General features: G+C 45.0%; 3 protein-coding genes across 4 annotated transcripts; 2 read left to right on the forward strand and 1 right to left on the reverse strand.

Moving 5' to 3' along the window:
• Positions 1-202: 202 nt before the first annotated feature.
• On the forward strand, positions 203-3,384 carry LOC119441691 (uncharacterized). The gene is made up of 5 exons (XM_037706289.2): positions 203-274; positions 1,151-1,217; positions 1,307-1,319; positions 1,429-1,454; positions 3,103-3,384. The coding sequence occupies exons 2-5, from the start codon at positions 1,166-1,168 to the stop codon at positions 3,327-3,329; spliced, it is 318 nt and encodes a 105-aa protein (XP_037562217.1). The 5' UTR covers positions 203-274; positions 1,151-1,165; the 3' UTR covers positions 3,330-3,384.
• A 3,326-nt stretch (positions 3,385-6,710) lies between these two features.
• LOC119441692 (uncharacterized) lies at positions 6,711-19,092 on the forward strand. 2 transcript variants are annotated; one of them, XM_037706290.2, is made up of 5 exons: positions 6,711-6,824; positions 16,537-16,605; positions 16,695-16,707; positions 16,839-16,864; positions 18,657-19,092. In XM_037706290.2, the coding sequence occupies exons 2-5, from the start codon at positions 16,554-16,556 to the stop codon at positions 18,881-18,883; spliced, it is 318 nt and encodes a 105-aa protein (XP_037562218.1). In that variant the 5' UTR covers positions 6,711-6,824; positions 16,537-16,553; the 3' UTR covers positions 18,884-19,092. The 2 variants fall into 2 exon arrangements, with proteins under 2 accessions (XP_037562218.1, XP_049519061.1); XM_049663104.1 differs by lacking the exon at positions 6,711-6,824 and adding an exon at positions 13,875-13,893.
• A 44,709-nt stretch (positions 19,093-63,801) lies between these two features.
• LOC119441075 (uncharacterized) lies at positions 63,802-68,679 on the reverse strand. Its single transcript, XM_049663105.1, has 4 exons — positions 68,638-68,679; positions 67,836-67,908; positions 65,922-65,962; positions 63,802-64,573 (listed from the first exon to the last, which is right to left on the reverse strand). The coding sequence occupies exons 2-4, from the start codon at positions 67,895-67,897 to the stop codon at positions 64,299-64,301; spliced, it is 378 nt and encodes a 125-aa protein (XP_049519062.1). The 5' UTR covers positions 67,898-67,908; positions 68,638-68,679; the 3' UTR covers positions 63,802-64,298.
• Positions 68,680-72,089: the final 3,410 nt, after the last annotated feature.

A 72,089-nucleotide genomic window follows, 5' to 3' on the forward strand; every position in this document is an offset into this window, starting at 1 on the left:
ATAAAAAATGACGTAGCAAGGATGTCTTACTCAACACCTGCGCACAGCTTCAAGGGAAAATCTTCATGGAGATAAGACAGCCATCAGCTGTTTCACTTGCTCCTACGAAATAATATCAGGGCAGTGAAGCCTACTTCCTGTGTCATGGGTGTGTGGCATGACACAAAGAGAGGTGACACGAATGGAAGATAAGCTGACATATATATAAAGTATAGCTGAAGCGAACTTTGTCACAAGTTCTGGTATAGCCGTAAGTGGTTCTGCATCGACAAAGGTAATGTTTCCTCTCATGTGGCCAATACTAACCCCGGCTGCTATGACATCAGTGGTGCTTTAAGAAGCTTTAATTTTTATAGCGTCCAAAGCCTATTTCAATAATTAAGTCGAGGTTTAATGCAGTCTGCCGAAACAGTTGGCGTTTAGATGAAGCCGTGCAAAATAAGAGGGATGAGCACAATCAAGGAGACAAATTAATGTCGGGAAGGTTAAGGAGAGTGTGTAATGGCGTCACTTCGTGTTTTTCTGTGGCACCATTTCTAAAATGAAGTTTACGAAGTGCTACATGGAGATATATTGTAGGGTCTTACAGGCTTTTTCAAAGTAAAGGCTCACTGTGTATTTATTTCATGGAAGACATTGTGACATAACAGCTATACGGATAACTTTTTGTAAATTAACACTCATCATTCAGTCTGCATGGTTGCCCATGACATCTTCTTTGCATTTTCAGCAAAGGCCTATGAGAAAAATGGTAAGGGTAACATTAACTGTAACAATTCGCGTGATGTTGAATCAGCTTAAGGTTGGCAGTGCGAAGAGCCAATTGGATGAAAAGAACTTGTTGAAGGTCACCTAACCAAAGTACACTGAAAACAATGAATAGGAATCAACGGTGGAATTCAAAGTGAAGAAAATACTGGGCGGACCAATTATTGCACCTGGAGTTATTGCACCTGTGATGCACATCTTCGATGCTATTTATCTTTTTTCTAGCGTTACCGTATTCATTGGGCAGTGAATGAAATACTTATTCCATTTACCTTAAAGAAACAATATTTACGCAAAACGTCGACCGAAACAAATTTTGCTTAGAAATTCGGTGATTTGTCACCATGGAATTATCAGACGTTATTATTATTTTTTTTCACAGTAACAAGAAACCAGAATGAAGTTAGCAGTTACCTTTCTAGTGGTGATTCTCGCAGTGACAGGTACATGTAAGTAAATGTTCCTGTATTTCTTCAATTTTTTGTTAGCAAGGTGTACTGGATTTCGCTAACATATTTAAATGTTGTCTGCCTTTCAGGTGGAAGCCCCGAGTGAGTAGAGACAACGTTAACGTTTATTATTGAACTCATTTATTTATTGCTACACTTTTGCGTATTGAATGACGAACTTCTGCAAATCTTGATTATTTTGGCGATTCAGGTACCAAAGAGATGAAGTGGACGAGGGTAAGCAAAATAAATATAACTTTGATTTCAAACGGTTACAATGTATGAAATAACTGGGCTTTGCTAAGATTTTCTGCAAAACGCCAACAAACCTTTTATTCCGAATTTAGTGGTTTCATTGTAACCTATGGCCAGCATGAATACAGCCTTCATATTCGCTAAGCAATATGTTACTCAATAATGAAACCGCAAAGCGAAAGTATGCATCTCTAAAATGTGTGCTCTATGTTCGCTATTAATAGGCTCCATTTAGTTTGCGAATAAGCAAGGTTTACGTAGGATTTTGCTGCGTCTCCCATACACAAATCTCTGAATGAGTGGTTGCGGTGAATATCAGCACAATGTAGTGTCGTAATTTTTGAGCACGAATTCATAGGGAAACACAGCAAGGCAATGTTAGTACGTCTTATGCACTCATAGAAAAAGTGCTACTAGCTCCGACCATGTTTGAACAGTATGATAGGGCTATCTGATGTTCTACTCTACCGCAGTATTACTACACGAAAGTATTAGTAAAAAGGTAGCAACGAGGTAGTAACGAGTCAAGATCGGATGTTTATTAGCGAATGATTCCTTCTTACCTAATACTCGAAAAAAATTAGACTTAGTAAGTGCTTATTTCAAAAGTGGTAAGACGTGGCAGGTGGTGACGTGATGAAGTTGAACTTAAAATAATATGATTTTCGGTGTCTTACTGCAAATACCATGATATGATTATGAGAACGCAAGACGTAGTAGCGGACTCCGAAATAATTCGGTCCACTTGGGGTTCCTCAACAGGCACCTTAATCAAGTCTAAAAGCGTTTTTGCATCTCACCCGAACTGAAATTAGGTCGGCGCAGCAAGGATTGAGCCCTCCACCTCAAGCTCAGCACCACAAATGCATAGACAATGGGTGGCTTACGTTATGTATTTTATTGACGGTGTTGACCTTTTGATGAACGGTGATTTCATTCATTAAGCTGAATTAGCAGGTTGTGTGACTTCGTTGTGAAATAAGTAAAAACTGTAGAATGCACATGTTTATGTTAATTACTTTGTATATTGCATAAATGCATAGGTGCTCACCCGTAAAACATGTGCGTCCACATAATGTTACCCTGAAAGTTGTGTCGCGTGGAATGGCGGTTCCTGTATTGTCCGATACTGTGTTGTCCTTCGTGGTTTGTTTGTTTGTGTTCGAAGCAGTCATATGGTGCATAATGTTTCAAGCAAGCATGTCCGTGTCTTTACTTGAAAGTGTTAAAATCATGACAAATACACGTAGCACTACAGCCGCTTTCGTTTATGTTCAGTCTTGGTGGTAAATGATACTTCGTCCACTGTTACTAAATTCGGTTACAAAGACCTTAGTAAGATTGGCGACATGCAGTTACTAGTTTCTGAATAGTAATTGACGCGACTATTTTCTAGGAAGGTGGAACGCAGCGATAAGAAAATTACTTTTATATTTGTGGCGAAATATACAACTTCATGCACCACTACGAAAATTCTTAACAAGTACCATATTCTTGGTTGTAATTACTGTGGAGCACATTTCTCGAAGTTCAAGATCTGTATACCTACTGCTGATGCAAAACTCGTGTTATGTGTGCCAGCCTTCCAAGGCCATACCTGATATCTCATACCTCATAACCTATTTCACAGATGACGCAACGACACCATACTGGAAGAAGCCTGTCGGCTGGATTTTAGAGCAGTTGGGAAAGTGGCTCCAACGGTCAGCCGAGGCCTCGCCGGCTTTATATTCTGCAGAAGACGCGGCCGATTTCCCTGAAGACGCCACGATTGAGCACATCAGAAGGGTTGCACAGCTTCTCAACAAGGTTGCGGATGCGGTAGAAAAGGGAGAGAAGGTCTACCTCTTCGACTAGGTGCCATGTTGCACTCTGTCGTTCAAGAGAGAAAATAAATGAATGATCCGCTTTATTTTTACAGCGAAGCTGTTAAGGGCTCAGTCTCCGATGGTCGTGTCTGCGTGTAGGAAAAAATCACCGCATATCCACGGGGTGAATGATGATGAGTGGGCGCAGCTCCGGAGAGAATGATCGGTAAACCGTGAATCTTCCGTGTAATTCGCCCAGTCTCGCCGCACTAAATCGAACGATTGACTTCCACCAATGACACGCGCCATATGTGACGTCATTCCTATTTTATAACTGCGGCCTTCATTATAATTGCACCATCTCCCGCTTAAGGGGACGCTAGCACAAACGCGTTAGAAACGTGCAGTACTCTCTATACTCGCGGACAACTTTCTGTGGCAATGAAGGGAAAGCTACGGGCGCGTGGTTGCTGCACATGTGTTACCGCGCGGAGTAGTCCGGCAGCGTTTGACAGTGCTCTTGGGTGCTCGGAACAAACGCTGAATCGACGCAGCTCTCACGTGCGACTGTTTCGCGTTTGCCCAGACGCGGAAGGGAAAAGCTGCAAAATATGTAAACTTTTTCGCTCAGTGGTGTGTTATGTCTTATTTAACTGCTGCTAAAGCTGTTTATGCTTTCTCTTGCCCAGCCTAAACCAACGTGGATTAAAACGCGGGACTCTTTTCAGAAGCGCTCTCGCTTGTGCGCGCTTTGCCTAGGTAGCTTTCCCTTCATTGCCACAGAAAGTTGTCCGCGAGTATAGTAAGGGGGAGAGGCCACAGCGTCTTACGCAGCCGTTCACACATGCCGGAACATGCACCGCGTTTGCCGACGCCATCACATGACTGCTGAGAGAGTATAACCCCCGTATTCATAAACGCTCCTCGACTTCACTTGCCACCACCTTCAACGCGTTTCGAACGCGCTGCCCAAGGCGGTGGCAAGTCAAGTTCAAGTCGAGGAGCGTTTATGAATACGGGGGTAAGGCGGAGAGGCCACAGCGTCTTACACCAGCTTCTTACACGGGCCGTAACGCGCTAGCACAAACGCGTTAGAAACGCGCAGTCTTTCGTTAATGTTGGGTATTTATTGTCATCGTGGTGCGTGTGTCCACGTGCGCTTCGAGGCGTAGTGGTTAGCGCCGCGCGTTCGGAAGCGAGGGGTCTCTGGTTCGATTCCGCGCTACGGACACAACTTTCGGAATTTTTTTTTTCATAAAAGTAGACGAGGCTACCTACTACGACGACGACGACGACTACTACTACATACTACAGAGGAGGGACAGACCCACACCCTAAGGAGCTTCGCCCCTAAAACTCTCATTGGTCGTATGCTGTATGTGCGAGTGAAAGCGCGCGAGGGACACGCGCTTTCACGGGGAGCGAACGCACGACGGAGAACAAACGAGACCTTCTTCCGTCGCGCGAATGGCCGTGGGGGACAGGAGGGAAGGAGGGGAGGCGCCGTTTAGCTGCGGCACCAAAAGCGAATCTTGCGACCGGGCGCAAGGGGAATTAGCGACTCAATCACCCATGCGAATAGAGGAATGCGGGAAAGCAGCGCGGGAGTGAGGAAGTGCGGCTTTCGCTTGCTGCTGCTGGCGCGCTTGCTCACGCCAGCGTTTTGAGAGCTGTTGTGTACGGTCATCGAGTGAGATCTATTCATGTTTGCGTGTGCACGCCGACACAATTCTTGTTAATTCAGTTAGTACGCGAATGTGTCCAAGTTTATACAGCCGATAAAACTACTAGCCTTACTCCGTACAGCTCGCTACTTATTAGCTATCGCAATTGATGCTTCGCCTTTGGGGCGAAACTGCGTCTTTTTTGTTTCGCACTTTTAATATTTCAGTCTGAGAAGATTTAACATAATAGGCATGCACTGCCGGTGTTTTGTTTCAGGACATTTATTTATGGACTGTCATTCTCAAAACTCTGAGGAGGTGTATAAACTTGGACATGTAGCAGCACCAGCAACGCGCAGAACTGTTCTCGACTGCGGCGGCGCATTGCCTGCGTTCGCACCGAACGCGTGCGGCGTTGGTGACGTGTTTATGAAGAACGTGACAACCTTTGTCGCACACCCTATGGCGGTGTGCCGTAGCGAGCATAAAACCATGGTCTCTGTGGTCACTAAATAAATGAAAACCGCCGGATCATATAAATTTCTCATTTTTTTAAAAATTCAAATAACCAATTACGCCATCACATCTTAATAGACATAGTTGGAAATACATAATTCCCACCATAGTACAGCTTCATTGGTCTTCCATCTCCCCCTCAGTGGAAGTGCTGACACTTTATTTTTATTTCTTTTACTGATAACACTATCTCACCGATTAAATAGAGGTAATTGAAGCCAGTGCGAACAGCTAAGAAATGCATGAGTGCTGCTAAATATTCTTGCGGACCGCTTTTTGCAATAAACGCATCTTAACGAAAATGCACAATGGGCTGTTTAGGAGACTCAGTCGGAGGGTAAGGTGATTTTTCCAGTGACAGAATTATGGTCATCGGTAGGTCCCAGCCGCCGTAGTACCTACAACAGCATTTCAAAGGATACCAAAGTTAGACGTTAGACGTAATACCTAAGTCAGACGACGCACATTCGACCCCGATTGGGCTCGATTGCGATTGAAAGTGCGTGTATGACACCGGTATGACACATGCTAAGAGCAATGGTAGAACATGAAATGTCGCTGTAGTTTTGATAAGAGAACTTTTCTGTGTCTCCCGCTGACGAAGACAAGGACTCTTGTTGGATCGTTTCTTTCCGTGACATTCTTTCTTCGACCACGGCTTATCACTTCCAGCCTTCCTATTCAAGTGAACCTCTCCGTTTCGCCACGTACTTCACGTTTTCCTTAAGAGCCTCCGAGATGTTAGGCCTTCCACTTTTGTTCATGTAATCGTATTCACGAATAATATAATGTGTACATTTGATCTTTGCACAAAATCACCATGTGCAGTGATAGCATTCACGTCTGATATCACTATTGCATGCGAAGTAAACATTACACTCCAGGGGCCTTGCTTATCTGTAGGTATGTAATTCATGTCTCAAGGGTAGATATATTTCATTGTCAATTTTCATAATGTGGTATCACTAGAATATAGCGTCAGCAAAGTGCTGCTCTGATATTTCCATTTCACAAGGTTGTCGTTAAATCGGTGTTTGGAATGTGCTTCAGGGGCGAAGGGCGTTATTTGGTGACGTACGAACTGCTGATTATAACAAATTGGTGAGTAAGCGCGTGCTAGAGAATGGCACACGTTGCTGATTAGCAATGCATGTTCTAACATCAATGCATTGTTTTACGTAATACATTATTTAAGAAGATAAGATAGCCGTCGGAAAGATATCAGGAATTTGCATGTGCTGCACTCTTGAGTCCGTGATGGCGGCGGTGGCATTTGTTTCCATGTGCTTATATAAGCAACGATAACTGACTCTTAGGCTAGCAAGGGTACCTTTACAGACCGGACCGATTCCCCAGATTCAGAGGTAAAGTAATTTTTTTTGCTGCCAAGCTATAAAAACTGATCATCTAAAAAATTGGGCTATCTTGCTTTTGAAGTAAAACACTCCGTCCGATCAGTATATCGTCTTCATATTGTCGTCGTTATGCCATCGTAGTCGTTCCATCATTGGCATTTTGTCGCCATCATTCCTTCATCGTCGCGCGTGGGATGCGCATCATCGAGCGCCACAAGTCCCATGTTTTTTTTTTCAATATCGACTGGACTGCGCGATTACCTTCCAATTCAATGCAAACGCTGTTTTCTATCCGCAAGCTCGTCTTCCTATCCTTCTTCCTGTTTACTTTTTATCCCCGCGCCCTTTCTCCCCAAATGTAGGATCCGAAACCAGCTGAAACGTGCTTACGCTCCCTGCGTGTTTTAAATGCGAAGCATTTCTCGGCGAGCATTTGCCACATTGGGAGTATCTATCTATCTAGCTGCTTACGGTCTTGGTGCTTTCCTGCTTGTTTTGTTACCTTGGTATCAACCAAAATTAGTATGTTATGACAATAGTGTATGGTGGACCTAAATGATAGATCATGACCTGAATATCATCACATTTGTGTCATGTATGTCATGAAACAGTCGCCTACGTCTTGGTACTCTCATTGTCGTTTCGTTAACTTGGTAAGTCCGAAAATTGTCATACAAGAGTGTATGACGAACATGAATGATAGGTCATGACATGAATATCACGACATGTGTTTCATGTAGGTCATGGAACAGCCGCCGACGTCTTGGTGCTCTCATAGTCATTTCGTTCACTTGGTAGCTACAATAATGACAGGTCATAACATGAATGTCATTACATGCCTGTCATGTAGGTCATGAAAGAGCCACCTACATCTTGGTGCTCTCATGGTCGTTTTGTTAACTTGGTAGGCTCCCCGCACACTGCTTCGCATAACATCGATCCCAACAGGGCCTGTGATCTGCCGGCATTTTTTTATGTCTGTCTATTTCAGGTGTAACGGGAGGCAATCACACAGACAGCGCAAGAGTTTTTTACATAGGTACATTACGGTGACGCTATGGCGTTACAGTAGCTGATGCACAACATGTGGAACTAGATGCTTCACCTCTTTCCTCTTTCGCCAGTTCTGGCGTCAGTACCTCGTCAAGTATAAGCATAGAGGGAGGAATATCATATAAAGTAGACGTAGAGACGAAAATCATTAAGAATAGCCAAAAAGTAAGCGTTAACCAGAACGATAGTCACAATATTAGCGTTAACCACGAGGCTAATAGATTGTTTAGCATGGTGAATTGCGCAGTATAAAAACATGTTCAGTGTCACTTCTTCATACTTCACAATTGGTGTTGTTCAGCCCAACTCTAACACGTTTAGCGGAATCTCTATTTGGAAGCTCAATTACCACTTTCTTTACGGAGAATGTAGGCCCATTATACGTCAAGCGTAGCGTTTCGCATTTCTCATAACTTGCAATTCTACCTGCACCGAGAGGCCAACATTGTGTTAGTATTGAAAGTGTGACGGAAGTTATGGAGCAGGCTTCGCGTTGACCGACTCCTACAATGTGTGAAAACTGCATTTTTTCACTTCTGCTATATCTCTACGTTTCCAGCCGCAGTGTGGCTGAGCTATTATATATGTAAGATGCCGGGTTCGGTCTTACAGAGCGGTGCCCGCATTTCACGGGGGGTGCCATGCAAAGACGCTCGTAAAGCGTGCTTTATGTAGGCGTTCAACTAGTGCAGGTGGTAAAACTTAAACCACATCTGTCTTACGGCGTCCTTGATATTTACCATACTCTACAACTCAACTCATGTTCTCCTCACATATTAAAAATGATTGTAATTATTCGAGGATTTCTGAATGGATGCCGCCATCACCATGTGTCTGGATGCCGCCATCACCATGATGTCGTTATTTTGAGATCGCACGTGCGGACCGCGCTTCGGAGTGAATGTGCCATAGTCACTGAGAGCAGATTGCAATTCTGTCTGCGAGCCTTGCCTTGCTTGTTCTCACTACAAGAAGCCAGAGGAGTTGAGTGTACATTCATAGAATCAAAGGCATGATTAAGCAATGAGTTTGTCGAGTTTAAGAGGCAACGCTTCTATTGATAATGAACTTCATGTAAACGCGGCAATCCTTCAGTAATATGTAACCTTTTCGAGTTGTCGACGTGACAAATAAGCTGATCATGCTGCAGCGTTTGCTGGAAAATGTACAAATATAAAAGAAAAGCATATACACCCTATGAGGTGTTCTTGACCCCAAATAGTAGCCGTCGCCTTTTTCGGTCTCTTTGGTTTCCTTGATGATATACCTCTGGCACTTGCAGAATGGTTGCTTGTACTAGTTGGTGAGGCATCTTCGAGGTTGTTGCGCGCAACGGTAAGCACAGAGACAAAAAAGGGGTCACAGTCACGTCCATGTCCCTTGTTTTGCCACTGTTGTTACCGTTGCGCTGTACACCCTTGAAGGTACAGGCAGGTCACGAACGGCATGCGCATTATCAGTGACGCAGCAGCCTTGGAAGGAAAGTAGCCAGCCTACTGTTTTCTATAAAGCAAACGAAAGCACAATAGATTACGGTTATTCTTTCCGCACAAAATACTCCTAAAGGGAGGTAAGCCTTTTTTTACAGTGTAGGCCGCTACATAATGTGAAAAAAAAAACTAATGATGTGTTTACTCTGAGAGAAAAAAGGGCACATGAATAGGAGCAAGGCAGATACATCGGATTCAGTGATATGCCTCTGGCATGGTGCTGGCGTGCCATTGTGAACAAGGGCTTATGGGGGGTGACAAAAACCAAGTATTAACAAGAATGCGGGTGGTATGGTGTAGCTGGTAATGAGAGTGGCATAGGCTACCGCATTTGTGTAGAGATTACTTGCACGCGGCCCGTCGTGTCCACAACACATTGTACATGGAATATGAATTCTCACAGTACATTAAAACAATTGTGTTAAACAATTGAATTTAAATTTGAATATCGCGCAAGGTACCCGAGGGTTGGAGAAAGTGTATATAAAAATGCTCATTGGAAGAAAAAGCACTCCAGAAAATTAGCCAAATAATTCAATCTTTTTTCTTTCAATATGTTCATAAATGTACTTCATCCCATTACCAATACGCTATAAATTATAGAAAAATTATGTCAATTAAAATGAATACTGGTAAGTTGAAATCTACAGCTGAAGCAAATAAAATGCAGCACGTCTTCGTGTTGTACGACATCCACTTATCTATGAGTCGTGTTAAATTAAATAAATAAAAAAAACACTGTAGAATCCGTTTACTTCTAAGGCAATAACAAAACTCTGCACAAAGAGCTATTTACATGCATTGCAGAGTATTTGGAGAAAGCTGTACAGGAATTTTCAAGTTCTGCACAGCGACAAGAACGCAGATATAGGAATTGGCTACTTGCCCAACTTATCATGGTCACGCTGTCACGGTTTCTAAAATGCGAATAAATATACTTTTCGGGAGGCAATGTGGCCAACCGAAGACCGGAACACGCGTTTAAAACAAATACATTGCGTGTAACGATACTTCGCTAATGTGAAATATTAGGAGACGCGATTTTTTCTGTTATGTGACAATAAAACAAAAAAGTCGCTAAACTACAAAGCAAAATGTGTGTACGGGCTAGTTAGTACTAAGTAAAACTTGCATGTTTAGCGCAGAACAGGACCAGTGACAAAATTCAAAATGATTTTGCGTTGCGCCATCTGTACTCGTCTCCGCTAAAATATTAGGATTAAGTGTAGATTATAAACTAATAATAATAACAGGAATAGGAGGGTAATTCTATTACTATTTTTTATTGAGGGATGCGCATTATCTAAAACGTTAGCAATCAGACAACAGGAGATGTACTGTTAGGCCGAACAACACAGGAACTTACTCTGTTAGTCGAATAAAATTTTAAAAAATTCGGCTAACAGTTGTAACAGGTCCTGCGCACCGTTTTTTCATTGAGAAAAAGTTATTTAATTTTATTTAATTTTATTACCTTAAAGGCACCAGTGAATGGGTATCACATCTTGTCCGCTGTATAATATTACGTGGTCTAATATGCGCAGCACCAAATTTATGTCTTAGCTTTTTTTTCCCCTCCTACTGAATTCTTTTGAGTGGGTTATGCATGACACCTTGCATCATCAAGAACATTTTCTTTGAAAGCGAAGCTTTAAATGTCTAGGCGAAATCGCATATAGCTAGATGAAATCGCCTGTATACAGGAACCTCGGACGCTACAGGACGCTCGAGTCAGCATTAACTGGAGCGTCGTCGTCTTCTACCGCAGCTGGCTCGTTGGCTCGTTGGCTCGTGCCACTGCTCCCGCGTTCGTGGTCGTCGTCTGCTTCGACAGCTGGCTGCGTTGCAGCTAGTGATTCCAGCGTAGAATTTCACTTCTGTTCTGTCGTCGTAATGGGGAGGCCTCGTATGAGCTATTGCTTGAGGGGGTATGAGACATTCATTGTCTTACGTAACGGACAGACTTAATTTTCAAACAATTTAATTTCAAAGAATAGCAAGCGGCAATGGCGGGCGAATTCTGCTAGCCATGCGGCCGACCAAACTCGAGAATTCGAACGCAAGCGACAACGGCGGACTGCGGGCATACCGCCAGTGACGTAGTTTTCTTCGTCGCAGCCGAACGTGTCTGTAACCTCATAATTGAGAAATACTTTAATGAACTCACGCGATTAACGCAGTGATAAACAGCGGGGCCGCACATTTCAGCTTCGCTGGTTAAACATCTTCACGGAGTGGAAGGACAGACGAATTTTTCCCTTCGAGCTCAGAATCATGCATGCCTGTTTCACTACCCCGTTGAGCTTGAAGCGGCTATGTAGCAGTATACCAGCTTTTTTTCTGGCACACTAGTGTCACAAAACTGCGGCTTGCAAGAGTAATCAACGCAGTGTTTCGGTGAACACAGTCGAACGCCTCAACAATAAAATGACCTGTATAGCGAAGGAATAATTGCGTCGTGGCCGAATTCCTACCTTTCACACGTCTGGTAAACGCTTCTATATCGAAGACCAGTACAACGGACTTCATTTAAAACGATGAAATTTATGTGTCCCTGGCGCCTGCACTGTTGCTTTGCAACGCTACTTGGACGCTACTTGGAAGTGTCCCCACAGTAGTGCGGCCTGCGTTAGCACTGCCGGGAGCGCCAGCGACACACCTGACGAGACTATCGATGTCAGCGAGTGTTACGTGCTGCTGCACTGCTCGAGGAATCCCTCAACTCGTATGCTGCTTCTTGTAATACAGTCTCGGGTGCGCCGGCTGAACAGTACGTCGCAGTTCATGAGAACGCGATGATGTAATTTTTTGCTGATGACCGTCGACGTCTTGGAAGACACCTCGGACGGAAAGTGCGCGAATGTCAACGAAGGCAACAGTGATGAAACGCCTGCAAACGAACCAGGAATTCTAAGGGCAATAGTTAGGAGAGTGGCTTTCGAGGATCTGCTAAGGAGCATACATGCAACGCCGTTTTAACACAGCTATTGAATGTAGGCTCCCTAGGATCTGCAGCTTTACCTTCTGTCGATTCCACGTTTGGCCGTGGCGCGGCCCTTGAATTTCCGTGAAATAAGGCCAGCGGCAGTCGCATTTTCCATGAGTCGAAGTGTGTACAAGGAAAACAACCTATTTTACAACATTTCGCTTTGAATTCATGTTAAATAACGGTTTGATCTTGTTGAACGCGCTTAGCGTGCATTATTGTAGGTGTACCTTGCGGTTATTGTGGGTGCGATCTCTACAGCGAAGTCACCTGTATAACAAAATATTTAGGAAATCGCAAGCACTTCGTTATTAAGGCGTTCAAGATTAAGCAGTGTCTAATTACGAACAGCTTACTTTGCATAAATAATTGAATTGACTGGAATTCAAGTATGAGAAATATTTCGCGAAACCGGAAAGATATGTGCACTAGGACTTGGCTAGAGTCTATTTTTTGTCCCCTTCTGTCCGGTCTAAAGTTTCACTAAACATTTACATCAAACTTGAGTCTATATATTGCGTCCGTTTTCTTTTGATTCATAGGATGTCTTTCATTTTCATTGTTCCAAGTTGTTATTAGCAAACCTGCGTGCGTCTGAGAACAAAGCTTTCCCTCAATGTCTACCTTTCGCCGCGTAGACCACCATAGAATCACTGTCCTTTAGTTGTAGGTGCACTTCAGCAACCAGTTTACGAATGGAATATATTGATAATTGATGCGGAGTAATCGTGAAGTTAAATTGTAAAAATTCTCAGCAAATCGTATCACTTAGTAGCTCTAACCTTTTTACTCCCCACCAAGTCTCGGGTGTTTTGAGCACGCGACTTTGATTTCCCGTACGTTTTTTGTGAAATTACAAAATGGAAACATGCATAGGCTTTATCCATGTGGCCAATCATTCGCCTCTGATCACAATGAATGCACGCTGCTGTTCCGGTACTTGTATATCACACAACGCGTTGATTATGCAGTTATTCAAGAACGCTCTGTGAGCTCGCATCCGCACGTTCGAACTATTGTTCCTAAATAGCATTTCGGTAATCACAGTGCTTTTGCAAGCACTTATTTGGCAGGGTATTCGACTTGTTATTACCAGAGGTAAAACAAATATCGCACGTTTTAGATTACAATGTTTAACATAATATACGGACCTTACGAATAGAAAACTGTGCGAGACAGTAGCGCTTTTGGCGCTTAGAATGCGTAATCTAGAAAAGATAATAATTGTCCGAATTGTGTGTATCGTCAACAGCAAGTGACTTCGGTAGATAGGAAGAAACGCTGACGTCGCAGGTGTGCTCCTCAGAACACGTGCATGAAGTTTGAAGATAATTATTTTTCAAGCAGATAAGGGAGCAATCAGCTCTTTGCCTTTCTCCAATAGAATCATATCAGTGAAATGAAACCTGCTGCGGAGGTCGTGGGTATGAGCAGATGACATGAGCTGCGGTAACATGAAATGGGTGTAGGCAACATATATAAGACGTCTGTCGCTCACTTTGACACAGGGTCCATATAGATGCGGATAAGTGAATCTTCATCGCCATAGGTAATACTTCTTCTAATTTATTCAGTACTCACGTCATCATTTCACGTCACGTCATCAATCATTTATCTGTCAACTTTCGCGGTGCTTTAAGTAAGTCATAAGGTTCTAACCAGTTCCTGCACTTGCATTAGTTTGGCAGTGGAGGTTTGACTAAGCCTACCAAAATAAAGAAACGACAAAACTTGAATGTGTCAACTTCGCGAGACCAGATAGAATTCGCTGAACTGTCAAACCCGATCAATAAGAAGAAAGTAAGAGATATTCCAAATTATAAAGTAGAAAAAATTGAGGAAGTAGTAAAATATGGACTCAGCATAAGACCAGTGAGAAGAAAACTTAGCATAGGACTAGGCAAGATGTACGCTCTGAAAGATAAGCAGGCTAATATAATCAGCAATTTCGATGAAATATTAAGAGCAGCTGAACAATTCTACAGTGGCCTGTACAACCCCAGAGCAGCCAAGCTACTTTCATTCGAAGTAGCGGTTAACAGGATACAGAGACTCCTTCTATAACTAGCGATGAAGTTAGAAGGGCCTTGCCAGATGGAGGAGATATCGTGCTTGAAAAGCTTGTGGCTCTATCGTGCCTCTAGAGCATGCCTCACGACTTGCAGTCTACCAGATAGCTGGAATAATGCCAACATTATACTGATCCATGAGAAGGGAGATGTTAAAGAATTGAAGAATTATAGACCCATTAGCTTGCTTTCAGTATTGAACAAAATATTCACCGAGATAATTTCCAATAGAATCAGGGCAACACTTGACTTCAGCCAACCAAGAGAACAGGCTGGCTTCAGGAAGGGATATTCTACGATGGATAACATTCATATCATCAATCAGGTAATCGAGATATTTCCGGAGTACAATCAACCTCTCTAATGGCTTTTATAGATTATGAAAAAAACATTTGATTCAGTAGAGATACCAGCAGTCATATAGGCATTGCGTAACCAAGGAGAACAGGAGGCATACGTGAATATCTTGGCAAATATCTGCAAGTATTCCACAGCTATCTTGGTTCTCCACAAGGAAAGTAGAAAGTTACCTATCAAGAAAGGGGTCAGGCAAGGAGACACAATCTCTCCAATGCTATTCACTGCATGCTTAGAAGAAGTATTCAAGCTCTTAGACTGGGAAGGCTTAGGAGTAAGGATCAACGGCGAATATCTCAGCACCCTCCGGTTTGCAGATCACATTGCCCTATTCAGCAACAATGGATACGAGTTACATCAAATGATTGAGGACCTTAATCGAGAAAGTGTAAGAATGGGTTTGAAGATGAATATGCAGAAGACAAAGGTGATGTTCAATAGCCTGGCAAGGGAACAAGAATTCAGGATCGCCAGTCAGCCTCTAGAGTCTGTAAAGGAGTACGTTTATCCAGGTTAATTGCTCACAGAAGATCCTGATCATGAAAAGGAAATTTACAGAAGAATAAAATTGGGTTGGAGTGCATACGTCAGGCATTGCCAAATCCTGACTGGGAGCTTACCACTGTCGTTGAAAAGAAAAGTGTACAATCATTGCATTCTACCGGTGCTAGCATATGGGGGAAAAGCTTGGAGGTTAACAAAGAAGCTCGAGAACAAGTAAAGGACCACACAAAGAGCGATGGACCGAAAAACGTTAAACCTAACGTTAAGAGACAGGACTAGAGCGGTGTGGATCAGAGAAGAAATGAGGATAGGCGATATTCTAGTTACATTAATCGGAAATAGTGGAGCTGGACAGGCCATGTAATGCGTATGATGGATAACCAGTGGACCATTAGGGTTACTGAATGGATACCAAGAGAAGCGAAGCGCAGTAGAGGACGCCAGAAAACTAGGTGGATTGATGAAGTTAAGAAATTCGCAGGCGCAAGTTGGAATAGGCTAGCGCAAGACAGGCGTTATTGGAGATCGCAGGTAGAGGCCTTAGCCCTGAAGTGGATTTAAATATAGGCTTATGATGAACCAAAAGAGCTGGCATTTTCCCAAAGACTGACACGGTCACGGGTATGAGCGCAAGCTTGGAGCACAATCAATAGTCTTAAGGCTCTGAAGTTATACAACTTGGGGACACATCGTAGTAGGTTCTAATTGCTTTTTTGTAAAGTGAATTGTTATCGCCCGTTTTATATTCAGGGAACGTTTTGTCACATAAGCACTATCTGGATCAAGTTAAAGTAACATAAAATGTTGATTGTAAGGATAGCCCACGTATCTTGGTTGCACTTACCCCCCCCCCTTCCCCCTTCAGGAGCCTATTTGTAGAAACTAAATTTTCAAGAATTACCTCCTGAAAATGCATCACTTTGAGTCAGGTGAAAGTTGGAATTTTGAAGTATGTATTCGACCTAAAAGTTAAAAAGGCGTACTTAACCAAGGTAACCCCTAATCACTGACTTACTAACGATTGAAAAATTGTGAATCGAGTGATAACCTGGCGGTCAAGCTATTTTACCTGAAGTTCACGAAGATGAGGCACTTGTTCAATTGAATTTGTCTATTATGAAGCGCTACCTTATTTTCCGGCCAGTGAATAAAATACTTGTCACCTTTACCTAAACAAAGCTATATTGATGCAGAACTTCTAATGAATCATACCTTCTTTATATGGAATAATCAGTTGTTATCATTTGTTCTTTGTTTTTCAGGCAAACTCGAGACGAGAATGAAAGTCACAGTTTCTTTTCTAGTGGTTATTCTGCTGGTGACGGCATCCTGTAAGAAAATGTGCCTTCATTTTTTTCCTTTTATTTTGCAAGGTGTTGTGAGATCTTGCTAATATATTCAACTATTATCTCTCTTTCAGATGGCAGCCCTGCGTGAGTACTGAGAAAGGCTACATTTTTTTGTGGCGGACAAATGTTATTGCAGTATGCTGGCTCAATGTTATATTTGTTGCCTCTTCAATGGCTGAAATTTCTGCTACTTTTGCGCATTTTTTGCCTTTCAGGTACGAAAAAGATGAAGTGAAGGAGGGTAAGTGAAATACACAATAATTATGCTATCTAACGGGTACATTATATTGTAAGATTACTGGGCTGTAATAAGATTTTTTACACGTTTTTAACTGAAATTTCCTTTCTTATACCGAATGTAGCGGTTTCATCGCAAGCTATAGCCAGGCTGATTACAGCCTGTATATTCTCCGAAGAAATACATTACTTAATAAATAAACAAATAAAAACTAGGTTTCGGGCTGATGTTAAGCGGATTGTTTCCTGTTAGTTCCTTATCGAAAGACCCAATTTTGTTCGCTAGTAAAGAAGGTTCACGTTGTAATAAACTATGCCTATCGTGCACTAATTTCTGAATTAATGCTTTCTGCAGAATAATGCACTGATAAGTACGTAATTTTTGAACAGCAATCTAATGGTAAATGGATTATAGCGAAAATGGTAAATCCTATACAGTGGTACACACGGTACTACAAGCTCGGATCATCTTTCAAATTCTAGATCGGGCTGTGTCTCATGTTTCGTTGCACTCTTAGAGAAAAAGCAGAAGGTATTCATAAAATAGTAATACAGCAGGCACACAGGAATTTTATCAGCCATTACATCCTTTTTGCAAGTTCTCTAATTGCCGCCTCCTAAAATTATTTGCTGCGTAAAATAGTAAGATTTCGCAAATTCTGCTTATGGCTTGCCCACAGTTTATATTGTGCTGTGATTAGGCGGTGTTAGTGTGATCTGTAGAGGACCTGCAGGTTAATTATGTTGACTAACAGTGGTTGGTTACCTCGTGGTGCACATTTGAACAAAGCATACATTAGGCAAAAGTATGCTCATAACTGTGCTTATTAACCAAGATACTCAGGTGGTTGCCCCTAAAACGAGTGCTAATAAAGCTGTAGCTATATGTATACATATACGGTCGTTCTTGAAGACGTGTCATGTAGCATCCCAGTCTGTGCTGTGTGACGCTTTCTTCAGCTTTATCATTTTATAATTTATGTGTAAAGTGGTTACTCGAAGCAGTATTTTTCTGGCAAGCATGGTATTTAGGTACCGTTATTTGATGGACTAACGTTAAGAGACAGGAAGAGAGCGGTGCGGATCAAAGAACAAACGGGGATAGCCGATATTCTAGTTGACATTAAGCTGAAAAAATGGAGCTGGGCAGGCCATGTATGCGTAGGAGGGATAACCGGTGGACCATTAGAGTTACAGAATCGGTGCCAAGGGAAGGTAAGCGCAGTCGAACGACAGAAGAAAACTAGGTGGGGTGATGAAGTTAGGAAATTTGCAGGTGCTAGTTGGAATCAGCTAGCGCAAGACAGGGGCAATTTGAGATCGCAGGTAGGGGCCTTCGTCCTGTAGTGGACATAAAAAGACCGTTTTTGTTGATGATTTCATGGTGTTACGAAAATAGCAAACCATGTAATAATGGCGCCCATGACTTCCTTTTCATCTGCGTAATAAACATTGTAACGTGCGCGATTATACTGCTTCGGTTATTTATACCTAAGTGCACTTTTGTGACAAACAGCTCATAACTTTATCATATTAGCTGACGTGACCTTTCTTCTAGGAATCTATATCTAGGTCGAAAATTGCGGCCGAAAGAAACTGCTTTATAATTAAGGCGAAACACGCAGCCTCATAAAAACGCTAAATTTTTTTTAAAACAAAAACCTACTCTTGAACGTGTCTCATCATTTCGGCCCACTTTTCTTGACCTTCCGGATAATTTGAGCTACAGGTTGTGCAAAACTCATTTGTGCGCCAGCCTTCCAAGCCCATCTCATATGTCATAACCGATTTCACAGATGACGCTACGGCGCAGTACTGGAAGAAGCCTGTCGGCTATTTGCTAGAAATGATTGCAAAGTGGCTCCAAAAGTCAGCCGAGGGATCGCCGGCTTCATATGCTGCAGAGGACGATGCCGGTTTGCCTCAAGACGCGACGATCGAGCACATCAGAAAGGTTGCACAGCTTCTCAACAAGGTTGCGGATGCGGTAGAAAAGGGAGAGAAAGTTGACCTGTTCGCCTAAGGCTCGTGTTTCACTGTGTGTTTAACGCGTGTCAGCAACATGAATTATTTGTTTTCATGATATGTCCTTTAGTTTTGCACAATTTCTGACTCCCTGCTTAGAGAGAAAACAATAAAACTACAGTCGATATTGCAAGAATGAATCACTGTGGGAAATTCTGGCTTATCTTTTGTCAATAAACACACCCTTACAGAAATATGCATTGGGCTTTTATGACACCCAGTCTTTGGCTGACTTGTTTTACCTATCGTGGACTTATCTGTATAGGTAAGCTGTACCCACCGCGATGCCTGAAACAGGTATTTGCTTCATGCGAATACATGAAGCAAATACCTGTTTGCTTGCTTGCTTCGCGTGAGGGATTGAATCACCAGTTCCCCTTGCGACATAGCACAATGGAAACTGGCGACTCAATCACCCATGCGAAAGGAGGAAAGCGGGATGGAGGGAGAGCGGCTTTTGCTCTGTGAGCAATTAACTGCGTACTTGTACTTTGCGCGGTGACGGGCGATCGCTCGCACCGTATCTTGAAAGCGATCTGCAACACGGCTCCTACCTTTGTACGTATGCGCCGTGGTTTCGCCGCTCAGTTTCTGTTGAAGTGATAGACCGCAGGAACCTTAGCTCGCTGCTGCTGGCGCGCTTGCTCACGCCGGCGTTTTGACAGCGGTTGTGTGCGGTCATCGAGTGTTATCTATTCATATTTACACGTGCGTGCTGCCAACATCCTTCTTCAGTTAGTAAGCGAATGTGTCCAAGTTTATAGAGCCGACAAAATTACTATCCTTACTCCGTATAGCTCGCTACTAATTTGCTATCGCAATTGATGCTTTGCGTTTCGGGCGAAACTGCGTCTTTTTTTCGCACATTTTAATTTCAGTCTTAGCAGACTCAACATAAAAGGCATGCGCTGGCGGTGTTTTGTTTATTGAAATTTGTTTATGGGGTGTTATTCTCAAAACTCTGAGGAGCTGCATAAACTTGGACATGTAGCAGCACCAGCAACGCGCAGAACTGTTGTCGACGGCGGCGGCGTTTTGCCCGTGTTTGCACCGAATGCGCGCGGCGTTGGTGACGTGTTTATGAAGAACACCCTATGGCGGAGTACCGTAGCGACCGTAAGGTCATGGTCCCTGTGATCACTAAATAAATAAAAATCACCGCATCATATATTTTTCTCATTCTTCAATAATTCAAATAACCAATTACGCAATCACATCTTAATAGTCATAATTGGAAATACACAATTCCCACCATAGTACAGCTTCGCAGGTCTTCCATCTCCACCCCAGTGGAAGAGACGACAGTTTTTTCCTCTGGGCTAGCTAGGACAGTGCCGAGGCCTATACGCTGCTTGCTTCAGTATACAGGGTGTTTCAGCGAACACTTTCAAAATTTATTTAAAGTTGCCTGTGGCAGATACCCCAATTCTAGTTCATGAGCTGGTCTACTCGAAGAGGTGGACATTACTTGCACAAAACATTGAAATGCATAATGAACTAATTAAAAATCACTAATTATGTTTTTAACTAATTACCTGATGGCCCATATTGCAATTTAGAAATTGTAGCCGTGGAGTTCGCAAGGCGGATCCACTTGGCACGAATTCTCGGGATGACACCAGTTTCGAGATATTAATTCCCGAACTTTGCGGAGAAATGCATTGGCGTTCCAGTTAATTTTGTGCTTAAATGAATTAAGCGACGTTTTCTTAAGAACCTAACTGGAACGCCAATGCTTTTCTCTGTAAAGTTCGGGAATTAATATCTCGAAACTGGTATCATCCCGAGAATTCGTTCCAAGTGCATCCGCCTTGCGAACACCACGGCTACAATTTGTAAATTGCAATATGGACCATCAGGCAAGTAGTTAAAAACTTAATTAGTGGATTTCTGTTAACTATTTGATTATGCATTTCAATTTCTTGTGCAAGTAATGTCCGCCTCTTCGAGTAGACCAGCTCATGAACTATAATTGTGCTATCTGCCACAGGCAACCTTTAAGGATTTTTGAAAGTGTTCGTTGAAACACCCTGTATATGTGACGCGAGCAGGAGGTTGCGGACGTAGAACAACATGGTCGCCCGAACACTGCCTTTAATCTTCGTCTTTCTCTCCTTCACCACTAATGTACGGTACCATCCTTGTGTGGTTCGTTACACACTTCCCCCTCCCCCCGAGAGAGTCGTAGGTACAAGGGCAGATGATGCCCACTTAATCTCCTTACATGAACGATTTCAGTGGGGCAGTCCGGTGCGTCCAGCATAGCTGGGGTGGCCGAGGCTGGCTGTGGCACTCCGGACGGCATAGGTATGCCCCGATGAAGGAAGGTTTTGACACATTGCAGCAGTGGAAAATCGGATGTAGTGGATGTCAACTGATTCGCCGCGACTTGTAGACACGCGGTGTCTCTTGCTCGAACGTTCAATGGACTGAGTAGTCGAGGCGAAGTCTTTGTTCGTCCGGTATGCCGAGAAAGTTCCCGTGTCGTTTTCGTCGTTGTGCACAGCGTTGTCGCAGGAATATTTGGGATGGGAGCATTCCTGATGGGTGGTGCTGAAGGTGTACTCGGTGACGCTCCTTTCTCGCAAAACACAATAGTACTTGTTGAGTTCGCCTTGGATTGAGTTGGCTTGCGCACTGACGTTTTCCTTGCTGTTGCAACTGTGCTTTCGGCGGTGCTCTCCGTCGTCGTCTGTGTCGAAATGGTCGTCGAGGTAGCTGAAGTTGACCTTGGAGTGACTGATTTCGATCAATCTGATGTGGCAGCGACAGCTGATGATGTAGCACTGCTTCTTTAATAACGCTGGTATCTTGTTGGCATATTCGTGCCGTCAGTGGCAGGTAATTAACACACTGCTTGCTTTCGTGTGGCTTATCTGGTGGCGAGGGCAGTTTGCCAGCGTTCTCAGGATACTCTTCTGAGGTTGCTGCGACGTCATTTAGAATGGACGCTTCTGTAATTTGACAGTGTGCGATATTGTTTGGCGCGTGCGAAGCTTCTGAAGTGGCAGCGGCTTGTTGAGGTGTCGTATGCAAAATAAAGCTTGAGAGTCACGAAGCAGGTTGATCTCTAGATTTAAGTGACTGCAAATTGTCTTCGCCTTGAAAGGTACGTGCATTGGTGCTGGTGGTTGTATTCTGATTTCGTCTTGGCAGTAAGCAAGTTGGCTTCATTTCAGCAGAAGAACTGATTGGTGCTGTATCTTCTCGATTCGTGTTGTTGATACAGAAGTTTGTGTCCATGCAGTTTCGAATTCCTGGTGATTGATCGCTGGAGAATGTCGCAGCGGATGTGGCTTGACCATGTTCTTCCAGAGAAGGGTCGCCTGCCTGAGATGTCATGACATCGTGCTCAATTGTGTAAGGCAGGCACTAATGAGGAGAGTCGTGTGACTTGAAAGTGCGTAGTGGCTCGCGCATTCGAGACGAGCGATGGAATCCGTCAGAAGCTGCAACGACGACATCAGTGCTGCAGCGTGCTGAAGACGTGCATAGTGTTGACTGACGTACGGGGGTCAAGCGTGGTTCAATGTCGTGTTTCGAAGGAACGAATAGGCGTGCATATCGTTTAATGCGCAGTGGCTTTTCTTTTACTGGGAATGCCAAGTTCATGCTAGGCATGCGATTGCGCGTCTTCTTCGCGGGAGAATCACGACAAAGAAAACTCGCTGACGATCTTCTCATATTAGCCAGTTCATTAGTGCAATGTTGCGACTGTGCGTAACTGCATTCGAATTCCTGCTGCTGGTGAATGATGCAGGGGTCTTCATCATATTCTTTGAAGCGACTGATCATTTCATCTTTGATTTCTTTCCATGATTCTTTATATTCAAATATATGGGTCAGGTAGAATCGAAATGCCTCACCGGTCAGGTATTCGTCGAAGCTGGCGACCATCTCCCGTTCCGACCATGATGCAGTGGTTGCGTGGACCTCGTAGAAGCGGAACCAGTCTTCCACGGGCCAATCGTCCGCTGATCCAGCGTACTTGGGGACGTCCAAGGCTTCCGATGGTGTGGTCATGATGCTGGTCGGTGTCGGTGGTAGATCTCTGCGCTTCGGATTCACAGCGTGGTGTTTAATACTTGCATGATGATGTGAGCACGATGCGGTGGCTGCAAGGTCTTTATCCTGTCGACTAGTGTGACGCGAGCAGGAGGTTGCGGACGTAGAACACCATGGTCGTTGTTGTTGTTGTTGTTGTTGTAGCCTATCACGCCTGTGGCTCCTACCCACGGAGGGGGATTGGCCAAATGGGTGAATTATTCCAAATTAATATGGCGGATACATTTCCGAATATCTATGAAATTAGTATTGAACAGCGTAGAGTTATATGTTAAAGTAAATCAAGAAAGTCATATCGAGTGAGTAATCATTAATTTGAAAGTACAAAAAAAAGATAGAATTTAGCAGGGTATTCGTTTGGAGTCTGTAAGGAACGTTTGGACGGCGAAGCAAGCATCCCTGTGGCTGAATCCCAAAGTGGACGCCCCGAACAACATGGTCGCCCGAACACTGCCTGTAATCTTCGTCTTCCTCTCCTTCACCACTAATGCACGGTACCATCCTTGTGTGGTTCGTTACACACACACAGACACACACACACACACACACACTACATATATATATATATATATATATATATATATATATATATATATATATATATATACATGTGACCAGCCGCACAAGGACGGTGCGGTGCAGTGTGGTGAAGGAAGAAGTTCCGAATAAACATAAATGTCCGCCGAATCATGAAGTTCGTGAACACCAGAGAACTGCTCAGCCCTTTCCAAATTGGTTTTAGACCAGGCATGTCCATCTGGTGTGCGCACGCAGACATAGAAAGTCGAATTCATATTGCACGGCGCCACGGGAGATGTGCTGCACTGGTCACGCTAGATATCGCCAAAGCTTATGATAGTGTCGAGCATGCAATATTATTGGATAGAATGAATGCACTAGATCTCCCACATTACTTTATAAGATGGACAGCCGAGTTTTTGAGGGGGAGAGAATTTTTCTGTGTTAGGAATGGCATCGCCTCTAGAAGGTTTACACAGACCAGGGGTGTACCTCAAGGGGCCGTTTTGTCTCCCCTATTTTTCAATTTATTACTAAGTGGTATACCTTGTCAGGCTGATGTAAACACATATGTCTACGCAGATGATATTGCATTTTTTGCTTCTGCAGACGCCATTCAGTCTCTTTACGGAAAATTGCAAGCTTATCTCAACACACTTGAAAAATACCTGGAAGGAATTCGCCTATCTCTGAACGTTAACAAGAGTGCGGTGCTGGCCTTTCCGCTAAGTAGTCCAGTGTATTTAACTCTCTGTTATCAGAACAAAGTCATCCCCCAAGTTGAACAAACCAAGTACCTTGGGGTGATTTATGACAATAAACTCAATTGGCTACCGCACATTGAGTATATTGCTAAAAAAGGGGGCCGTGCTCTCGGAATATTACGACGGCTGAGCAACAATCGGTCTGGCATGCGAAGAGACACACTACTAAGGATATACAAAATGTATGTCAGGCCAGTATTAGAATTTGGGTGTGTTCTTTTCTCTGGAAGTGCCGCGTACAAAATTCGTCCCCTTGTTTTAATAGAACTGGATGCGCTCCGACTCTGCCTTGGCCTCCCCAAATTCGTATCGAACGCTGTGCTTTACCTGGAAGCGCGAGTGCCATCGTTAATGGCTAGATTCAGACTACTAACAGTCCAAACCTTTCTGCGACTTCACGAATCGCCTTTCAGAAGACACCTGACAGTGTTCATAAGTCAGCCCACTTTATTTTTTAATGTCCACTGGCCCCGTTTTCACACGCCACAGGTGGTTTTTGCGCAGGTAATACTCGAGCCGTTGAAGGTTAAGCTCTATAATATAACTCCTACAAAGTCTGCTACCCTCTCTCTAGAAATAATTTTTGATAACATCTACCCAAATAATGCAAAACTTTTATCTTCACGAATTCTCAATGCCATGCTGGATGATCACTTGTGTCATATTCAGACCAATGCTATAATAGCTACAGATGCATCACAGAACCACGAAAAGGCAGGTGTAGGATTTTTTTCTCATTCGCTAGATTGGTCCTATTCGATTAGACTTCCAGATTTTACTCCTATCTACACAGCGGAATTCTTAGCTGTGGTTTTAGCATTACGGAAGTTGAACCCCTCTCATTCATCAGTTGCTATTATCACCGACTCACTCTCTCTATGTTCGTCGCTTACAACGCGTAGCGACTCAAAAATTTTGCAAGAGTTACATCTGTTAGCTCCGTCTCATTTGAGTTTGCTTCGCTTAATTTGGGTGCCCGGGCACAAAGGTTTGCCTTTGAATGAGTGTGCAGATTCATTAGCGAAGGCTTCCCTAGGGGGTCCTTTAGTACCTGCCGTTCCCCCAACCGCCAATATCACTGCCGCTAGGTTTAGGAGATTAACAATGATGAATGAGATATATAATTCTAGTATGGCTTCGCATTCTGACTACCACCATCTACTATTCCCTTGGAATCGTAAATTCTGCCCAACACGAAAATTAGAGATTACACTAACCAGGATACGTTGCCGCATCCCGACACTAAATTTCTATACACACAGGGCTGGTTTGGCGGCATCTCCTTTGTGTATACAGTGCGGCGAACCAGAAACTATTGATCATTTTCTCCTTGCTTGCCGACGATTCTCCTCAGTAAGGAAAAGGGTGCTTGAGGACCCTGTAAACAAACTTGGCCTCAGTATGAACGCTACCGTTTTGCTTTCGTTTGGAGCTTCAGCATTGGGGTACAGCCACCAGAACGTTTGCACTGCAATGCAAAACTTTCTCATTAATTCGAATCGACTGCCTTCCTAAAATAGTCAATTATAATAAGTAATTAGAAGACCAAGCAGAATTCATCTTCCCTTTTTTTTCTTTCTTTTTATCTTTTTCTAATTTTATTTAAATCCATTTTCTCCAAACCGCCCAATTCTTGGCCGATCCCCTACGGTGGGTATGTGCCATTTGTGCTGTGGATCATCATCATCATCATCAGAGCTTCGCACGACCGCCATGTCTCCTGCGTTACACTAGTCGACAGGATTTACCGTGCCCTACATCATGACAACATCCAAGAAAGCCATCAACATTCCGAAGTACTCGGGAGCGCCCGAGGACATCTCCTTTGACAAGTGGCTCCGGCTCTTCGAGGTGAAGACTGCGGCCGCTGCATGGACAGAGCGAGACAAGCTGTGCAATTTCTCCCATTACCTTGAAGGTGAGGCCTTCCGATGGTACCTTACCGAGGTTTTTGACACTCACGCATCTTGGGAGACCCTCACTCAATGCATGACGCAACGCTTTATAAGCACCGTCGCGGATCCTTTCCGTCAGTTCATTCATTGTCAGCTAAAACCGGGCCAGAGCCTGAAGGACTACTACAATGACAAAATGTCTCTGGGGCGTCTTGCCGACCTAAAGGACGCGAACCTTATATCAGGGCTCATCGACGGCCTTCCCGCCGATATGGAGATGGTTCTTGCTGGGCTTAACCCGTCTACACCAGCGACGTGGCTTTCAGCTGCGCAATGAGTAGAGCCAACTATGCAACGAGTTAAATCACAGCGCGTACTACCAGGGCGAAACACGCAGATCAACGCAGCAAGCGGCAGCGCCCCTCAGCGTCCACCTAATACGCGGATACGAGCACCCGCGTCTGAATGCAGACACTGTGGAATGCATGGTTTGCCCCGACAGATGCACTGGCATAATGAATGTCCACGACGCGCAAGCATTTACGCCCTCGCTACCAACCAGGGAAACGAGGAGGGCGACCCAAAGCTCTGTTAATTAAATTTGATGCACTCATTACAGGCACCCTGTCAGCGCTACTCTTGATACGGGAGCCACGATTACCTGTATCAGCGAAGCAGTGTTGGCGGCTCTTCACCTACAAATAATGAGAGATTCACGCATCAATGTTCAACAAGTTACATCATCTACCAAAACTTTGGGTCGCGTCAATCTAAAGATACAGATCGGAAAAATCACAAAGGAAATTCAGGCACATGTTCTACAAGGCATGAAGAGCAACCTACTTCTTGGCTTGGACAGTGCCTGCCTCTTTAACTTGTCTCTGGATCTTGATACCCTGACTCTATGCCAAGGGAGTGACATCCTCCACACTCGCCCACAAAACCATTCCACGGCTAACATGGACGCTTGTTTGCAGGAAGTTGAATTTCGTGATCTTGTGCATCTAAATGAAACTCAGAGCATGGCATAGAAGTAGCTTGTCCATAAGTACGAGGACATTTTTTCCAAATCACAGACTGACATTGGGTGCATCACTAGCGAAACGCATCACATTCCTCTCACCAACAATGTGCCCATCCGCGGGGCTCCCTATCGATGCTCAGAAGCCGATAGCGTCGAAATGGACAGGCAAATCAACGACCTTCTCACGCAAGGCGTTATAAGACTGTCTACGTCACCGTACGCTGCACCGGCACTTCTGGCCGAGAAAAAAGGAGAAGCACGCACGCGTTTCTGCATAGATTACCGCAAGCTAAACGCAGTGACGGTCCCCGACTATCAACCCATCCCTCGCATCGCCGACATTCTTGACTCTCTCGGGAAATCGACGTACTTTTCGACATTGGACATAACGTCAGGTTACTGGCACGTGAGGATGCATCCGGGAGACATCCCGAAAACGGCCTTTGTCACTCGTACCGGTCACTACGAATGGCTTGTCATGCCTTTTGGTCTCCGGAACGCTCCAGCTACTTTTGAACAGGCTGTCAAGTCCATCTTGAGTAAACACCATTTGGCGCACGTCACGAACTACTTCGATGATATTGTCGTCTATTCTGACACGTTCCCAGACCATTTGAAGCATCTAGATGCGGTTCTAAACGCATTTAGAAGCGAATGCGTTAAACTGAAATTGAAGAAATGTCAGTTCGCACAAACTTCCATTGAGTACCTGGGACACAGAGTTTCAAATGGCACAGTCACTCCGAAACAAAGCAACGTGGAAGCAATCCTGCGGTTTCCCACGCCATCACGCCCTAAAGAGTTACAGCCTTTTCTCGGCACCGTCAATGTTTACCGTCGGCACATCGCCCGCTTCAGTGAAATCGCTCATCCATTGACACGCTTTCTCCGCAAAGACGCCTCCTGGAACTGGGACCCTGACTGTGAACTGGCTTTCACTCAGCTTAAAAAATGTGTAACGGAAGAACCCATCCTTGCCATCTACGATGCCACCAAACCTTGTGTGCTCTACTGCGATGCATCCAACAAAGGTATCGGCGCTGTCTTGAAGCAGGCTAATGATGAAGGTCGAGAGCATCCAGTTGCATACCATTCTCGCAAGCTGCTCAGGCATGAAATCAATTACGCCATCACAGAACTTGAATGTTTAGAAATTATTGATGCCATAAATAAATGGCATTGTTATCTACATGGAAAACCTTTGACTGTGATCACCGATCACGCGGCGTTGCAATGGCTTAAGAACATCAAAAATCCTCGAGGCCGTCTGTTCCGATGGTCCTTAAAACTCTCCATGTACGACGTAAACATCAAGCATCAAAAGGGCATTAACAACATCGAAGCCGATGCACTGTCTAGAAACCCTATTATTCAGCTCCTATCTGCTGAACAACTGTGAGAGCAGCACCACGACAAACCGCCTTGCAAGCATACCATTGAGAATGGAATGACCATAGTGACACGCAGAGGGATACGAAAAGTCTACGTTCCTTTTGCTCTCCGGTCTTCTCTTCTTCGGAAGGCTCATGACGCTTTCGGTCATGTCGGAGTAAAAAAAACATTGCGACTTCTCTCTCCACAATATTATTGGCCTGACATCGTCACCGACGTTTTCGAATACGTTCGACACTGCAATATTTGCCAGCGCTGCAAGAAGACGAAAGCCAAACGTTTTGGTTCCTTAGAGGCATTACCACCCGCGGAGCAACCATTTGACCATGGACACTATCGCAACCATGGACACTATCGCAACCATGGAGCAACCATGGACACTATCGGAGGTTTTGCCAACTACGGGTCCTCCAAAAGATTCATTCACTTGGCCGTTGACCACGCCACCCGTTATGTGTGGGCTTTTGCACACAGAAATGAGACCTGCGACGCCTACATTACCTGCCTGAAGAGTATCTTCATTGCTGGAAAGCCTCGGAAGTTCTTTTCCGACCTCGGCACAGGATTCACCGCTGGCAAATTCAAGCAATTCCTCAAACATAACATTCATCAGCTGTATACAAGCTCACAACGCCCACAGTGTAATGGCTTAAATGAGCGCACTAATAAGTCCATCGTCACTCGCCTTCGCTGCAAGATCAAGGACGAACCCCAAAAACCATGGACGCGTCTCCTCTCTGACGTTGTCGACGAGTACAACAAGACACCCCACGAGGTCACGGGCTACCCACCCTGCTTTCTTATGTATGGCACACCATCCTACCCTCAGCTCCTCTCCAACGTTACCTAGAACCTGCAGGAAGCTCGCGCAAACGCGGTCCGCAATTCCCTGGCATATCAAGAGAAGAACAAGCTCATATATGACAAAAAATTTCTTCCCTCAGAGCTTCAAGCGGCAGACTGTGTTCTATACGAGACACCCTGGCACCCCAACCGCGGTAAGCTCAGTGAAATAATGGAAGGACCGTATACGATCATACGCAAAATCTCAGCTGTCAACTACGAGATCGACCGCAGCGTGGCCCCACTCGGTCGCCAGACTGACATCGTACATGTGGGGAGATTAAGACAATATCATCCGCCCCTACACCTACGACTCTCTCGGGGGGAGGGAGAAGCGTGTGACGAGCCGCACAAGGACGGTGCGGTGCAGTGTGGTGAAGGAAGAAGAAGGTCCGAATAAACAGAGCTTCGCACGACCGCCATGTCTCCTCCGTTATATATATATATATATATATATATATATAGAACCTTTATTTGTCTGGAGAATATTTTTAGGAGCGGTGGTCGGAGCCCCTCAGTCCAGGGCCCCACTGGCCTCTGCCGCCTGCCTGACCTGGCTAATTAAGGACTTTTGTCCTGCCAAGTCGGAAAGGGTGAGCTGTGCCTCCCACTGCTCCGTTGTGATATCAGTTGGCCTATGAGGGTGCTTAGTACACTCACAGGTTACATGTATTAGTGTAGGTATGGATTTCCTTATCACGTCTTTGTCGAAGTGGGCGAGTGCCGGTGGTGACAGCAGGTGGCGTTTTAATTTATGCATTTATTTTCTCATGATACCTCAAAGTTCCCAGAACGGGACAATACATGAGGGGGAGCCACGTAGAAAAATGCCGGGACAGGTTAGGTGGCGTGACTTCAAGTACCTCGACTTGCGGTATTTCCCACTTCAATTCGACATCAAAATTTTGGGAGAAGAGCTAGAGGCGAGGCGATATGACAGACGCTCTTGGCAAAGCGACTATAGTAGGCGTACAGACCAAGGAACCGGCGCGCTGACTTCTTGCCGAATGGCAACAGAATGTTTGCAATGGCCGCTGTTTTATGTGGATGAGGAAGGAATCCTGACGTGCTGGTGACTTGGCCCAGGAACAGAAGTTCTTCGTAAGCGAAGCGGCATTTATCCAGCTTCAGGGTCAGTCGAGATGACTTGATGCCCTGTAATACTGTTGCAAGGCGTTTACGGTGATCGTCTAAGTTTGAGGCAAACACGACGGTGTTATCTAGGTAGACTAAAGAGGTCTGCCATTTCAAGGCAGTCAGTATCGTGATCATTACACGCGGGAAAGTTGCACGTACTGAGCAAAGACCAAATGGCACGACCTTGAATTCAAAGAGGCCGCCTGGCCTGACAAAGGTGGTCTTTTCTCTATCCATATAGTCGAATTCAATTTGCCAGTAGCACGTCTTGAGGTCCCTCGACGAAAGATACTTTACATTGCAGAGCCGGTTCAACGCATCGTCTATCCGCGGGATATGGTATACATCCTTCTTCGTGATTTTGTTCAGGCGGCGGTAATCGACACATAAACGCAGAGTTCCATCAGTTTTCTTCACCAAGACTAGAGGCAACGTGAACGGGCTTTAGACGGCTGGATGATGTCGTCGCTTAGCATTTCGTCGATTTGTTGTCTTATAGCGTCACGTTCTCGCGTCAAAACTCGGTAAGGGCTCTGGCAGAATGGCCGAGCATATTCTTCGGTTGTTATGCGATGCTTAGCAACTGGTGTTTGTCGAATCCTTGATGACGACGAGAAGTAGTCTTTGTATTGCTGGAGGAGACCTTTGAGCTGTGCTTGCTTATGCCTTGGAATAATATCAAAAGCTCGTTCAGGAACAGGGACCATTGTTATTTATTTGGCTGAGTCCGAGAGGACCGACGTATTACTGATAATTGTAACTTCTGGCATGCAGGCATTCCTCGCGCGCTTCTTCGAGTGTTTAAATTCACGACAGAAGTTTGTCACCATTGCCTGCGCTTCTCCTCCGCGAAATTGCACGACTCCCCATGCGACACCGACTTCACCATCAGGCAGCTGTTGCTGGTCCCTCTCAACAATGCCTTCGATGTCTCCCGTGATTTCTGTTCCGATGGAAGTCATCACGCTGTCGAGACGTGGAATAGTGACTTGAGCTTGAGTACTTTCAAGGCACGGCCACTGACTCGTATAAGGTGGTATCGCTTGGTTCGTGAACAGCGTTATCGACATGGATCTTAAGTCGATGGCTTCGCCGTGTTGACTTAGGAAGTTCATGCCGAGGATTACGTCCCGGGAGAATTGTGGCAAGATAACAAACGTCTCAGGATAAGTGAGGTTACGCACTATTACCGTTGCAATGCAGATTCTAGTCGGCGTTATCAGGTGTCCTCCAACAGTCTGGATTTGGGGGCCTTCCTATGCAGCCTTTAAGTAGGTGGCCATGGATCCACTAATGACGGGGTAGCCGGCTACTCTGTCCACAAAATCGGCGACTGCATGCAATACGTAGCACGTCGAGGTCAGTGGTTCTTCGTCTTATGTTACCATTAGGTCACGGTGAAGGATCTTGGCTTCGTCATATTGTCCCGTTGTTGTTGCGCCTGGTAGTCAGATCTTGTTTAGGTGGCGTACTTTGGGCTTCCAGGCTTTGTGTTGATGGCAGCGTGTCATTGCTACATCATCGAATAGGAAGTCGAAGCGAGCGTGCATCCTGTCGTCTCCTTTTCTCGCCATGTGTTTTTGTGCTGTTTTTAAAGGGCCCCTAAACCACCTCAGATATTTTTCTAACATTTCAAGTAAACACGCGCATCGAGTTCAGAATGCCATCACGATTAGCGATGTCAAACGCCGCAGCGCTACGCGCCCCGGGCGCGCCACACACACAAAAAAAAAGAATCAATGCTGTCCTCCTCTCCTGGCCTTTCCGGTGTCCCCAGTGGTCGTCACGATGTCACCAAGGTACATCTGGTGATGTCGACGGTGGTGACGATGCCCATTGGTCGAACAAGAACCTTCGACTTCCGGTTAGTCTGCTAGCAGGTACGAGCGCTCCCTGCTCTTCCTGGTCGTGTTGTTCGCTTGTGCGCACTTGTGAATCGGTAATTACAGCCCGCAACGAAAGTGCCAAAATGCTCACGTTCCAACACTGTTGTACTTAGCGGTCTGATTAGCTGCGTGAACAGAGTCCGATAGTGTTGGCCTTTCTCCACGTGCGCGCACTAGAGGGTCCATATGGCAGCACCCATCGCATCAGCACGGGCTGGCACGGCAGTAAAAGCGGGAAGCAGAGAAGCTCTTGAGTCCATCCACGTTACCATCACGGTAACTCGCCGCACTCCGTTTGCCATACGCGGGCAGTTTGACGGCAGTTTTGCTCGCGAACGGCGAGATTTTCTTGCCGTGGAGAGGATGAGACCGGGACCCATTTGTGCGGCAGCCTCACCACCGCCGATCGCTCGACGGCGCCGATATCGTCGCTAGGCCTTTTCCGGTTCACTTCAAAGCTAAAGCGGATGGTGCTTCGGAATGACTTACCGACGCTCACAAGCAGCAATATTTTCTCTTCGTTGTTATCGCTCTTCGCAATAATTGTACACAAAGAAAAAAAATTACTCCATCTCCCGCTAAAGGGAACCATGTGCGGATGCGAAGCAGCGGGGAGATGGTTAACTTGAGCAGGAGATGGTTTCGCGGCAGCGGCCAGAGCGCTCATCGCGGCGTTGCACAGAAGAGAGAATGAGGCGCGCGCGCTCCATCATTTTCATACCGCCGAACTACCGTGGCGCCCCCAGCGGAGTATGCAGCTGTCACACCACCTGTCGTACGCGCCGCTCCGGATTCCTAGAGGAGAGAAGGGGGAGCGTAGGAGAGGAGAGAGAGGGGAGGGGACGCGCATGCGCTGTGGGGTGTGGCACGCGGGCGCGGCTCCGTACAGGATTCCTAGAGGAGAGAAAGGGCGGGAGCGTAAGAGAGGAGAGAGAGAGGGGGAGGGGACACGCAATCGCGGTGGGTGTGTGGGACGCGGGAGGGACGCACAGAGCCCCGGGCAAGAAATGCTTCACATTTAAAAAATATGCTGATATTAGCGGCGCCGTCGGCTGCGATGCAAGCACAGCTGAGCCGGTTGTCTTCCGTCGGTAGCCGTGCACTGCAGCTGAGCTCGACAAGTATCGGAGCTCTCGTTCATGTTTAACGTTTTACAGTGGATATCGTTTTTCATAAATTGTTCAATTTATGTATCGCTCTATCTAGCGGAAATTATTTTGCTGGGTACAGAAGCTGCACCCGATGTTTTCAGCACCGGTCGCGGAGGCGCGCAGCTTCGCGGTCGTCGATTGTGCGTTGATCGTGCTGCGGGCGGTTATCCGGCTGAACTGCTGTCTACTTTGGACACCTCTCGCGCCGCCGTTCTACGGAACTGGAGGCCGGTTCGCCGTCGGTATATTTGGAGCTAGCGTGCCTTAACCGGAAGTGGACAGTGCTTTGAGAAGCGCGTTGGCGGTGACGTATGTCACATATCATTTGGAGGAGCATTGGGCGACGAGGAGAGACCAGCCGACGAGGAGAGTAGCGAAGGAAAGAGACAAACGAGCGAGCGTCGTGTTTCGATCATCAAATGCGTGAACCTCCGCGATTACGGCACCAAAAATTCTCGCGGCTACGTGTTCGTTGTAGACTTATGCACAATTCAACACCACCACTAAATTTCGACCTCTGGGTGGTTTAAGATGATGTAGAGGCGTCATTGTCATCGGCGGCGGAGGATCTTTGGCATTTCGATTAACAGAAACCACACCTACATCGGTTGCTGCTTTTAGTTTTGCAGATATGGGCTTAGGGACTATCCCCGGGCTGGGTCAGTGTATGGTGGGCGCTGCGGCGACAGTAGCGTGCGGGTGACGGCAAACGGGAGGGTCGTCGGGGTCTCCCCTGCCGTGGTCGCGATGTCACCAGGGTGCATCTGGTGGTGTCAATGGCGGTGACGATGTCCATTGATCGATTAAGAACCTTCAACTTCCGATTAGTCACGAGGCCGTTCACGAAGCCATTCACCTTGCTGTGGGCGTGGCGCATTCACCGTGAAACCTCGCAGTCTCATTTCTCAGTAAGGGCACCGGCGATAGATGTGGCCGGCTTCTCCCGAATGATATCAGAGCGGGCTGCGATCTGGAGCGCACCACACATATATCTTCCAGCAGAAGCCGCGATGGGCGACGGGCGGGTGTGCTGGCGCCGGCGGTGGACGACGAACTTGCAGGGATGAGATTGAGGGGCCCTGTAACGCGCACCGACGGCTGGCGTAGGTCATGGCTTCCGGCTGGGGCAGCGGCGATTGCGGCAGCACCTCATGACCTGATCTCATGAGTGGCATCAGAACTTCTTTGAGGATGCCAACGGTTGAGGCCACCTGAGGCTGCGACCTTGGAACTGGATTCTGGAGTTCCTCGCGAATGACCACTCTGATGGTCTCGCGAAGGTCTTCGGTCGTGAGTGCTCGAACATCAGTTTATTTTTCGGTGAGCTTTCGGCGGTTATATTCCCTTTTCCGCATATTGACCGTCTTCTCAGTGGCTGTGACCTCGGAAAGAAATTCATCAACAGTTTTGGGTAGGTTGCGTATAAGTCCGGCGAAGAGCTCTTGCTTCACACCCCGCTTCAAGAAGCCAACTTTCTCTCTCTTCACACATGTTACGGTCTGCGTGTCTGAACAGGCGAGTCATCTCCGTAAAAATTGCGAGGTTCTCGTTGGGCAGTTGCACGCGGGCTTCTAACAGAGCTTCGGTTATTCCTTTCGCAGACACTCGAGAAGGCAGGCAAGGAGGTGTTGCGAAGTACGTCCCATGTCGTCAGGGTTGACTCTCGATTCTCAAGTTATGTTTGAGCGGCGTCCTCCAACGAAACGTAAACATGGCACAGCTTGTCGTAGTTGCAGTTGTTGAAAAAATTGAGCCTTTCCTACGTTTCCACCAGCTTTCCTGGTCTTGGAATGACGATCTGCGTAAGATTGATAGCACCCTGGGCTGTTGCAGCACACCGAGGGACGCTTGGGCTGTCATTGTGGTTATCGACTTGGCCTTGATTTCTATGGTCCCTACTGCGGTCCTTGCAGCCACTGGCTAGCTCGCTGGTCCTTGGCGACGTTGGTGCTGTCCTCGCGATTCAGGTTTGGATCACGAATTTGTGGGAGCATCCGGTTCAGGAACACAAAGAAACTCCACCAGATGACACGTTGTAGTGATGATGAAGAACAGAGTGTAGCAAAACTGTGAATCACGAAAGTAATGTTTTATTGGGCGAATCTGTGTTCGCAAAAGCAAGTGAAAGTCGAGCACAACGATATCGGTGAGCACAGTTGGCGATCAGTTGAAATGTGGGCCGCATTCGGAGAGATTTTCGTTCGTAAGTGCTCTTTGCCATTAGCCGGCCACCTAATAGTATGTCGAGCATCAGGATTGGTGGAATTTCCTCTTGCGAACAATTCTAGTGTAAGAACGTTTTAGGAATACGCGCCCTCATCAGCGGGTCAAGCACGTCGGCTTCTGTAAATGACTCGTGGAAGGTTCTAGCGTAATTGCTGGCATCAGCATGCCTTCGAGAAAGTACTACACAATTCGCCTCGCGCCTACAATCATATTACACAAGGAGGTTTGGTGTTAACAGGCGAGGCATAGAACTACCGGTAAATTCGAGTAAGTTTCAATCATGCAGGTGGGTTTTGCGCCGAGCGACAACCTTAATAGCTCATTTACAACAGGATGACACAACACCGATTTTGGTCTGCCGACTGTTGGCGACAGCGTTTTCCTTCCTTTAAACCGTGGGCCACAGCATTTTCCTCCTGTAAACTGCTGTCGGCAACAGTCGGCAGAACAAAATTGGTGTCGTGTTGGCCTAATGTGTATCAGCTTTCAGTTGCTAGTGGGCGAAGTGCAGTCCCCGAAAGAAGGATAAATAAGTACACGTGTCAATATTATACTGACCAATCACATCCGATATAAGTGACATTGTAAATTCTCGGACGCTTCATGATTGGTATGCGCAGCCTTATTAATTTTTTTTCTTATACAGAAAGGCGCACGTAACACAAAAACCGGGGAGACGCGTTGTAATTCGACAGCGTAACACAACATGTTGCTGCCACCGTTGCGACTTCCCTTGACATCTCCGGTAACCTGGCATTTCATAAAGGATTGTATGCATACGGAAAAGAGACGACTCATTAGAACGTCATCACTCTGAGAATTTATCAGAGGTAAATACTATTCGGTATGGCAATAAACGCTCAGTAAACTATAATTATCCTAAAAACTCTTTTTTCGTGGCGGTACAGGATGCCAAGAAGCTTTTAAGCTATCTCTCACTCGGAAAAAAGTAGCGATGAATGCTCAGTAGTAGCAGTGCCATTACATTGTTCTATGAAAAGAGAAGTAGTATTGTGATAGCGATTATACATGCAGTGATGCATGTAGCGAATTAACACAGAGAATTATTAGAATAAAAGAACAGAGAATTATTGGTAGTAATGGGTGTAAGTATGGTAAGGATGGTAATCATAATGATAAAAATGGAAGGAAGGAAGGAAGCAAGAGAAAGGCAGAAGGCAGGAAGGTTAACCAGAATAACGACCGGTTGGCTACCCTACACCGGGGGAATGGGAAAATGGAACACAGAGATGACAGGGAGAGAGAGGAGTGAAGGAAAGAAGGGAAAAAGCGGTTAGTTCGCTGACACGTGTGTTATATGGCACTAATAGTCACAGACGTTGACACAAGCCGTCGTCCTCAAGAAGCACAAAAGGGCCTTCACCGCTTTATGGGCCGACGAGTGATGGGGGCGATGTTCCAGCAGCACCTGCACGGAAAGCGTCCGATTGTCCAGTTTTTTTAGCGCGTTAGCAAGTTCTATGGGTATACAGACAGGTGAATAAGGTGACTTAGGAGTGAATTGACGGTGAATTAAAAGGGTTTAGTTGGGTGATAGGTGGCAAATGAAAGGTAATGATGAGAGAGTGTGCTAAGATAATGAAGAGTAATTGAGAGTGAATTATGAGTGAATGAAGACAAATCAAGTGAACATAGAGTTAATCAAGAGTGAATCAACTGTGAATTAAGACTGAACCAAGGGGCTATGGAGTGTGCCTGTGACTTGCAAAAAATATAGTCCAAGTGATAGTGACTCCGCAAAAAAGTTTTCAGTCACGGTTCCAATTTGGTGAATCGTAGGAAGGGTGACTTGCAAAAAACACGATGACTTGCAAAAATGACTGTATATTGTGGTTTCAGAGTAATGATGACTAAACAAAAAAGTGCTGAGTCACGGTCCGAGTATCTTCAAATAAGGATGACTTAGAAAAATGACTGCATAATAGGGGTTCAGTGTGACGATGACTCAGTAAAAATAAGTGCTGTATCACGGTCCGCATTTGGTGAAATAAGAATGATTTGCAAAATTAAGTTTGCAAAATATGGGTTCGGAGTGAAAAGGACTAGACAGAAAAGTGGTCGTCGTGTCATTGAGTTAAGAGCGCTCGAGCTTTCGCCTTCAACTCATCTTAGTTGGAGCACAAGGGACCCCTGGTAATGTTTTAGTGAGTTCTCCGTTATATTTTTGCGATAGCAACTATATCGACACTCCACTCGCATTTCTCCCCTGGGCGCCAACGTCGCCGTGAGGTTCCGTATAAACTCCACGGGCGACAAAATCGTCGCCGCGCGCCGTATGCTCTATTGACCCTTTTCTCGGTGCTTCCGTGGGTGCTGCCATGTTTGATCACGTGGTGACGCGTCCATTGCTTGCCTCAACTGCCTCCGTTGCCTCCGTGTTTTCAATGGAAGCGCGTGACACCGCTGCGCCGCAGCAAACCTGTTTCAACGCATATCGTACACGGTGACTGTGTGGACGACACGAAGCTTTGGCCACAGCGTCAGAGAACGTGTAAGTGATCTCGGAGTGGATTACGCCTTGTCCAAACGGCGCGAGCAGCGTATACGGTGCTTGTACATACTAAAAGCGGGGCAAGAAATGTATTCCAAGCTGTCCGAACTTTCCTCTTATGAATTAAATCAAGATCACTGTGCTCTTCGCGCTTTATTTGGCAAACATTTTGAAGCAGCGGCTTTTCATGTTTCTGACTCACTAAGGTTCCTCGGTGTGGCCACTATCTGATTGTTTATTTTTATTTTCAGCCTAATCGCTCGCGGGTGTGCTCTGCTGCGATAGATTTGTTCTTGCTGCGCACAAAGCTTGGAATGTAAATGTTCTGTACTTTGTAGTAGCTAGTAGCAAAGACGTATTAACGCTAGTCCCTCGCTTACTCTGTGACCGTCACGAAACGTTCAGCTTCCAACATTCGTGTCTTGTCGGTGTAGTCGCCGTCACTCATGTTTCGGCACATTGATTAAAGTGTGCGCCCATTCACTTATTATTGATACGTTGGCGATAGGGTGGGCGTAAATTTGCGTGCGAGTAGGGGTGGATGTGTGTAGATAACGCACGTGCCAGTAAGTGGCGCTATGTCGAATTCCTTCTGTAACTAGCGGTACTGACTCTTAACTGCCGACGTTCCGAAGTTGAAATCCTTTCTTTGGAGGTTAGCTATACAGCGCTGGTGGATGAATTATATTTATTTTATCCTCGAAGAAAGCCGTGCATCGCGAAGGGCCGGCAACACAGGTAGTCCTTATGTAGCAGCGGCGACACAGGTTGATTCCATTCTTAATATGCGAATCACTATTTTGGCAGCTAACTACCGCACACGTCTTCCCTTTACCGTTACGAATTTTGCCGCATGAATTGGGCACACGCCATTAGCGAACACCCAGTTGCATTTCCGACAGCTGATCGCACAGTAGCAGGGCAGAAGCAGTAATGGTTTCGTATTCGTGCGCATTCGCTGAGGCAACGTATGGCGCGTCGCCGAAAGCGCCATCTCGTTCCTCTAGAGCAAACTGCTCCGCGAAAAGGGTCAATATGCGCGGGAAAGCGTGCGTGGGTGAGCCGGCGATCGCGGCTGAGTCTCCCGCACGCAAGCGAACGAAGCGACAAAGATGCTCGCCGCCTTCCAGTCGCGTGCAACGCTCCGAAGAAAGGGGGGGGGGGGGGTGAGGCGCGTTTTACTCCTCGCCGCCCGAGCGAGCGAGCGTGCCCGCCGGACAGCAAGGCTCCGGGGGGAGGGTAGTAGGGAGGGGGGAGGCCGCGTACCACGCCGCGCGCTCCCACCCGGACGGCTGTATCTTGAAAGCCATCTGCGGCGGGGACAGAGTCCTTCCTCCCTGCGCTGTGTTTTCGCGGCTCAGTTCGCGTTGATGCGAGCGGCTAAGTAACTGCAGAGTTTTGACATCGAGTTTCCTCGGTCATCGGGTCAGATGCGTTCATGTTTGCTTGTGCACGCGTGGCAACATGCTTGTTAATTAAGTTAGCATCATAATCATCATCATCATCATCAGCCTATATTTATGTCCACTGCAGGACGAAGGCCTCTCCCTGCGATCTCCAATTACCCCTGTCTTGCGCTAGCGTATTCCAACTTGCGCCTGCGAATTTCCTAACCTCATCATCCCACCTGACTTTCTGCCGTCCTCGACTGCGCTTCCCTTCTCTCGGTATCCATTCTGTAACCCTAATGATCCACCGGTTATCCATCCTACACATTACATGGCCTGCCCAGCTCCATTTCTTCCGCTTAATGTCAACTAGAATATCGTCTACCCCCGTTTGTTCTCTGATCCACACCGCTCTCTTCCTGTCTCTTAACGTTACTCCTACGATTTTTCGTTCCATCGCTCTTTGTGCGGTCCTTAACTTGTTCTCGAGCTTCTTTGTTAACCTCCAAGTTTCTGCCCCATATGTTAGCACCGGTAGAATGCAATGATTGTACACTTTCCTTTTCAACGACAGTGGTAAGCTCCCAGTCAGGATTTGGCAATGCCTGCCGTATGCACTCCAACCCAATTTTATTCTTCTGTAAATTTCTTTCTCATGATCAGGGTCCCCTGTGAGTAATTGACCTAGATAAACATATTCCTTTACAGACTCTAGAGGCTGACTGGCGATCCTGAATTCTTGTTCCCTTGCCAGGCTATTGAACATTATCTTTGTCTTCTGCATATTCATCTTCAACCCAATTCTTGCACTTTCTCGATGAAGGTCCTCAATCATTTGTTGTAATTTCCAATAGAATCAGGACAACACTTGACTTCAGTCAACCAAGAGAGCAGGCTGGTTTCAGGAAGGGATATTCTATGATGGACCATATCCATGCCATCAATCAGGTAATTGAGAAATCTGCGGAGTACAATCAACCTCTCTATATGGCTTTCATAGATTATGAAAAGGCATTCGATTCAGTAGAGATACCAGCAGTCATAGAGGCATTGCGTATATCTTGAAAGCCGTCTGCGGCGGGGACAGAGTCCTTCCTCCCTGCGCTGTGTTTTCGCGGCTTAGTTCGCGTTGATGCGAGCGGCTAAGTAACTGCAGAGTTTTGACATCGAGTTTCCTCGGTCATCGGGTCAGATGCGTTCATGTTTGCTTGTGCACGCGTGACAACATGCTTGTTAATTAAGTTAGCATGCCTATGTTTAAAGTTTATACGGCCGATAAAACTACTATCCTTACTTCGTATAGTTCTCCACTAGTTTGCTGTCGCAATTGATGTTCCGCCTTTCGGGCGAAATTGCGACTTCTTTAAAGAATAGGCTTCAAGATTGTCACGTGACGCTCCGTCATGTTGTTTCTTTCCTCCATGCCGGCCTGCTGCATTCATTAAACGCCTATGTATTGTTCGTTTTGATGAGGTTTCTTGAGCAAGAAATTTAATTATATTGATGCATGTGAGTAACTTTCTATTGGCACATTTGAAGTGGATGTGCACTTACTGCTAATTTGAAGAACAAAATTGAAATGCCATATGTGTGGCTCTTGTAATAGACGAGCACCACAGTTGCAGTTAACATGTCTGGAGTATGTCCGGTGCTCCCTGAAAAAATTCGTCCATGAGCGCTTCCTTGCGTTCATTTTTATCTCCAGATAATCTCCTGCCGGCGATGTTCAAATTAGTATAATATACGCAGTTCGACATGAGTTTTAGATTGCTCGCTTTATTTCGCCTCAGAATTACCTGGCAGTATATTTGAATTTAAGAAAATCTAATGTAACGTTAATGTAACGACATGTTCCAACGTTCGAAATGTAACTGGAACGTGTTCCATTCGCATTAAAGGAACTTGTAACGGGAACTCGTTCCACGATGGGGAAGTAACGAGGAACGAGCTTTCGTTCCTGTTTTAGAGGACGGTGTACAACACTGTATTACTGCTTGCGTTAGCGTCAGACACTACTCACACATTGCGCGGCTTCTGGATGCTTTTGCAGGTTTTTCATCATCATCATCAGCTTAATTATATTTATGTCTACTGCAGAACGAAGGCCTCTCCCTGGGATCTCCAGTTACCCCTGTCGTGCGCTAGCTGATTTAAACTTGCGCCTGCAAATTTTCTAACTTCATCAACCCACCTAGATTTCTGCCTTCCTCGACTGCGCTTCCCTTCTCTTAGTATACATTCTGTAACTCCAATGGTCCACTGGTTATCCATCCTACACATTACATGTCCCGCCCAGCTCCATTTTTTCCTCTTATTGTCACCTAGAATATCGGCTATCCCCGTTTTCTCTCTGATCCACACCGCTCTCTTCCTGTCCCTTAACTTTGGGCCTAACATTTTTCGTTCCATCGCTCTTTGTGCGGTCCTTAACTTGTTCTCGGCTGGCTTCAGGAAGGGATATTCTACGATGGATCATATCCATGTTATCAATCAGGTAATAGAGAAATCTGCGGAGTACAATCAACCTCTCTATATGGCTTTCATAGATTATGAAAAAGCAATTGATTCAGTAGAGATACCAGCAGTCATAGAGGCATTGCATAATCAAGGAGTACAGGAGGCATGCGTGAATATCTTGGCAAATATCTGCAAAGATTCCACAGCTACCTTCGTTCTCCACAAGAAAAGTAGGAAGTTAGCTATCAAGAAAGGCGTCAGGCAAAGAGGCACAATCTCTCCAATGCTATTCACTTCATGCTTAGAAGAAATATTCAAGTTCTTAGACTGGGAAGCCTTAGGAGTGAGGATAAACGGCGAATATCTCAGCAACCTTCGGTTTGCACATGACATTGTCCTGTTCAGCAACAATGGGGATGAAGTACAGCAAATGATTGAGGACCTTAACTGAGAAAGTGTAAGAGTGGGGTTGATGATTAATATGCAGAAGATAAACATATTGTTCAACAGCCTGCCAAGGGAACAAGATTTCGGGATCACCAGTCAGCCTCTAGCGCCTGTAAAGGAGTGCGTTTATCTAGGTCAATTACTCACAGGGGACCCTGATCACGAGAAAGAAATTTACAGAAGAATAAAATTCGGTTGGAGTGCATACGGCAGGCATTGCCAAATCCTGACTGGAAGCTTACCACTGTCCTTGAAAAGAAAAGCATACAATCATTGCATTCTACCCGTGCTAACGTATGGGGCCGAAATATGGATGTTTACGAAGAAGCTCGAGAAAAAGTGCCTGTTTTTACTTAGCCTTAATTCATTAAATGCCTTTTCAGCACACATAGTAGATTTATCCGCGTCTTTATTCATTATTTTCTCCCGAATTTTATTCTTCCTAGTGACTCTACTTTCGTTACGTCAATTATATTTCCTTTAAGCAGGGTGACATTAGTAGTAGTCATTTGGGTAGTTGCCAGCATCTCTCAGGCACTGTGTTTTTTTTTTTTTGTCTGCTGGAAGTATCAGCAAGTACTAAGAGTGGTAAATATTGAACCTTCTTTGCAGAAAAAGCAACATGAGGTTTACGCGCTGGAGTTTTGAAAGTTTTGAAAGGCCGCACCACATCTATGTGTGTGCGCACCGCTATATGGCGCCGAGTGTCCAGAATGATGCGTACAGGAGGAGCTCAGATGCAGTAGGCTGCTCATACGCGGCGCTTTCCGACTGTGGCAACACGGTGGGTCGCTACACTGCATGAATGCTAATCGCACTAAGGTAGACAATCATTTCGAGAAAGAAATTGTTTCGTGATTAACAGTGTGTGAAGGAGGCATGTGCTCCATCTGGAGCCAGATTTTAGCATGGGTGCTGATTTCCATCACGGCTTAGAATGTCGAAGACAAGAAAGTATTCTTTGATGGAGACAAGGCTGCTTGTCAAAAGTTTGGCAGGAGGATGATACTTGTACCATCCCACTGTTAACTTTCAGATACAATCTTCCTGTGCGCCCACTGTCTTGTTTGGATTGCATTTTTTGTGTGTTTCTTGCCGTCAGAAAACAAAATTGCATTTATACTGGGTACGACGTACCGTGTTGCAAGGCTTAAGTTTTCGCTTTCTGGCAATGTTCAAGGAAAATTGCGTCTTTCGGGGGAGCTTGTTTACCCTACATTATAAACCTGAGTGTGGCCGCTTGTGGTAGTAAATTGGCGACGCTCTACACTGGAGAAAAATAGAGTGTACGACTCTAATCTTTGACTTAGGTGTCTTTTAGTGGCACTCGCACCTCCGCGTTGGTGTTCTGTGCTTTGGCATGCGGTAATCAGTGATTTCTAAATAATTCTAGTTATTCCAGACACTTCAGTAACTCAACTTGTAACTAAAATTATCCTCTGATATCATATCTTTAAAGAAAACCATTAATTGTGTGCTATACTGTTTTTTTCTATTTTTCTCATTTATTTTGAATTTTGTCCCCGGTCGTCTCAGGAGGTGAACTGGAAGTGCTGCGCTGAACTCAATAATTATAACTATTCCTATACACTTCATTACCTCAACTTGTAACCAAACCTATGCTCTGATATCGTATCTACAATGAAACCCAAGAATTTTGTACTGTACTATTTTTTTCAATTTTTCTCATTTATTTTGAATTTCTCGCCCGGTCGTCTGAGAAGCTGAGCCCGAAGTGCTGAGTAAGAAACAAGAGCGTCACTCGATGCTCGTGCCACTAATAAGCGTGAATTCGAAGACAAAGGGAAAGGTCGAACAAGCAAGCTGCGCTACGCTGAAGTTCTGGAGACCGTTGTCCCCTGTGTGTAAGTCTACATAATGTACTCCTACTTGAAGTTTATGATCGCTGAAATATATTTTCATAATTTCATGTTTCAGCTAAGGGACCTCGGTAATTGGTCAATGAAGTGTGAATATTATTCACATAACCTGAGCCCACAGCTTTCTTTTCTCCCTTGTTTCCTCCAGCACATGTGCTTGCTCAAGATTCCTTAAGTGTCAACAAGTTTTGTTACTTCTAATGTATGCCTTATTTTAGCGCTTGCGTTTTAGACACATCTTCCATTGCGCTTCACTTGACAAAGCTCTCCGGAGGTGAAACTGGTCTCCTATGAAACACAACATGCTTGTGCAAAAATATGTTTGCACAAGTAGTAGTTCATGACTGCGCAAATGAATGAAACACCTTCATATGAGTGCGGAAATTGGAAACTCGAGAAATACTGTCGATAAGTGACATACTGAATTCACCGTTCACCTTCCGCTCTGCGTACCGCGGAGCATATGCTACCGCAGTTTTCGTCTGCAATCCTCCAGCGGTTTGTACTCGGTTGCCATGACACAAGCATCCAGTAAAGCTTTATTATCTACCGTGAGCTCATTCGCACGCAAAGTCTTATCATTGTCTGTCATCCTGAGCCACTCAATTCTTCATTACCAGTACACTTGAGGCTATTCAATGATTATATGTAGGTTCGGTTCCACGGATTTTGTTTCATGGCTACTGGAGAACAAGCTAAGCTACTTGAGCTACTGATTCATTACGCACTATCATCGTATTATCGAAAGAGATATAAGACATTTTGTCAAACATTCATTGCACTCTAATCATTCTTTTGTAATTTGATAACTTCGGGAAAACAATCCTAAAAGCACGATGAAATTATTTTTCTTACGTTTTATTGAAGCTACTTACATGCAATCGCATAAGTAGAGCGGAAAGAAGGTGGAAAGGTGCCAATGATTCTCATTGTTCAAATGCTTTATTGCGAAAGCACTGCCTGTTTCTATAGGAAAATGTTACAGAAAGATAATGTGACAAGCATACCTCTGCGTCACTGATATCGCTATAGGCAGGCCGATACACTTCTCACCAACTGCTGTGAAGGTATACGCAATGACAGAAAGGGGCGTGATATAAATCTGGACCCCGTATATCTCTATAAACGTATATAAAGGTGGGACTAACTCAAGAACGAGTCCTCGAAGTCTTGGTTGCATCTGCTGAGTGACAGGTAAGGTTGGCACACTAACCTTTATTCTTTGCGCTTCTTTTCACAGCCGGATGCATACTAAAATGATGCGGTAATTTAACCTGTTCGATCATTTACTTGCTCTCTGGAAACTATCCTTTTATTTTATTTCCGCCAAGTATTTTTTACTTGGAATTACGTGTCTTTTAACTTTTTACGGCTTGATTGTTTAATTTATATATTTGATGTTTCGATATCCCACATGGTTTTTTGCGTTCACCCTCTTGTCGGAGCACATTAAAAAAGAGGATGAAAACTACTGCTAGCTAGAACTCTCGGGACACACTAAGCTAGTTTTCGAATAAATAGATATGAGCTGTTTTGACATGCCCTTGCACTATTAGCTTTAAATTGTAATAACCGCACTTTCGGAATTACAAAAAAAATATTCATTTTGTGTAGCAGAGATAACTGATTGTTTGCTACATTGTTTTTCATCCCACTTGAGCGAAGCAAAGGCTAAGCTATGCGACATATGCTAGCTCATGAAAGAGAAGTGGCGAAGCGCTAAATAATCATCAGTGAAAGCAAAAAAAAATGACATAAGTTGTGTGGCTGCTTCGAATGGTAACGACGCTTTCAGGCAGTTTATTATGCATTTGCTTTTGAAATACAGACACGTTTAAAGATCGCTTGTATACGCATAAGTGGAAACAGCAACGAAATAATGCGCAACTACTACTAATGTTTCCCTTAAAACTAGTCTGTTTCAATTTGTAGTGACAGGAACTTCAATTTTTTTCTTTTATAGACCTTGTAATAAAAAATGAGGAATACCGTGTGCCTTCTGGTTCTTATGCTTGCCGTTACAGTAACGTGTAAGTATCTATTTATATAATATAGCGGCTTTGCTGATTTTCCTCTGCCATTTGTGCGACTGCATGTTGCTGATGGTTCAAACTATATCTCTATATTTCAGATGGAAGCCCTCAGTAAGTATTGAAGACGTTGTATGTTCAACATACTTACAAATATAGGCGTTACCATTGAGCAATTATAAGCATTAAATGTTCTTAATATTGTGTGATGTTTCCATTAAACACACTATATTTTTATACTCCAGGCTCCCTATAAATGAAGATGATCATGGTAAGTACATGCCTGACATAGATACATATTATATCTGTATGGCAGGAGATAAATAATAAAACCTCCCGCAGTGCATTCATGATTAGATATTCTTGAATTATTTCTACTGTAACTCTTATCTGGGACGTGCGCTTTTGACACTTTCACACTAAAGTTTGATGCGCTGCCCTAGTGATATGGCATATCCAAAATTAAAGGCCTCCTGTGAAGTTCTGTTGCCTCTCTTGTGACTATTATGACCAATCAGAGAAAATGAATATTCTGGGGTAATTTCCGTGAGCTCATTCCTATGAAGCTGCAAGAGTAGTTATGCACTTAGCAGTGATCTATTCACATAGTCAACTAGCACGTTAAATTCGAACATGCAGATAAGTTATTGATTTAGTAAAGACTTAAATCATGTGTATGAAGATTTCAAAGTGATAACATAAAACGTCACCAACGTTGCAGGTGACGCAACTGCTCCGTACTGGAAAGCGAAGCTCGGCTGGGTCCTGGAGCAGATTGGCAAGCTTCTCCAACAGTCCGCACAATCGTCGTCAGCCTTATATTCCGCCGAAGATGGTGCTACCCAGCCACAAGATGTCACCATCCAGCACATCAGAAAAGCAGCAGAGATGCTCAACAAGGTTGCGGACTCTATCGAAAAGGGAGAGAAGGTTAACCTATTTGATTAGCCAGTGTTTAATGCACTTGGTGCAACTGTGTCACGCGATTGAGTGGTGACTATGTGTCCTTGCATTATAGCTTGGAGACATGTAATCACACTAGGCGTTAGAGTTTTAGGGAAATAAAACACGAGCTCTGGTTTCCCTTTGTGCGAACCGTCTGGCAATAAAATATTTTAAAACCACTACTGTATGCAATTATCAGTCCCAGAAGTTTTGGTTATAAGGTTTCGAATTTCAGCCTCTGACCTACGTGTCCGTGGCTATAAGAAACTCACGGGGGTACGTTGAGGAGACGCAATCCTGACCGCACAGCGTAACTGCATGCGAAGCTATGAAAAGTATAGTTTACGGTTTGATGGAGCGCAAGACTAACAGCAATCACCAAAGTTTACAACTGCTAACAGGGTGCATCTGAAGGCGGGTTTTCTCGTTTGTGTCACGGCCTTAGTAATTACACGCGCAAGCATTCCGCGCACATGCAACTGCGTCTATTAACGGAGGCCGCGTGTGCGCCAGTTTCCTTGGTGCTCGTAATGTTTATACGACGCAGTAAGCAGCGCACGGTAGCCCTATCTACAAATTAGAAAGCAACTTTCAGCATACCTAAAGCTTTATCTGAAAATAAAAAGCTTAGTACGTACCTTCTGCGAAACAGTTCAATGGCTCACTGCTGAATTTGCGCGCTTTACTTGTACGCCGATAGCAGCTCCGTAATTGGGGTGCGTGAAACAGCCATATCACCCATTTTTAGAACAGTCTCCATGTTTGCATTCTGTCATGACCGTGTACTGGTATGTAGAGCAATGCCCTCCGCAGAGTTAAACTAGTGGCGTCCGTACAACCTTGATTACGTGTTTTGACACGTGCACGCATCTGGGATCACGACCACAAAACTGGTCAAGCGCTTAACTCAATGTGGCGAATAATTCCTTTCTCCCCCACCTGATGGTTGAGGGTAGAGAAAAACTGTCCATCCGCAGGATTTTCCTTTAACTGAAAAGCTTTCGCTTGGTGCCACGTGGGACACAGAGCCGACGTGTGCACCAGTAGCGAAGAGGAGGCTAAGTATTCAGAGTCAGAAGAGGAGGACACCAATGTACACCTAAATGTGAGGCATGCGGAGGCCTCCATATCACCCGAGATAGAACTTGTACACAACGCTACCAGATCCCATATACTGTAAGGCGTTGGCGCCGAAGGCGACGACAAGTGGCGCGAAAAGCACAGATGGCCAGCGGCGATGACGTCAGCATCTCCTACGCACAGAGCACAAAGCGGGCTCTATGCTGCCTGTGAGGCCGCTCGCAATCGAGGGGCCGCTCTCGCTCCAGAGGGCGCTCTCGCTCCAAGAGGCGACCCGGCTCAAGGAAAGGCGGGAGCACTAGCGTTTCCGGATCGAGATCTGAGACCCGCTCCCTTTCCCAGCCCATGAAGCGGGCCACGTCGGCCGACAAAGTCAAGGGCTCTGGCACAGCACCCTCGACTGGAACGACCACTACAACGGCCAAAAGAGCAAGCGGTGAGGCACAATCAGAGCATGTGAATGATCCCCGAATCCAATCACTTGAGGTGTAAAATCAACAGCTCAGCTGCGAACTTGCAGAGCTTAAGGAGGCCTTAAATATAATTAGAAGGCAAAACTCGAACCGCGATGAGGATCAAATTAAAGCTCTAGGCCCGTTTGCTGGCAAACCCAAGCGTAAAGCTCCCAACCCAGAACCCGTGAACGAGGCGGAAAGGGAGGATGAGAAGGCGGAGCCGAGCGAAGCCCCAGCTACCGCCGCCGATCCTCCTGCCAAAGGAAAATGCAGAGGCAAGCTAGCTTCAATAGAAAAGACTCTAGGACGCATGATGGAAATGCTCACCAGGATGGAGACGAGACTAACTCAACTAGAGAGACCCAAGGCCTAAGCCAAAGGCAGGCTAACGGTGTCGACAATGCAGCCTGAGTCAAACTCGAATCCCGAAGGTGGGGTTTAAGGACTAATTGATCATCTTCAGTAGGCAAAATGGCGAACGCTGGTATCAACAATCTGAAAATCTGGCAGTGGAAGTTTCCAGAGGAGCAAGACCCCATTGGGACAGCTTATCAGGTCTATTGCGGACAAAACGCAAGTCATATTGTTACAGGAAACTATGTGGAAAATAAGTTTCTCTCTCGGGGTACCGCACAATAGCATGCAGGTGAGAAAGGGGCAGACGTATTGCTACCCTAATCAGAAAGAACATCGCGTTAGTTGAGCAGAAGGTCCCCGCGTACGAAATGGGCCTCGAGGCCGAGCTAATAGAGATTACACCCAGCAGAACAAGCAATACTAACGTTTTCATTCTTAACGTGTACAGCGCGCCATCGGATAGGAAAATAGACTTCAATACTAGGTACCGCGGCTAGGGCGGCGAGAAACACACCTCTCGTTGTTGCGGCATACATTAACGTCCCCAATACGGAATGGGGGTAAGGTTATAAAAGTGCAAAAGGGACGAACTTGGCCTTCAACGCCGCCGAGCTCGGCTTAATACTTATCACAGACCCTAGGCTCCCCACCAGATCCGGTAACTTGGTAGGTCGAGATACGACCCCCGATCTCCCCTTCCTCCGTGGTATCGAAGGCACATGGGACAACCCCCAGGAGGGGCTAGGCAGTGACCATCACAGTACCCGAAATTCTGTTGCGTGTCAAATCCAGACAGCCCGCGAGTTATAAGTATGTGGACTGGGACCTTTTTCGAAAAATCAGAGCAGAAACAGCCCCGCCATACGAAACGTATGCAGATCTGCTGGAGAATCTCAACAAGGCAGTTAAAGGAGCAACTAAAGAAATCACTGCGAACCTGGAGGTTCCTAAAATGGAAGCGAGACTCACTCACCTTCTGGAGGCAAAACACATTCTCTCGGCAATGTGGAAGACCAAAAACTTAATCGTACACACAGCGCGAAAATCGCGCCCCTTAACAAGGAGAATGAGTCATATGCGGCCTAGCTCGCCCGGCAGCAATGAGATGAGACGTGTACCAAATCGGACGGGCGTATGCAAACAGGTAGCAAATGGAGCTTATTGAAAAGTCTCCTCAACGATAAACAGTCTAAGGGCACCCTTAGCCTCGCGACGGATATGCTCATAAATAAGCAAATCGCAATCGGTCTCACCGAGAGGGAATTAGCCAACAACTTAGCACATAGCGATCTCCCTCTCGCCAAAGACGGGGATCGCCCGGTAGAGCGTGTAAACTAAATGGGACTCTTGGCACCTGATCTAGACGAACCCTTCATCGTGTCACTGTACCACCGTATCAGATCAGACATATTATCTTCCATCTAAAATGCAGGTCAGCCCCGGGAACCGATGGAGTCATTAACAAACTCTCAGGAACCTAGATGATAGGACAATCGAGATAGTCACGGCCGAAATCAATGAGGTATGGATAACTGGACCGGTCCCGGTAGACTGGCGTACCGCAAAGTGGTACTCATACTCAGACCAGGCAAATCCCCAGATATAAACAACCTGCGGCCCATCTCCCTTACATCATGCATCGCCAAGGTTGCGAAGTGTGCGATGCATAACAGGATCACTGAATATATTGAGAACAAGGACACAACCTAATCGGCTTTAGACTGGCGTTGTCAACACATGACGCTATGCTTTTGCTTCAGAGAGCAATCTTTGATAACACGACTCGTGACGTGAGAGGGATGCTCGCATGAGAAGGCCTTCGACAGCGTCACGCATAGACACATACTAACGGAGATTTCCTCTCTTAACCTGGGCCAGCAGTTTTACACCAGCACTACACCAAATCTTTCCTCGTGGATCACAAGGCACACCTCCGACTAGGCATGGTCTCGGGAGGGCCCTACGTACTAGGAAATTACGGCACCCCGCAGGGCTTGGTCCTGTCCCCACTCTTATTCAATATAGCCATGCGCAAGCTCTCCACTCGCGTCGCTGCAATCCCGAACGTGGGTCACATCCTCACCGATCTGGGCACCGGGCTGCTCGCTAGCCATGCTCGAACACTCGTTACAAAGCGCGTTGGAGGCTACGGAAGACTTCCGGTTCAACACGGGCCTTGAACCCTTTCCCTCTAAATCAGAGCTACTGTTACACCGATAGTCCAGCGAAGGGGTCAGAAATCGTACGCCTCTGGAATCTCTGCCGATAGAAATTCGAGCTAAGAATGGACATCTCAAAGCGAGGATGGACTCCGTCAAGGTTCTAGGTCTCCTAATTGATGCTAAGGGCTGTAACTCGACGGCCCTCAACAGGCTCACTGGACAGGCTAGTAATGTCCTAAGACTTGTAGCCTGCGTCTCAAATCGAAGAGGTGGTTTCAAAGAGGACAATCTGCTCAGAGCTTACCAGGAATTCTTCCTAAGTGATGTTACCTACAACGTGCCGTACCTTAATTGGAGTAAGGCGTAAAAGGTTAAACTCAACTCCTTAATAAAAACCGGCCTCAAGCGCGTGCTCGGCCTTCCGCAGTCCAGGAGCACCGAGAAGCTGCTGGAGCTAGTATTTGATAACACTATTGATGAGCTAATCGAAGTTCCCACAGCGGCTCAAATACCGAGACTATCATCCTCTAAGCCAGGGATCAAGATTTTAGAAGAAGCGGTTTGCCAACCCAGACATGAACCGGCGAGAAAATTAGCTTGACCCGGCAAACCATAACTCGCATCATGGTTGACCCCGTCCCGCGATACATCCACCCAGTTCATAACGAGGGTAGAAGATTCGCAAGACCCAAGTCCATCCTTAAAAAGATCAATCAGCGCAAACTAGTGGCCCTCTTTGTCGATGCTGCCAGATATGACAGTGTTGATAAGTTTGCTGTCTCGGTTGTAGTCGCGGAGGGCAACCTGGTTAATGCAGCTTCTGTCTATACTAAGTTTGCCCATGTGGCGGAGAAAGCAGCGATCACGCTGGCTTTTCGCAGCGCAAAAGTTCTCCCTATCGTCTTTTCAGACTCATGCACGGCAGTTAGATCCTTCTCAGCTGCTCTCGCGTCTGAACAGGCGAACAATATTGTGAACAAAGCACTTCAAAGAACTCGGGAGAGCAGTGAAGGAGGATAGCACATCTCGTGGTTCCCAGCCCATATAGATGGCTCAGATAACCCGCTCGGATGTAATCCTAACAAGCAGGCCCACCGGATAGCGCGCGATATTACGTACCACGCTGTCGTGGGTAGCCAGGCTCGGAACGAGGTCAACATCCACAAAGATCCATTATGTGCTTCCCACGAAATTGTTTCCCATTGTCATCTGAACAGGAGGATATTTACACCCCCTACCACAAATTGAACAAACCTCAGGTTGCACACTCAGAGTTCTGCAAACCCGTTCGTATCCCACCCTTCGGTCTCTTAACAGGATAGACATGACTAGGCTGTGAGTATACTCACAGTCGTGCCCCGAATGTGGTCATGACTCATGCTCCTTTGATCACATGGTCTGGTTGTGCCCAGTCCTTAACGCCTTTCCGACCATCACGAAAGAGCAATGGGAGGAATCCCTCAAGTGCAGCAATCTTCACATTCAACTCCAGGCTGCCGAGAGGGTCCATGCACGACATCGCGGGGGGACTTCGTCTCCCGGTCCCATCGTGGGCGGTGCCACCGACGTGATCTGGGGGAGCCTTAGGCTCCCCCAGCTTTCTTTGAGTAAAAAAAGCTTTCTTTGAGTAAAAATTCTTCAGGGTTAATTCGTAACTTCGCACTGCAGTAGGATAGATAGCATTTTTTCTTTCATAAAGCTTCATCATTTGCAGACTACCGCATGGGGACGTAAGGCTGATGAAGTAAGTTGGTTGAATAATTGGGCATCTTTCTGGCAGATGTGCTTGCGTCCAGGTTAACTCCTATGATAAAGCGACGGCCCTGGAAATGCTTTTGCTCAATCACCCAACGACGCATACGTAAGTTTTCTCCTGTTTCGAAGCTTTCTTCCGGAGCAAGTTGTGTGACAATCTTTTTTCAGCAGCGCTCCACTCAGTTTTTTATAACAAACATATTGTTCGTTAGATGTGGTTACCTTTTATTTTTTCCACGATGTCTGGAACAAAAAAAAACTTCAAAAAATTACGTATTCTCTTAACTTTTAAATCAGGAATAAATGCCTTGATTCGTTGTTGTTTTTTTTTCAACTACGACGTACAAAATAGTCCGGCTACCAAATATTTCTAATGGCTCCCTAAAACTCACGGGTACAGCAGTACATCAGAGGTCTGTTGCTCCCGCTGGAGAAACAGGGGCTAACTTCAAAAATATTTTCATCAGTAAGGGCTCACTGGTCTTGCCATCGGGTAGTCCTCTTAGCGATTAATATGTTCGTCTTCATGATTGGCTCGTACTTCCTCTTACCAACAATTCTAATGCAAAATAATTTGGTTGAATACAGACCCAGAACATTACCTCTATTGTTCATGGTTTCTCTACGAAATGCGAAGCAGTTTAAAAGAAAAAAAAGAGGCGCGCTTTCTCGCTTCTGTCGTGGTACGATTCACTTTTCACGTCTATTCTACTTCAGAAACAAGAGCTAATTGCGGAACGCTCCGCTGTGCTTACGGTGAACGCCACCTAGGTGGCGTATAGTGCTTCTTGATGCCAGCGTACATGCTGGCATCGAGGCGTCGCAGTGCTACCGAAGCGTTCACGTTAGTGTCATAATGCAGTACTTCTCTTTTCTGCTCGTTACACGGAGGAGTGTTAGATATATAAGGCGAAAAAGTAGCTCTCTGCAAATTTGTGGCGCAATCGAAACGCTCGGCGATCTATCGTCGCGGATAGAGGTCGTTTCGATTGCGCCCAAATTTTGCAGAGAGTGCACAAATTATGTTCGTGTACATTGTCGGGGCTGCCGCCGTACGGAAAACGATACGAAATCTGTCGTATTTCCACTACGTCAGTGAAGTCTTGGTGGAGCATACAAAAAAGAGGGCCGCGCTTTCTCGCCTCTGTCGTGATACGAGTCACACGCACCTTTCTACATCCGTTCGTAATTGACCAGCTATGTCTCTTGCTCACCCGTCTCACTCTGTACACAAGGCATGAGTGCACGAGCAAAAATGAATAGCCGAGGCATTATTATCCGCCGGAATGCTCAAACTCCATCTTTCGCTGCATTACTACTGTTTCGCTAAAAATCTTGCGTCTTTACTTTTTATCATATATACAGTGTGTCCCAGCTATCACGCAGCACGATTTAAAAAAAGAGGAACAGTGTTACGCGAAGCAAACCTTGTGCGTATTGTTTCCAGTACAGTGGAGTAGCCGCCAGTATTTTTTTTCGTTACTGATATTTAATTAATTACATGAAATTAATTATCTAACTCGAGAAGTACTGTCCTAATTATCAAAGTGTCAATGAGAAAGTTGTAGAGCAACATGAAAAACTCCCGATACAGCTATCTGTTGCTCAATACGTGCTACATAAAAGTGTTTTTCCGAGCATAAAAGAAGCCCGCGAATACACGCAAAGTGCCTCGAGCAGCCAGTCGTGCGGCAATTATGCGTGTATTCGCGGGCTTCTTTCACACTCGGAAAAACACATTTATGTAGCACGTATTGAGCAACAGAAAGCTGTATCGGGAGTTTTTCATGATACTCTACAACTTTCTCATTGACACTTTGATAATTAGGACAGTACTTCTCGAGTTAGATAATTATTTACAAATAATTATTTAAATCTCAGTAACGAAAAACTTACTGGCGGCTACTCCACTGTACAGGAATCAATACGCACTAAAGTGGATTCGCGTAACGCTGTTCCTCTTTTTTTAAATTGTGCTGCGTGATAGCTGCGACACCCTGTATATATATATATATATATATATATATATATATCCTAGGATCGTAAACAACTAAGCAAACAGAAGCAAGCGCAGAACAAGTGTTACAAACAATTGAAGAATTTTATTTCAAGCACCGCATTATAGAACCTATTTTATTGTGTATTTGTAGTCCAAATAATCAAAAACCTAAATTTTCTATGACAGATTCAGTTGTACCGGTTTTCTGGTACACTTTTGAAATATACGGAACTTACGTGCCCGACGAATCCAAACGTCCGGATAAATTCTTCGTTATTATTTATTCTAGCTACTCACGTTAGGCGATCTGCTGCAATTGCGAAATTGAAGCCAAGCAGTGGTGAAGTCTGTTTTGCTTAGCAGAAATCGCAATATTAGCTCCACTTCGGAGATATGAGGCTTCCATGCGCACTGCATAATACATCGACGTTACAGCTGACGGTTTCCGAATAGCGTGCGTCAAGATGTTCGACAAACAGATTGCTAATTGTAACGCCAATGCAATCTTTAGCATAATTCTGGAATAAATATTTTAGAAGAATTTAATTCTGGCGTTTTACATGCCAAAACCACGATTTGATTACGAGGCTGCTGTAGTGGGTGACTCTGTGGTAATTTTGACCACCAGGGGATATTTAAAGTGGACACAGCGTACGGGAAACATGCGTTTTTACATTTCGCGCTTATCGAAATTTGGCCGCCGCGGCCGGAATTTGATTTCGCGACCTCGTGCTTAGCAGCGCCACATTATAGTCACTAAGCCACTGCGGCGGGTGTATCTTAGAAGCGGCTGTAGTTCTGGGATTTCTGCAAAAGTGACATGCAGTTATATCCACCGCTCGGCTTTAAGTCTGCAAGTGCAACATCTTCCCCACAATAAATATTCAACAGTTAATTATTGATTTTTTGTCTTTTTATTAGCCAGCTAGACATTGCAATTTTTTGTGCAACTTACGACCGCATCTTCAGGCAATTCACGGGAACCAACCAAATAGCTCTATATTCCACGATATTTTTATAACGAAGAAAAAAAAAGACCGTATACCGTTAATTCGTGACCTGTACTTGGAAGACTGAGCTCATTGTCGGACAAGAATGGGAAAACGTGACGCGTACGCGAGAATCGCTGATAAAAATGATGCTTAAGAAAGAACAAAACCTGCGGAGAGCACTTTCCACTAAAGCTTCAATGTGCGGTTTATGTAGGTCATTTCATTTTGAGATAATGCAGAAAAATGGAGAGCTTGCGAAAGTATCACCCCATTATTGATCGCATGCACAGCAGCAGTCAGGCGAGCACATGTCCTGCGGTATCGCTTTATCGCCTTGCACCTGCAAATGCAAGATACATGCACGTGCGAAGCACTGAATGGGCGTATTGCGGCCTTGTATCTGACGACAGTAGTATGCGTATTCACGAGGCGCAAGATGAGGCCACGTGGGTCTTCCTCGAGGCAGACGGCACTTTGCAGGCGTTGACGACGGTGCACTTCACTTAGTGCACTTGGGCCTTCAATCTTGACACGACACAAAGTCTGCTCAACTTGTTGGCCGTGTATATTAAAAAAAGATTCTGGTGTTTTACGTGCGAAAACCACAATCTGATTACGAGACACACCGTAACTTTTGCATTTTCCTGCCATCGATATGCGGCCGCCGCAGCCGGGATTGAACCTGCGACTTCCAGCTTAACAGCGTACTGCTATAGCCATAAGCCTATCGCGGCTGGACGTAGTTGGTGACGGAAAAACAAACTTCGACGCCCACTATTTGCGTGATTTTTTTTATCGTGCGCGAGAAATCGTGGACAAGCGAATTGACTCGTCTATAGCCCTTTCTATGCTGACTGGGTCAGAGTGAGTGAGTCGCAATTTTATTTATCGAAGGGGTGAGGGGTAAGGGAGGCTAAGCGACGAAGGCTGTCAGGCTCTGTATTGCGAATCCCTAAGAGCAAACCACTAAGAAGGTTTGTCGGTTCGACCTGAAGTAAATTATCTGGGTAACCTACGCATGTGGAATGTTTCCGTTCGTACGTTAAAGCTGAGCCGGATTTTTTCAAATCATCACAGGCAGAGAACGTTCTTAATAGCAGTGGTGCTGACCACACGCATTACGAGCTCTGAATTTCCTGAGCTGAAGGCGAGAAGGTCTTTGCGGGTCGAGTTGCCCAATGCCAGCAAACGTGATCACAGAAGAAGGTTTGGTTCATGTCGAAATACAGCACTTGTAGATCTTTTGCAAATTCATCCTTGAGGGAAGAATGTGGGAAAACCTTAAGAATGAGTTCTAATAATTTCTGCTGTATTATGCGCTGGATCATCTCTGCGCTGGTGAAATAGGTTAATCTTTCACGCAGCGTACCGAGACAACGAGTACACACCGTTGCAAAATTCGCAAAACTATAGATCGCTTAAATTTGGCGCAAGGCACTAGTTGATGCCCAGACCCTCCTTACCTGTCCAAGAACTTTCCCCTCAAAGATAATGACTGTGGACTTCAAGCAGAAGTTTATTAGGTCTAGAAAATTGTCAACGCTAATCTCAAAAGAGCGCCTAAAATTCAAGCTTCTTGTTGAGTTCATAGCTTCTTTTAAAGGAAGGTGCAACAGGGTTGCATGAATGTCTTAGTCTTTAAGTTGGATTGAAAATCGCGTGAGACACCAAAGCGCGTTGTGGTGTGTGTTGCTTCTGTTATTATTTTATTCTATCCTGCACTGCTTCACTGTCAAAAGTCATGCTGAATGAACCAGCATGGTTCTGAACTAGTCCACATTTACGGTCCGACGCCCTGTAAATGTGCAAAATTTTACCTGCACACGGCACCCCGTTCTGCAGATATTGCATATCACCCTACCTTCGTGCAGCGAAGCAGTCGTAGTGTCTAGCACTGGACGTTTATTTGCTCGTGAATAACGCTTATTAGGAATAACCTCAACACGCTTCAAATCTCCATGCACTCTTCCAGACAGAAAGGTGTGTTTTTTGTTCAGATATATTTTTAACCTTCGGTCATTTTATTTACACGAGAGAATCGATTTCGTGATACAACATTACAGCTTATCGCGGGACAGATGGCGCAAATAAAATGCACGAAGCAATAGCACAACAAAGACAGCTCTGCCTGAAGGCGACACATTGAAAGCAATAACAAGTTTTAGCGTAGCACTCGTGCTTTTTGCGCGGAATCCTGACAATACGCGGAGGTGACATGGCATGACGCAGCACGCGGGACAACTGCGGCTGCGTAGCGGGAACATCATCATAGAAGATACAAAGGTTATCACAGTGCTGGTGCGATGACAAATGCCGGCAGCGACATTAGAGGCGCCAAGCCTTGATAGTGCATATGGTGATACCGGTGCAAAACTGCCGGGGTTGCATGGATTTGACGTTACATACATTTTGCGTGACGCTTACTGTCTGTTCCGCTCAGACCAGTGTACGCACCGCGGTCGCATGCCAGCAGCGTAAACCAGAATGCTTCCCTACTGTGGCACAGGTCCTTGAGAGGTCTGTAAGAGTGCCTTCGCTTTGCTTCATTGTTTTCCTGCTAAGCGCACTGCACTTCTCTAATGACCTGCAAAACCTCCACGCATGCTGCTCACATGTGAAGCACATTCTTAATTAAGACGTTTTTAGGATGTGAACATATTGCAGTCCTCGCTCTCCTAACACTCTGGAGAGCGTTGGTAATATTTCGTGGGCGTCGCTGCATGCGTTGATTCAAAATTCACGATTAAGAAACTCGTAGTTTGTCGTGCTGGAATAACTTCAGCGACAGTATTCTAAAATCTATTACGCAATTTAGCCCACGGTACCTTTAGAGGCAAGCATCAGCCGCATAGGACCGGCATTTATATAGTGAGAATTACGGCGTTTAGTTACTGACCCGCTGTGCAGGACACGATCATTGCAATGACTAATTAGCCGTTTGAAAGCTACTGGTTCACTTACTTGATGTCACAACGCTATCTCACCTGCAGCAGCTTCTCGTATAGCCCCCACGGCAGAAAAAAGTGCATGGTTGTGATGGCTATCTGCTCTTGTGTAATTTCAAATCGCATAGAAAAGTTAGTAAAAAGTGGCTGAGGTTGAACTCTTATAAACGTAGTTTTCACGAGCGAAAGGTTTCTTTTGCTTGGTTTTGCAAAGAATATGCACACCGTGGTTCATTATTGCAGGATTCCGTGCATGGTAATCTAGCCTCCCTTTGCTCCGGTGTTTCAGCAGCCAACTTTGTCTTTGCTTGTGATTTCGGAGCCTGCCGTATAGCTATATCTACTGCATGACTGGATTCAGCCTGTCGCTTGCGCTGAAACGCACGCATAGACGCTCCAGCCCGCGCGCCATGCATGGCGAGATTGAGAGACCAAGCGCCGGTGAAGCAGCTGGTAAACCCTCGCCTAGTCACGTGGACCGTAGTGCCGAAGCTCCGAGCGAGCACAGCTGCGACGCCCCGCCGCAGCGGATCACGTGGCGTTACGTCACAACTGCCACACCTGCGCTCCGGCGGCTCAAGATTATTGCGATGCGATGAATGATCTTGCGAGATTTTGCGTAGTAGAGCTTTCGCGCTAGAATAAAATAGTGTGATTAACAATTACACTCCTGTGGTGAAAGAACTATTCAAATTTGAGCACAAATAACAGCGTGGTTGAAATTAACCGCAATCACGCGTCCTCAGACTTTGACGCGCTGTGCCTTTTTTTTTCATTCGATGTCACTCAAGGCCATGGCATCGTAGTCAGTCGTGGCTGTACACTAGATCGGCCATTCTTCAAAGAAAAGCACTCGGTAGGCCGAGTGCGAACTCATTGGTCAGTTCTCCAGTTCCCTACATTGCACTGTAGAACTAATGAATATGCATCTGGAGGAATAGATCTCATGTAAAGGGGTCTTCGCAGCGCTCTGAAAGACGCAATAATCGTTGTGATCTTCGTTAGTGCACTCTTAGGCAATACCATATTAAAGCACCGCATATAACGCGGGAAGTAGATCAGGCTTTCGAGTCTTATAAATGGCTGACTGCCGAGAAGTCCACGCGTGGTGTCCGTGATAAGAAGCGTGGCGAGCCGGTGCTTGCGAATGCTGAGCATTGTTCCCTCGCTTGCCGCACACTCAGTGGCACATACTCAGTGACCCAAGTTGCAGAGAAGTTAATTGAACAGCGGAACATAACCAGTGCAATTGCCGCGCAACCTGGGGTTGCTTTTCTTAAGGAACCCTTGTGACGTGGGTTTGATTGCGCCAGCCATCGAAGAAATTTAAGGGATTTTTCTCGTAATTGTGGTGCGGCACATTCCCAGTAGCACTTATCTAGGTAGGTAAGTTGGCGTCAAACACGTTCAGTGAAGAGCCACAGACCTACTGGCACATACCCAGGGACTGAAGTTGACATTGGAGACCACCACACACCGAGTGGCACATACGCAGTATTCCTAGTAAGCGCCAAAGAGTTTCTTCTAAACAGTGGTACCTACCCAGTGCCGCGTCTACAGAGACCCATGTCGGCGTGATAGATGCACTTTGAAGTGCAGCAGGTATGTGCGCATGACCGCCTATTCAGCGATCCAAGTTGGCCCGATCGTCGGTTTAGAATGCTGCAACCTCAGCACAGCAGCCCTATGCGATTCCCTTTCGACCACTGGCTATCCAGTGAACCAGGTAGTTGGGAAAATGGTTAGGTGAAAACATACAAACATAGATAGATAGATAGATAGATAGATAGATAGATAGATAGATAAATAGATAGATAGATAGATAGATAGATAGATCGATAGATAGATAGATAGATAGATAAATAGATAGATTACGGAAGTGTATGAAGCACCCTAAGAAAGCTAACACATTAAAAGTTCGAAATCAATTCAAACTCTAGTTCACGTGGATTAACTGGTGTATGAACCATATAATTTAGTCTCTGAGGGCCGCAGCGTCTCAAGCAACAAATTTACAGACATCATGAAGCGCCGCGCCTAACGACAGCTTCTAAAATCGCTAGCTGCCACCAGGGAAGAACGCGAGAACGCTGCCCCTCACCATGCGGCGGTACAACCACCACCCTATCGCAGTACTTAATGGTACCACTTATCGCGAGCCATCGGCGTTTAATCGACGGTAACGAAGTGGCGCCTATGCATGCAGCTCCGCGCGCCGCACGCTCAAGCTAGAGCTCGAAGGAGGAACATGCGGGCCAGCAGCCTCCACTGATTTCGTCTGCGTTCGACCGACGAGTACTAAAGAGTGTAGGAGATCACGAAAAGTGCCGTTGCACAATGTGTATATATATATATATATATATATATATATATATATATATATATATATATATATAGATATATATATATATATAAAGAAGACAAATTCTGTGATTGCTCGCAAGCGATGCGAAGTGAAGGGTACACAAATGCTAAAGCATGCTGTAACTTCGCATAACTTTCTGTTTTGCTTGTGTCGCAGTATTTTTTTTTTTTTTTTTTTTTGCAATGGGCGTCTTGCGCTGGCGTTTGAGGTATAGCAGCGGTGCCTGGTGGCGCGAGAGAAGTTATATCTGGGTAGTACCAGCTTGGGTAGTATTGAGCCCTGGCTGTGGCGAAGCACGTTTCTCGCCAGAGTTTTACGTCCATTCGCACACTTTTCGGCCCTATTGCGAGTGCGAAAAGGCTCGTCACTAGTTTAAAGAAAACGGACTCTCCGTGTGCCGTAGGACGTAATGCTAGAAGCAGAACGAATCGGTGACGCCGATCCGCAGAGGCCTAGCTCAGCCGCGAAAAAGCATCACCGTCGTTACTGCTGCGTCGTGAGCTGCCACGAGCAAGAAGGCCTGAAATCCAACATCAGATCCTACCGTTTTTTTCGAGGCCTCACGAAGCGGAGCGTCGGGCGCGCTGGATAACTTGATTACCCCGCTATGAGCAGCACAGGCTTGAGAGTTAAATGTGCTCATCCTTGACCTCAAGCCAGCACGTTGAGGCAGCGCAGCAAGAAAGTATTGATTACAGCAGATCGATGTTCGAGCGCTGTGATTAAAAGCTACATCAAGCGAGCAGCCCACGAGCTCGTGCTGCAGCGCGATTCGCACGTACGTTACTGCGAACTCATATATATGCATTGCATCATTTATTTATCAGTTGCTGAAAGGACAGATGGCCGCTACTACAGCGCAGGCATAACTACTTGTCTAGCGGCATGCAGTTAACAAAGATTGCAGGAGGCCCGCCGTTTGGCGGCATGCTGAAACACAGCTGCCGTCGCTGCGCGTACGATAGTGTGCTCGAGCAGCTCGTACATCGCGGCATGCTGAAAACCGCTGCCGTCGCGGCGCGTACCGTTGTGCACTCGAATTGTTTCGTACACATCATGTCTGCTTATCACTGCTGTGAATTCATTTATAGCAAGCATTTCCTCGCGTTTGTGTGCCTGAATCTAGCAGCGTGCAAACCTTACCTGAAGTTCAACTTGGTACGTGACTCGCTTCACTTGCGATTGACACCGCACTAAAACTTCACCGCTTATTTCTTGAACGGCGTACACGTATTCGGTGTTGCGGAATTTCTTGCCTTTGCGCAGCCTGCCACCCCTGAAAAACATCTTAGGCGCCCGATATTCGCTGCAGACCATGGTACAACACAACCGAAAGTGGCGCGTCCATATTGAAACGTGCTTTCCGAAGCAGACGACTGAGCTGGGTACTACCCAGTTTCGGATTAAGGGGGCTTTTTAGCACCATTTTTGCAGCGCCCCCTGGGCAACGCAGAAGCCCCATAGAAAAGCGCCTGGCGCTCCCATTTTTGGTAGTTCTAGGGATACACTGCTATTGGTGTGGATCTTGTGCACGCTTAAAACTGGAGACGTCCTACATAGCAACATCGTCTGACTTTCGTACTCTTCGTGTCCTTCGCAGGACTGTTTGCATGAAAGCTGTGTAATCCATGATTTTGGGCATTTTGCACTGTGGTTTTCACTGCCGTCTCCTACGAGTGACGTTAGCTTGGACCTTAGGCTCAACTACCCACTCTCCCTTATCCTTTTCCGGTTCGTTTGGCTTGTGTTGACACACTTCATGACATTCTTTGCAGAACAAGTTTTGGAGAAGTTATATTAGGTGTGCAGTACAGGTGTGAGTGTGCGATTTCTAAGTACGGTGCACCAATTTGGGACACAGTTTATGATCCAGGAAGACTTTGCAATGGTGTCCAATGAGCTGGCTCTCGTGAAAAAAAGGCCACATAAAGAAAGACTTGTGAAGCGAATCGAATAGGTTTTTCTCAAATATTATGCGCTGATAATGAAATGTCTGTTTCTACATCAACATAATTACGAATATTAAACAATTAGTAGCGGTTACTTGAACTAAATGGACTCGATCACAAATATGAGCAAAACAAATAATTTTTCTTCCTAGAGTGTTTCGCAAGATGAACATTAATTATATTATGTTGGCGTCTGATGCGTATGAATGCGGAATCGCTTATATTGAGGTTAGGCACAACCATATGAAGCCAACTGAGAATGAAGCTAAGGAAAACATAGCAAAAAATTGTCTTTAATTGGAATGATGAAATTTTACGGCATAGTGAAATGAATGGGGCCGAAAAAACAGGATGCCTTCGTTGGAAGTCGAATCCCAGCCTCCGCATTACGCGGGCGTTTCTGACGATGGCGCACGTCAACAATTTCGGGTATCTATTCATGTGTTCAAGACCCAACCCCGAGGGTGCTAGCCTGCACCACTCATGCCACGGAGGTGGATGTGCCACACCCTTTCGATTGCTCACATACCATGCAACCTGAACATTAGGAACAGGCAGCGGAGGTTTCAGCTCGCACCGGCCTCATGTGGTTGTGATTTAACAGGGATCAGGCCATTAGGTTTCTTGTTTCCATTCATATCTAGTTTAGGTTATTTAAAACACCCCATACAACGACACGATGGTCGATAATCTGTACGCTAGTGACACCTACTGCCTTCTATATAGGCCCAGGAGGCTCGGTTTCGGTACTGATCTGATGTGACTCTACGTTGAAAATTTCACTATAGATTTATTAGCCGTCTCGCTTGGCTTGGTTCCTCTCCACGAGATGTTTCACTCCAGCCGAGAATACTCCCGTGCCTAGTCCAATGGCAATGGCCTTCACAATTAGCATTATGAAGTACTCTTCGGTGCCTTCATCGGGTTCAGCGCTGATGCTCAGAGATTTCAGCGCCTGCAGCACGCTGTCCTTTTCATCAGCGACATTGGGGGAGACGTCACCCTGGGCGATCTTGCGCAGTAATCCGGCCACGTTCGCTGCTGCGTCTGTCACAGCTGGTTTAGTATCTGTAAATGGTGCAAGATATTGATTCTCATTTTTGTAGTTATGTGTTTGGTAATCTTTTGCCCTCAATTAAAATTCACTCCCTTTTCCTCAAATTACTGCTCTGGAGTGGACCAATACATTACGGTACACGTAATTTTTCTCTTTGAATGAAAAACGAGGTGAAATACTCATGAGCTGCCCGTTACTAATAGAACGTTTGCGCTTGCCGTTCGCGTTTAAAATCAAATAAATAGCGAGGCATACGAATTGCACAAGATACATTTTCAAACAACTCAATAGTTTCTTGGGAGCATTCAGCGAAATTGCCTGACACATTTGAACATACCAAAACTACCTAAATAGGGCTTAGGTTGCAGGCAATAAAAAAGAATGCAAGTCGCGACGAGATTGCAACACGCAACAAAACACCAAATTGTGGACGAAGATTGCACGACGCCTTATTTCACTTTATATATTTATTTTGGTTTTATCATAATACCACGAGGAATATCTTGAAAAAATATAAGACTTAAAATATGTAATTTCACTAGTCGAGGCAAGCAGACACTTGTAGGAGAAATGAACATCAATAAATTAAACAGCAGGAAATGCAAATATGCCGCTTGGCAGGGGTGTCGTACGATGGGGAGGTGTTAATTTTTCATATGGACCTATTCCAATGCTCAACTAATGAGTTCCTTCAGAACGACATCTTCATTGTTGTACATGTCACAGCTGCACAGATTAGCTTCGTAATATATTTTCGCTCTTACGTTGTGACCGTCAAAAGTATGGGTAGAGAACGCTCAGCGATGTGAAGAGCCTCCTTTTTCACCCCCAGCGTCATACAGCAAATGGAACGTTTTGGACGAACTACTGAAGAGGGGGCTGTAATTCGCTATTTGTGGCACTATCGAGAAACAGAGGGCTTCCTTGCCTAAACCGTCATTGAAGGTAACCGTCATAGTATGGCATCCTCTGGCGCAAAAAGTGTTATTTAGAGTCACTTCTTGTTATAAGAGGTCATCATGATATACATATAGAATAACATAATGTATATTATTGCACGGCGCGCTTTTTAGTGTACCAGCACATTTTCTTCGTTGAGAAAAGAATTGATTCTATTGTATATGCTGTGATAATTGACTTTTTATTGTCACTAATTCCAGACGTAAAATTCCGAAAATACACTTCATGTTACTGTCTTCACAGCCTATTACCAAGGAATTCACTTTGCTTGGAGAATGTATCCAGCATATTCGGTAGTGGCTTCCCCACTCAATTTCCTAATTTCACTCTTACATCCGCCAACCAAGATTTACGTTTTCCGTCAATTATTCAACTAATATCAATCTAACGAGGACATACCTTTCTTAAGGAGCTCCTCTGCAATTCCTCCTGCATCTTGGCTGGAACGCAAGGTAAATGCATTTATTTTAACTGTTAATGATCTTTGTTAAAAATGCACTCCTCAGTGAAAAAGAAAATGCAAAATGTATATCACAGGGTTATAAGTGATTAAAGAGCGAGCACGGCGCAGAACGCGCGTTTGTTCTCCGCCGTGCGTTCACTCCCCGTGAAAGACGCGCCCCTCGCGCCCTTTCACTCGCACATACAGCGTTCGGCGCGCGGCGACGATTTCATCTCCAAATGACGTCATACGGAACCTCACGGCGACGGCGACGCCGACGGCAGAAATCTGCTTTTGAGTGTCCATATAATTGCTATCGCAATAAAAGCAAAACTAGCAACGCAAAGCCTTCGTTATGAATAATTTCATATGCGACATCTAAGCTCTAAAGGCGACTCAACGTTCAAGTTCTGAATGCTACGGTGTGGGAAATAACTGGTAGTTCTGTGCAATTTATTGTCTTACCATGCAAATAACGTCACCTTATCCAAGTGGTGTCATTGAAAGAGTTGAATATTTTAAATGTACTGCGTAACAATTCTTTCTGTCAAACAATATGTATATGTGTAAGTATGATATTAAAATGCTATGCCCCCTGCTACTAGTAAAGCCATGTTGAGGGAAAGTGTAGAACCATAATCCAACATTCCTGTATATTCAGAAATTGTAGCATCAGAATGCAAATGTGAAAGAATGAGATACGAAACAGAATATACTTACATTATGGCAGCATCTGGGCGACGTGGGAAAGATAGAATGGAAAAGAAAACAGATTTCTCATTTAGGATAATTATATCTTGGGTGTGGCACAACTACAAAGTTGATAAGGAAATATTTTATATTTGTCATCTTATGCAAACTCAATATTCTACATAAAGCACAATACAATTTATTGCAATAAATATATTTCGCTTTAGGTGATTCCCACCGATTTATTAACTTCAATATTACCGTGACGCGTTTTGGTACCGTTATAAATCCGTAACTCGTGTTCAGCTTGACAAAAAGTATCCTTGTGAAATATACTTTGACTTTCGGAAAAACGCCTCAGAAATACTAATCGTTCGTTAATAAAATAAAGCATTTAAATTAATTGCAAAAGTATCTGATCAGGACTACGACTAAGATCAACAATGCATCTGGTCATCGGCAGCAAAATCACATTTAGACTCCGTGTACCTCCTTGTGTTTAATCCGGAGCCAGTGGCGAGACGAACACAAAAACAGAATCGCACGCGTTCTGTGCATATGAACATTTCTTTCAAAAAAAGGCAGCCACTATTTCTTCATAAAATATTTGAAATCTAATCAGACAGCTAATTTTCTAACAAACTGTTTTATGCGCGTGTATTATCCTGAAATGCAAATGGTAACTTTTTGCAAAAGTAATAAAAAAGTAATTGAAGCGAATGATGGCTTAACCAATCCGCCTTACTTGGACATTGTCTTTACGTGCTGGCTGCCTACACGAAGCAAGGAATTCACGGACGTTATGTTCATAGCAGTGCCTTTCACTTCGTCTAGATAATGGACATTGATTTCAAGAGAACTCAGAAGCGTTTCTAATTTTCAAGATGGGTATATATTTTTTGTGTTGAGAGATCTGCTCCAAGACCTCTCTCTCTGACTATAACATAATTCTTCTTGATGATTGCATTCTAAAAACTTTGTATCTGTTGTATTCTTTTCCTTTTCTTTGTATTTTTTTAATTGAAGAGCACCTAGCAAGAATTTCACAGCTTCCCAGCAAAGCACGACGAAATAAATATGTAAGGAACATATAGCAAACAACCACGCCCACCTATTGAATTGGGTTTGTTTTGTGAGGCAGCGCTGTATATGATTCGAATTGTACTTAAAAATCAGCAAACTCCAACCACTCACCGAAAGATGTAGTCACCGCAAGCAGAATTAGGAAAATGAAGATCTTCATTTTTCAGACCTCTGGAAAAAAATGTATATTTTTAAAAGGTGCTCAAATAATAGACGGGGCGCCTTCCGGAGAATGCAAGAAATGAAATCACCGACAGACGTTTTACGAGGAACATGAGCGCACGCAAACCGTCTTATCTCTGAAGTATATATTTTGAGCAACGTTCCAGGCGTATATATAAGTTGGTCTGCGGCGCTGAAATCCGAAGTGTGATTAAAGTGGCACTAACAAGCAAAACTAAGTTAGCGGAGTGGCTTGATAAACTTTAACGAGATTTGACTAACATTTAATCCAAGGGCAAACACTCCGCGAGGAGGCGGTATCGGGACGGCGATGAATTCGTTAGGCTACGGATGAGTCTTTAGAAAATTCTCCTTCCTCTTCATTTAGATACATAAATCTAGAAGTCAGGTTAAGCGGAAGTCTTTTCTGACCCAGAGCAGCTTTTGTAGAGGATGCATAAAGATTACAAGTTTTCCTTTAGAATGATCGATGGCAATTACAAATGAAATTATAAACGAAGACAGAGCTCGCATAAATGTACTAACAAAAAGTGAGCAAGATTTGGGTCAATCTTTTAACTCCAATGAATGTCAGTAAAAGTGAAAATAATATTTAAACTAAACACAGAATAAAAATCTTCACAGGTGCTATTATGGTAGGAAATATAGGTTCTTGTAGGATTTTGGGGTTCTTTGAAGTCAAAGCATGAAACCACATAAGCATGAAAACCTCCTCACCTGTGCTCTGCTATTCTGGAACCAGAATGAGCTCAGCTGTCTTAAAGGAGTGCAATATATTCAGGATTTGGTACCAGACAAGCTCACTGGTGGGAATCAAAGACAATGAAAAGATATCATAAAACTCGTTCGAGCGATTTGTCAGGGCATGTGAGTGATAGTGTATGAGCTTTGTAGATAAGTATATCTCTTGGAGATACCATTCATTAGAAGTGCTGACAGATTCTGATCTTCCATGGTAATGCTCGAACAAAAGATGTGTAAGCCGCTTATATAGCTACTGTGAGGAAACAACATTGATATGGTGCATCGCCAGCCTAGGAGATACTGGATCTATCAATCGCGATTTAGGCCATACAAAGCAGCTGAAGTCAGATAACGATCGTACTCTAGGCCGATATGCGTGGAGAAAGCGCTATTGAGATTTAATTGGGTCAGCTGCAGATGGTTTAATCTTGCACCCTTGCCATAGGAAGTGAGCACAAATTAAATCGTTGTCACGATGGAGTAGCACACCCCAGCACTCCGACTAACGAACCGTCGTGCCATTAAAAAGTTTTGTCCTCCATGCTGGCTTCATTGTCATTCTAACAGCTTATCATTATCTTTGTCCTCATTGTACTCTTATGTTTGCTGTGATCGCTTGGTGAGCTAATCGTTTTTGGAACCCACAGAGAGCTTTCTTTTGAGGCTCAGATTCTATTTCAGCAACACGTTTGCACCGATTATCATTCCACATCATGCTATACAGCGTGAAAAACAAAATGATCATTAGTTACAGCAGTTAACAATGTATATTTTCTTTTGTGCCCTTAATATGCGTCACATCCTCTCACTGCTGAACTCGAGCCAGTTAGTGCTACAGGCATCCCCGATTAGTGGTAATAACAAGAGCACTACAGGCTCGAGATATCCGTAGGATGCGGTGCTACTCCAGTAAACTTCGGTGACAACTTGCAGCCCCATTTGCACGCGTTACAGGAAAAATGTAACCCATTACAAAAGCTTACCTATTTAAAAAATTTAATTGATTGCAGTAACTTATCACTGCATAAAGAAATTAAGTTAGCAATTACTAAAACGCAATTGATTACTTTCACGTTGCTTTCCGTCAATGCTTTATAAAGATTACAAAATTAAAATGAAGAAAACGAGCTGGCCTGGCCTTTTCTGTGCGTCCTCCGTAGCCATTCAAATGTTGTTGATCTTCGCTAACGATTGCCTTTCAGAGTTTTCGGTGATTATCAGCCCTCTTTTCTGATGAAGAAGAGATCAGCAGCACCACAAAAACTCGCGAACACTAAACACTGTAGGGTGGTGCCGCAACGTTGAATTGTGGTTACTCAATGTCCGGATACTCGCGCCTAGGCCTTCTACAATGCGTCACGCTTCATTGTTGCTGAGGCTCAGAGAAGGCGCTGCCGGCAGGTCGAATGAAAGCTGAAAGAAAAAAAATCATAGGTGCTTTGCTAGCAGCCGTATCCAAGAAGCCATGAATAAGGAGCCGCAGCAGCACCCATTCAATCCATCGCCCAATTTCTCGAAGAACTTCAATATGACTTAACAACTACGGAGCACCTGGGATTATCTATCTGAACATGCGCAGCCGTGAAGATTCTGCCTGGCACAATCTCGGGCTATGTACTATCATCATCATCATTATCATCACCATCAGCCTATATTTATGTCCACTGTAGAACGAAGGCCTCTCCCAGCGATCTCCAATTACCCCTGTCTTGCGCTAGCTGATTCCCACTTGCGCCTGCAAATTTCCTAACTTCATCACCGCCCCCCCCCCCCCTAACTACCTGCCGTACTCGACTGCGCTTCCCTTCTCTTGGTATCCATTCTTTAACTCTAATGATCCACCGGTTATCCATCCTACGCATTACATGGCCTGCCCAGCTCCATTCCCCCCCCTCCTAATTTCTTAATATCGGCTGCTTAAACTTCTAAACATACGCATACTGACTAAATTAACAATCATGGTGTCACGCGCACACAAGCAAACATGAACACATCTCACTCGATGACCCTGTCTGGCGCTATGTACTATAGTTCCAGTAAAAATTCAAGTTGTCCAAGCAGTGGCACCTTCTGCAGTTTGTCTCATGGGTAAAAGAACTGGTTACGTGTAATTTGTTACTGTAAAAATTAACTGAATTACAGTCAGCGCTACCAGGGAAAAAAATTGATCAGTTGCAAAACCACCTCAAATTGTATTTTAGTACAAGTAATTATTTGCATGCCATTTGTCACGTACAAGTCCTCCTGAGACTACGCTTGGAACGTGGCCAGTGACAAAAAGCATGGCAGTATTGTAGAAACAGTGAAGGCTACTCAAGGTTGGATGTGAAACAAATTATGAATCTAATTAGCGAACTTGATACACCAGGATATATTCGTACTCGCATGTCTCGTTTTGGTTACAGAATTCTTATGTTGAATACAATACCTGCTGTTTTTTCATCCAAAATATAGACACAAAACGGCTTGGCGTACTCCTAAGTTTCTGGAATCGGCATAAGCAAAGGGGAAGGGTGTGTTTCTTGAATTTCTTCTGCTTCTACTGCTGCTTGACTTGTTGGCAATGCATTCACTTGTTTTAAATATCTTACCAACACCCCTTTGCTCTGGCTACCTTCACCTACTGATCTTATTGTAGTTCTTGTGACTGCGTAGCTGCTTTTATCTCTACTGTGCAATCGCTGTAGAGTCGGCAATGTTCTTGTGCAGGAGGTGCCCTGTCGAGCTGCTACTTCTGTTGCTGTGCGCCTGCTCGGCCTGCGTCCCTAGTCTGGCAGTGCCGTCATTGTAAAGATAAATGTGGCAAGATAAATTACAACGTCTATTAGTACTTTTCTTTCAGTATGCCCTACACAACTAGCAGCCTTGTAATCATGCGTGCGCCGATGACGTTGCCTGGCGGTGATGGTACTTACATCTGGCACTTTGTATTCTCTGAGTCTGCCATCCTAGGCTATCGTTCCTGGATTCTGCTTACAAGAGTAGCCGACCATGCCCTCAAACATACATACGCAAAAATTATGTTTCTGTGCTGTCGGCAACGATTCTGCCCTCTTCCTTTAAAATATTGGAAGATGCTTCATAAAAACTGAAATGCATCATAAAACTTCCTCGCAAAATGAATAACCCCTTAAGCGTACAAGAACTAATGCATTTGTCATAGATAATTTTTTCGGCCGCATTCGCCTAAAGTAGTACGTGAATTGTGAATCTATCTCACATATACACAATTTATACACTATATTACAGCGCAGCTATGAAAAGTAACAAAGTCTCGTTGCACTAGGCATTGGTTGTTAAGATACGTTCGGCATATAGACATATACCATTCTACCAGCCAAAGTATTCAGGCCGTTATTTACTCAAACACATTAACCTTTGCTACGGTATCTCCAGATAAGCGCAGTTCTCGTAAATCAAACAAT

This window comes from Dermacentor silvarum, chromosome 2 (genome assembly GCF_013339745.2).
Source record: "Dermacentor silvarum isolate Dsil-2018 chromosome 2, BIME_Dsil_1.4, whole genome shotgun sequence".
Taxonomy (NCBI): Eukaryota; Metazoa; Arthropoda; class Arachnida; order Ixodida; family Ixodidae; genus Dermacentor; species Dermacentor silvarum.

What these genes read in the sequence shown, in the direction of transcription:
- LOC119441075 (XM_049663105.1), bottom strand. Translation starts at nt 67,897, where the DNA reads ATGAAGATCTTCATTTTCCTAATTCTGCTTGCGGTGACTACATCTTTC. An exon ending in TCTTTCGGTGAGTGGTTGGA is followed by an intron (nt 65,963 to 67,835) that starts GTTTGCTGATTT and finishes CTTGCGTTCCAG; the next exon opens with CCAAGATGCAGGAGGAATTG. An exon ending in AGAGGAGCTCCTTAAGAAAG is followed by an intron (nt 64,574 to 65,921) that starts GTATGTCCTCGT and finishes CACCATTTACAG; the next exon opens with ATACTAAACCAGCTGTGACA.
- LOC119441691 (XM_037706289.2), top strand. Translation starts at nt 1,166, where the DNA reads ATGAAGTTAGCAGTTACCTTTCTAGTGGTGATTCTCGCAGTGACAGGT. An exon ending in AAGAGATGAAGTGGACGAGG is followed by an intron (nt 1,455 to 3,102) that starts GTAAGCAAAATA and finishes CCTATTTCACAG; the next exon opens with ATGACGCAACGACACCATAC.
- LOC119441692 (XM_037706290.2), top strand. Translation starts at nt 16,554, where the DNA reads ATGAAAGTCACAGTTTCTTTTCTAGTGGTTATTCTGCTGGTGACGGCA. An exon ending in AAAAGATGAAGTGAAGGAGG is followed by an intron (nt 16,865 to 18,656) that starts GTAAGTGAAATA and finishes CCGATTTCACAG; the next exon opens with ATGACGCTACGGCGCAGTAC.